The 72,089-nt window shown below is 42.9% G+C and overlaps 2 long non-coding RNA genes across 3 annotated transcripts; one reads left to right on the top strand and one right to left on the bottom strand.

The window, feature by feature from the left end:
• Nucleotides 1–41,689: 41,689 nt before the first annotated feature.
• On the bottom strand, nucleotides 41,690–49,036 carry LOC130405207 (uncharacterized). Of its 2 annotated transcripts, none has more exons than XR_008904310.1 (3): nucleotides 45,636–49,036; nucleotides 45,473–45,554; nucleotides 41,690–44,862 (listed from the first exon to the last, which is right to left on the bottom strand). It is a non-coding gene; the product is annotated as an uncharacterized LOC130405207 (long non-coding RNA). The 2 variants fall into 2 exon arrangements; XR_008904309.1 differs by having other exon boundaries at nucleotides 45,473–45,551; nucleotides 45,636–49,035.
• Nucleotides 49,037–63,505: 14,469 nt separating this feature from the next.
• LOC130404699 (uncharacterized) lies at nucleotides 63,506–65,742 on the top strand. The gene is made up of 3 exons (XR_008904257.1): nucleotides 63,506–64,045; nucleotides 64,298–64,460; nucleotides 64,672–65,742. It is a non-coding gene; the product is annotated as an uncharacterized LOC130404699 (long non-coding RNA).
• Nucleotides 65,743–72,089: the final 6,347 nt, after the last annotated feature.

Below are 72,089 nucleotides of genomic sequence, written 5' to 3'. Positions count from 1 at the left end.
CCTTAGTACCCGAGGTTATAGCCCTCTAACGCCTCATTGACCTACCTAGGTAATAACCTTCTCATGCCTTAGTAAACTAGGTAATAGCCCTCTTCCCTCATCCACATGTTGAGGGTATGTACTGGAATCACCACTAAACCACACTTCACACCGGCATAAACCTTTCCTCTTTCCTAGCATCAGTCCAAAATACATTTCATTCCATGCATTAGTTTATATAAAATAATAAGTTAGGTTACCTTAAGCATATACTTTGCTTTTCAAATTTAGGGCGATACATTGGATTGATGTGATAAATGTTGTTGTGTGTTTATCCTTTGTTGACGAATGCCAAGTTTCTTTGTGTCTTTTCGTGTTGCTAAGACCAAGAATCCGTTCTCAGCTAGAGGTATTATCAACATCTCCCAACTTTTCAACAAAACAAACATGTGGTAAAAGATCATTTAAACATTAATTTCATCCATGGTGGTGGCTGAACTTTACCACTTAACTTGTAGCGGGTGCGATGTCAGAATCACATTGCTACACACCTTTCCATTAAAAAACACCCCCATTCATTGCTTCCTCCATCATCAACAAACAATCATCTCCTACTCCAATGGAAATAAACTGCCCACCGATCCCCGCTTATTTTGAATCCGTCCATGAACGGTGAACGAGGGAAAAAGCATTAGAAGAAGAGTCCATGGAGGAGAAGTGTGACAGCGGCATTAAGCGTGTTTTGGAGTCTGCGATATAGCCGTCTTGTGACTTATATGACTTGTCACTGGAGTCCGTAAGTTTGCGATTGCCTGTTGGATGTGTTTATTTCACTACCGGATCAGCTTTCTCAGGAGTCGGGAGATGCCGGTTTCAGTGGAGCAAAGTCTGACTCTGACTGACTGACTAACTTTAAAAACTTTGGTACCGTGAGTACCCGGTGTGCATTTTTGTTTTGGGTGTGTTGTTCGCTGCACCGCGACCATGGGCCTATTAAAGAAGGACAGTGAACTAAAACATGGCAGCCCATTCATTCCTATGAAAACTGCTCAATGGCACAGGGGAACAACAAGGAGAGATTTGCTTCAGCATCATGGGCGCCTAGCCACGCCCTAGTGCATGACGTGCCCGATGCAGAAATATTCTCGTTAACTAGCATTGTTAGCATTGTAGCATCATAAGCGAGAGGTCTGAGCGAGCACAGTCGCATTGTTTACTGACCATGGAAGTATAAGTTAATGACCCCTCCGATGATTCTCTAAATTATTTAAATTAAACTCATCCTGCCATCTGGACAACAATTATCATTTAACAATTATTATGCCGGGCCGAAACCACATTTGTTTCACTACGACTCCTTTCAGCTGCCCACCCCTACTTATCCTGCAAAAAAGTACATAAATAAAATAAAACGCTTGAGGTGGTGTTTTGAAAACAGAAAACTCTTTTTTTGATATCCACAATTTTTGCGGAGACATTCCTGTTCCCCACTTGTATTGGCGTGAACGGGAATAGGCCTATCTACTTCTGGGACTCCATCAATCGAGGGACCCGTCCACAGCCCGCTAAAACAGCTGCAATACCCAAGAGAGTCTGGCTGCAGACATCCACCCACACACTCCAGACATCCACCCACACGCACTTCCGCTGCAGACAGAAACATCCACCAGCACACCGGAAATCTGACAATAAAAAGTAAAAATCGGAAAATAAAAATGTGTTTACATAAATGAACAGGCGTTAAGTAATGTGTTCACATGAATTAACGTAATAAATTACGTTATAAAATCTGATAAACGCTTCCGGTTTTGGACAGAAGACTTGACACTCGCTGTTGACTTTAAGCTGGAGCTTATGGCTCTTCTCTTTCTGTAAATACACACACGTTATTCAGAATTCTTATTCAGAATTCCCTCTGTGTTATACTGCAATCATCTCAATTTAATATTTGATAGGACACAAACTAACAATCGTATTGTAAAGCTGAAGGGCATCAGAGATTGAGGCTAATAATTATTTTAAATACAGCAACTATGTATGAGTGGACAGGAATAGTTAGAATAATATCATAAGGTTCGACTGCACTCCAACATAATTTATCATATGTTATTAGCACTTTTGCATTCCTAAATTCTTACTCTGAACCATCATTCATTTAATATCTGGCTCTAATTGTCTATAATATTGTCTTACCTTGTGCTGCTGGACCACCTTATTTGCCCATTTTTAAATACAACAAACTCAAGTCTGTGTTTTACCTTAGCTCTGTGTGTAACCAAAGTGAATAAGTAAAGTCATACAAAAAATCAATACATTGTAAACGTTTTAACACTTTATTCAGAACACTCAACAGATAACCAAACTCAGAACCTCAACACACACACACACACACACACACACACACACACACACACACACACACACACACACACACACACACACACACACACACACACACACACACACACACACACACACAGCAATGTCAATGAGTGTCCACCCAGCGACCCAGAAACATGGCGTTGACTCGAAGATCCTCCTCAGCTGCCATGTTAAAGGAGCATTTCACTGGTGGAGGCATGAATATGTATTGAAATTGGGTCCTATATGTAGTCGAATAATAAAATAAAATTCTAATTTGGTGCCGTCTTGACCGAGAAAAGGCAGAAAGTGACTTTTTGGCGCATGTGGATTGAAGACAACAACTCCCACCATGCACCACGATGCACAGCTTCGCTGGCCACTCCCGCTGATCTAGATCTCAGCCTATCGGACACCTCGTAGTTCCATCTACCAAGCTGATACCGCAAGACTGCTTGAAAATCATTTCACGCAACATTTCTAGTGAGGGGTATTAGTTGGTGAACTCAGTGAATTACCGTATTTTCCGTACTACAAGGCACACTTCGTAAAGACTATAATGCGCACTCCGTAAAGACGGAGTCATTTCGAAACCGCATCGAGCTGTAGAAACGCTGTAGTAAATATTCAAGGCGCTGGTTCTCCACAGAAAAAAGTGGAGCACATCAAGCCTGCGCGCAGTATACAAACATTCAGTCACGAGGAGATTCAACCTTTTAAATTGAGCAGAAATACTTTTTAATGTACAGTTAGTAATTACATTAATCAAGGGGCTTTATTTAAGCTACAAATAAAATAATAAGTATAAAATTCAACGCAACTCTGACATCCCCCAGCTGGTGGGGAGCCACTGCCATCAAGCGTTTCAGACGTCCACACGAATCCTAACAAGAAACCGCATAGGTCCGGATAGATTTGAAACCACCTCCGAGGGTGGTTTCAGAAACGTGCGGTTTCGGGCCCCGGATTCGCCGGCTCCGTCTGGACGGTCGGCCGAACGGACAAGACTTATGCGGTTTCACCAAAAAATCGGCTTTGTGTGGACGGGGCCTTAGAAGGCGAACACACGTTCACCAAGACGGAGAGACAGCGCCGGGCGACTTACGCCACTTATCTGCCAATGGATCGTGGATGCCTGGGCTGATATAACAGTCTCAACTGTGGTCCAAGCTTTCACGAAGGCAAGGCAAGGCAAGGCAACTTTATTTATATAGCACTTTTCATACACAAGGCAGACTCAAAGTGCTTCACATATAAACATTGTCATACAATTAAATAAAATAATAGGTAAGGTAATACAAAGGCAGGAATAATCCCTGAACTGCCAGGCAACAGCAGCGACACTGACTCGGATAATGACGAGAGGGAGCCGGGCATGTTGGATGCCGTACTCGCCCAACTGTTCAATTCGGACGCTGAAGAAGAAGAATTCAAGGGATTCGTGGACGGGGAATGAACTGAAAAAGTGAGCTTTACGTGTTATACGTAACTGAACAATGATGAGTTATGCACTAACGCTTGAATTAGCGGTATCAGACTGTGTTTCTTTTACATGTTTACAACTGAACAAGGCTGGGAGATATTGTTAATATGCACATTAACGTTTGAACATCGTTACCATGGGAGTGAACAGAGTTGTCAGAACGCTGAATAAAGTTTGACTTTCGGAAGAAAGAGAAATTAATACACTACAATATACAATATATTGCATACAATACAATAGACATTGTGTAACCATTTCTTGGTCAAACAAAGGAACATAATTTTGCCTTGCCTTCCAAGGTCAAGATTTTCGATCAGCATGATACACCACCATTTTCTCAATACCGGCATATCAGTCTGATAAAATAGAAAAAATATATATCAGCCTTAATATAAAATAACTTTTTCGATAGCTTTGAATAAGCAAGGGAACTTACAACAGTGAAGTCAAAGGGTGCATCCATCACTTTGTTAAGGGCATACTGTAGATAAAACAACAATTTTATGGTAATATTTTTTAAGCACAAAGAGTATATAAATCCAACCAATAGTCACACCTACCATCAACATGAAGATGCCACAGTCGATGCCGTACTTCTGCCGTGGAAAGCCCTATCATGTCAGAAATGAGTTAGTATTTGTACTTCTAGTTTCACAGTATCATTAAACAACAATATATGGTAACCCTTCCTTTTACAGTCCCCTAATTACTAGGTATTTACCCGGTACATACATGGTAAATTATAGTGTATTACTGGGTAATTACCACTGGTAATAAGAAGGTAAATACAGAGGTAGTTACCCGGTAAATACATGGTAAATCATAGTGTATTACTGGGTAATTACCATTGGTAATAAGAAGGTAAATACAGAGGAATTATCCGGTAAATACATGGTAAATCATAGTGTATTACTGGGTAATTACCATTGGTAATAAGAATGTAAATACAGAGGAATTATCCGGTAAATTATAGTGTATAATTGTGTAATTACCACTGGTAATAAGAAGGTAAATACAGAGGAATTACAGCTGATATACCAAGTAAAACCTCCACTACTACCCATCAACTCAACTAAGTAGCGTGTAGTTGTAACTGTTTTAGGTTGGTAATAACTCCGATATTGTGTACTTCCTAGGAAATTAGGCAACCAATTCTTAGAAACACCTATTATCCAAGGTTTATGTTGGTAACAGCCCAAATTGAATGATGTACTATCTAGAAATTAGCATAGTACTTTCCAACAAAATACTTTTTCTTAGTTATCATTCATAGCTACACCCATTTAGAAAGGGTTTATTCAATTTACCACAATGGAATTACTTACCTGGTAACAACCTCTGCAGGAAGTTTTCCTCTAGTGTCATGGTACATCTTCTTAAATACTGGGTACGAAGCCGTTTGTTTCCATGGTATTACCAGGTTCTTACCATATAATTTATAATAGATACATTCCATTATCCATGCAGTCAACACAAACATGTACCATGTACGTTCTGCGACGTTACCAAGTAAAACACGACAATTTACCCAGTAAGTAAGCTGAAACTGTACTGTAAAAGGAAGCCTCGTTTGTTTCCATGGTATTACCAGGTTCTTACCATATAATTTGTAATACATTATTCCCTTTTCCATGCAGTCAACACAAACTTGTACCATGTACGTTCTGCGACGTTACCAAGTAAAACACGACAATTTACCCAGTAATTAAGCTGAAACTGTACTGTAAAAGGAAGCCTCGTTCGTTTCCATGGTATTACCAGGTTCTTACCATATAATTTGTAATACATTATTCCCTTTTCCATGCAGTCAACACAAACTTGTACCATGTACGTTCTGCGACGTTACCAAGTAAAACACGACAATTTACCCAGTAATTAAGCTGAAACTGTACTGTAAAAGGAAGCCTCGTTTGTTTCCATGGTATTACCAGGTTCTTACCATATAATTTGTAATACATTATTCCCTTTTCCATGTAGTCAACACAAACTTGTACCATGTACGTTCTGCAACGTTACCAAGTAAAACACGACAATTTACCCAGTAATTAAGCTGAAACTGTACTGTAAAAGGAAGCCTTGTTTGTTTCCATGGTATTACCAGGCTCTTACCATATAAGTTGTAACTCGTTATTCCCTTTTCCATGCAATCAACAAAAACCATATATGTTCTTCAACATCGTTCACCAGTAGTTAAGCACTTTAATTGTTGTTATAAAACCCCAAACCACTGTTGATGAAAGACATATTAAAATTAAACAAAATCAAAGGCTTATCTTTCAAACAATGCATATCTCACAAACAGGCACTGAACACTGAAGAAATCGGACAAAAAAAAGAGCCGTCCACATCAACTCAATTTAAATGTTACTGATGGTGTTTTCATAAAACACATGACAGTGTTATGGCAAGTGACCACAAGGAAGACTGCTTCAACCTCTACAATTTGAATAAGTGGTGAATGCCATGCAGCAATCTGCCTATGGGAGCATCTTTGTGGTCATTTGCAAACCAATGAGTCCACTCGATGAATGAGAGATGACTCTTCAGCGTCTTCTCTGTGAGGTATCCCTGCAGTCTCCACATCTGGGATTTGAAGGCTGACCAAGACCTGACCAGGTACCTCCAAATCTCCCCTTCAAGAATCAGAAGACAAGAAAATAAACATTAGGACTGTCAATTAATGAACATTTCTAGAACATGTAGAACTCAAAGATTATTTTGTTTATCAGTTAAGAAAGGATGCTGGTCCTCTGGCCATTGTGTTTGGTCATATTGAAAAGAGAAAAAGGCATAGCCATAGATACAGTTAATATGACGGGAGGGGACATGCTCTAAGCTCCGGTTAGCCCTTTAGCATCGAGCTAGCGGAGCTTCTGTCATTCAAATAACTCGGACATGTTGTTTAAAACCTATAACACCCAATTTATTAAAATATCCGGATTTAATCGGGCTCTCTCCCATAAGTACAGTTAATAGGACGGGAAGAGACAGGCTCTGTTAGCCCCGGTTAGCGCGATGCTAAAGAGCAGCTCTACCGGAGCATGGCACCTCAACAGGTGCAAGTTGGCCTCCGGTTTGATATTCGCCGGATATTCGGTTTACCACCCAATCGGATTCATCAACATAAGTGCAATACATTACGGGCTTATGCTGCTATCCATTTTGATGGTAGGCTGGTACGAACGACCAGCTTCAGCGAGAACGTGACGTATTTCCCTTGCTCCAGCCTTCCAGTTTGCTATTTGTGTCCGACGAGTTTAAGAAGAAAACTATTTTGGAAAAAATAAATAATCCAGTGTATAATGGTTGCCAGCCTTTACAGAAACATTAACATTGCAAGCCTTTTACATTGCAATAATATTTTGCCATTTTCGCCAATTTTTATTTCAACAAGTGCTGTCGTGTTTCTGTCGAGCCACGAGGGGTAGTAGCGGGCTAGTCGTCATTAGCAACATAGCCTCTTTGGCAAACCAGCTTGAAAACACAACTTTACATTGAATTTCACGCAAAGCAAGACCATAAATTGGTGACCGGATTAAAGGAGCAATGAAATCAAGTGTGTAAGAGGATTTAAAATCGACATTACAACCCCCAACGTGGTACAAATACAAAGAAAATACAGCTCAATCCCCATTGACTACGGGCGCAGCCATCTTGGGTGGTAAACCGAATATCCGGCGAATATCAAACCGGAGGCCAACTTGCACCTGTTGAGGTGCCATGCTCCGGTAGAGCTGCTCTTTAGCATCGCGCTAACCGGGGCTAACAGAGCCTGTCTCTTCCCGTCCTATTAACTGTACTTATGGGAGAGAGCCCGATTAAATCCGGATATTTTAATAAATTGGGTGTTATAGGTTTTAAACAACATGTCCGAGTTATTTGAATGACAGAAGCTCCGCTAGCTCGATGCTAAAGGGCTAACCGGAGCTAACTGCCTGTCCCCTCCCGTCCTATTAAAGGTTGGGTACGCGATTTGCGAAACGCCAGCAGATTTTGAAAATACACAACTCAAATGGTCCTACCCCCTCTCCTTCAACACTGACTCTGACTCCACCCATTCCAAGTACCTGGACGCGCAATCATGCACGAGCGCGAACAGAGATGCGCGAGAGCGAGCCAGGCTAGCGTAGGTTTTCGTTTAACAACATGGCACTACATTCAGCTGTAAATTGCACCCAGTACCGCGGGAAGTAGGGGTTTTGGGGGTGCTGCAACACAGTCTTATCACAGAAAACGATCATTTCTAAAAACCAAAGTGGAGATTTCTGAAAACGCCGGTTATGTGTTGTCGTATCAACGGGGAGAAACGGGATTTTAGGTTCTGAAGCGTCACATTATGCACCAGGAAATGCTTAACGTCATGTGAGCGTCCGCTGTACCGTATTGGTCCGAATATAAACACAAACCCCATTGTAATACGACCTATATTTGGAAAAAAGATTTGAAGACCAGATCTTGATTTCATGAATAAATAAATTGTATTAATTGAAATAATATACGAAAATAAAAAGGCATAGAATTAAACACTGCATTGCCACTAAACAGTAGTGCAAATAGGCCGTAGTGATGTGTACACCAAAGACTTCCTGACACTCCTCTGCCCCGCTGTGTTCGTTCTGGCTGTGGTCGCTCCGCACTGTTTCGGCCCGTGGCAAAGCGAGTCATCCTCGCTGCTGTCCAAGGCATGTTGAGACGCAGCATTTATTTAATGCTCATATGTCCTAGTGCTGAAAAAAGGTTATATGAAAAAGTGTGAGGGTAGCGGTGGTGCGCTAAACTTGTTCTGTGAGCAGCTGGGTGTGAAGGAAGTGAACACAACGATCGATTTTCAACTGTGCGCGCATGCACTGGTGTAATTGAGCTGCGCTGCTATATATCTTTTTTTATCAATGTGACGAGTTGCGAGTCTAGTGCAGGCCGGGTTTTTTTTTCCAGCACCCCCTGCTGAGAATACGTTCTCGCGGCTATGGTTGCACCAGATGTTATAAACATTAAACGGTCACATAAATCATTACTATTTTTAGAAAATGTATTTATATAATTGTATTGGAAGTCCTGGTTTTCACTAGGGTTGCCGCGGTGTGGACATTTTCACACCGAGTAATACACTCGTCTCAACACCGGTATTACCGAGTATAAACGGTATAAACTTTGAAACTAGGTCAACCGCCACACAAGCATCGGTTTTTAGACCCTTCTCGTCCTTCAGTTGCCGCCAACGTTCAAAAGCAGCGCCTAGGATTATTCTTGATTTCAGTTTTTCTCTTTCAGCGTTTTTATTATCAATTACTCTCTGAAAAAGAGTTTTCCTTCTCTTTGCTGGTGGTGGTGGGGATTGTGGCGTCTTGTCTGCCATGGAAATTGTCTTCTACTGCTAGGTCCAAATGTGGATTAACTAGTTCCAGTAGATACCGCAGGATAACAACAAACAGGAGCTTGCTCTGGGTCACGAGTACTGCACGAAGGGGTCGCGCGCGGGGGAGGGGGGGAGGGGGAGTGCAGTACGACCGTTTGATTGACGTACTTACTGTCCAATGAAACTCGGTGGCAATGGAAATGATTGGCTGGAGTTTTTCGAGCCCTGCCCGTTCCACAGATGATTGACAAGTTTAATTTTCATGTCAGTACTTCTAACTCAGTGGCTGTAAGCGGGTTATGATAAGGATTTCAAGTAATTTTGCAAAAATGGCCAAAAAAGCGAATCACCTACGCAACCTTTAACTGTATTTATGGCTATGCCTTTTTCTCTTTTCAATATGACCAAACACAATGGCCAGAGGACCAGCATCCTTTCTTAACTGATAAACAAAATAATCTTTGAGTTCTACATGTTCTAGAAATGTTCATTAATTGACAGTCCTAATGTTTATTTTCTTGTCTTCTGATTCTTGAAGGGGAGATTTGGAGGTACCTGGTCAGGTCTTGGTCAGCCTTCAAATCCCAGATGTGGAGACTGCAGGGATACCTCACAGAGAAGACACTAAAGAGTCATCTCTCATTCATCGAGTGGACTCATTGGTTTGCGAATGACCACAAAGATGCTCCCATAGGCAGATTGCTGCATGGCATTCACCACTTATTCAAATTGTAGAGGTTGACACAGTCTTCCTTGTGGTCACTTGCCATAACACTGTCATGTGTTTTATGAAAACACCATCAGTAACATTTAAATTGAGTTGATGTGGACGGCTCTTTTTTTTGTCCGATTTCTTCAGTGTTCAGTGCCTGTTTGTGAGATATGCATTGTTTGGATAAGCCTTTCATTTTGTTTAATTTTAATATGTCTTTCATCAACAGTGGTTTGGGGTTTTATAACAACAATTAAAGTGCTTAACTACTGGTGAACGATGTTGAAGAACATATATGGTTTGTGTTGATTACATGGAAAAGGGATTAACCAGTTACAACTTATATGGTAAGAGCCTGGTAATACCATGGAAACAAACGAGGCTTCCTTTTACAGTACAGTTTCAGCTTACTTACTGGGTAAATTGTCGTGTTTTACTTGGTAACGTTGCAGAACGTACATCGTACAAGTTTGTGTTGACTACATGGAAAAGGGAATAATGTATTACAAATTATATGGTAAGAACCTGGTAATACCATGGAAACAAACGAGGCTTCCTTTTACAGTACAGTTTCAGCTTAATTACTGGGTAAATTGTCGTGTTTTACTTGGTAACGTCGCAGAACGTACATGGTACAAGTTTGTGTTGACTGCATGGAAAAGGGAATAATGTATTACAAATTATGTGGTAAGAACCTGGTAATACCATGGAAACAAACAAGGCTTCCTTTTACAGTACAGTTTCAGCTTAATTACTGGGTAAATTGTCGTGTTTTACTTGGTAACGTCGCAGAACGTACATGGTACAAGTTTGTGTTGACTGCATGGAAAAGGGAATAATGTATTACAAATTATGTGGTAAGAACCTGGTAATACCATGGAAACAAACGAGGCTTCCTTTTACAGTACAGTTTCAGCTTAATTACTGGGTAAATTGTCGTGTTTTACTTGGTAACGTCGCAGAACGTACATGGTACAAGTTTGTGTTGACTGCATGGAAAAGGGAATAATGTATTACAAATGATGTGGTAAGAACCTGGTAATACCATGGAAACAAACAAGGCTTCCTTTTACAGTACAGTTTCAGCTTAATTACTGGGTAAATTGTCGTGTTTTACTTGGTAACGTTGCAGAACGTACATGGTACAAGTTTGTGTTGACTGCATGGATAATGGAATGTATCTATTATAAATTATATGGTAAGAAGTACCTGGTAATACCATGGAAACAAACGGCTTTGTACCCAGTATTTAAGAAGATGTACCATAACACTAGAGGAAAACTGTTCCTGCAGAGGTTGTTACCAGGTAAGTAATTCCAAAGTGGTAAATCGAATAAACCCTTTCTAAATGGGTGTAGCTACGAATAATAACTAAGAAAAAGTATTTTATTAGAAAGTACTATGCTCATTTCTAGTACATCATTAAACTTCGGCTGTTAAGAACATAAACCTTGGATAATAAGTGTTTCTAAGAATTGGTTGCCCAATTTCCTAGGAAGTACACAATATCGGAGTTATTACCAACCCAAAACAGTTACAACTACACGCTACTTAGTTGAGTTGATGGGTAATAGTGGAGGTTTTACTTAGTACTTCAGCTGTAATTCCTCTGTATTTACCTTCTTATTACCAGTGGTAATTACACAGTAATACACTATAATTTACTGGATAATTCCTCTGTATTTACCTTCTTATTACCAGTGGTAATTACCCAGTAATACACTATGATTTACCATGTATTTGCCGGGTAACTACCTCTGTATTTACCTTCTTATTAGCAGTGGTAATTACCCGTGTAGGCTAGATATAAATTGACCGCTGTCAAGGAAAACAAAATACTTTTTGCCTGTAATGACGTCTTTGGTATCACTCCTCAAGAAGTCCGGTAACTTTTCAACCCCAGCGTCTTCGGTTGCTTAGCGACGTCAACGTCTTTGGCAGACTATTTCTCTGCTGATCAACACTACGAATTATGGTAACAAATAAATTGTAACAAGCCACACCATGTGAAGTAATTTTTTCGTTTTGGCACGTAGCCGTGTAATAAGCGGGATAATGTATAGAACGTTGCCGGTCGAATTGAAGCCCCTTCAGCGGGAAGCAATTACCTTCGCTGCGTGTCGGTGTCCTGTTCGCCCTGTCGGGGCTTATTTTCCCGATAATGACCGGCATTCTATACATTATCCCTTACTTATTACACGGCTCTTCTCAATGCTGTAGACTACATTCGTATTCGGTTGCTAAGCGACGTCAACGACTTTGGCGAATTATTTCTCTGCTGATCAACGCTACGAATGATAACAAATACATTGGAAAAAGACACACTGTGTGAAGTTATTCTTTCGATTTGGCAAGTAGCCATTACTAATTATACCAATACTCTTTGGCTGGGATGATGAGGCATCAGACAATCAAGTCATTTTAGCCTGGATACATAGGTAAGAAGCACCAGAGCAGGTTGCTAGTACCATGGACTGTATCAGAACGATAACCTGTTGAAATTAATGGATGTGGTAGGCTACACCACGGGATGCATCTGCAGACCACTGCCACATAAATAAAGGTAAGACGCGATATTTATTGCTTAAGATTTGCTGGTGCTGTGGCGAGGTCTTTTGTGTTTTTTGCACTCAAGTGTCGGCTGTTTTAACTTGCAATTGATAGTCGGTGGCGTCAGTCTCTTTTGACTTTTGGTCATTCTTGAATTCTGGAATAATTGAGGGGGGGAGTTCATGAGTTTTGGTCAGAATGCCTGATGTAGGCTAGTTTTGATGGAATGCGTGTTGTGAATTGAGCTAGCTCCTGATGTGATAGGCTACAGCGTTCAGCTGTGCAACAAATATTTATTTATTTTTCAATCTTGACGACTTTTGTAGTGCTGTGTGTAGCCACACCTTTGGCCCTTCTGAACTTAAACACGCAGTTAAATTCCTTTCCTAGCTCCTCTTGTTTATGTTGTTTGCTTAGCCATTTCATGTCACGTTGTCAACATTGGATACATGGCGCAGAACATAGTGGGTCATATGTCCGATGCTTTTTGAAAACGTTTTCTTCATAAAACGTGCCAGACAGATTTTGTATTAATTTTATTCCTTAGTAATTAGCTACATGGTTATGCCGTCTTTCAGAACCTTTCATTACCGGCACTAAAGAGAGAAAAAGGAGTGCATCCTCATTGTACCCAGCACTTCTAAAAATGCACTCCCGAATGCGTCTCTGTCCCCAGCACATTTCAAACCAAACTGATGCCAATGCACCTACCATAAACTCCAAGTGCAGCTGAGCCGAACGTGTCACATTTTTGTGCAGTGAGTCCCGTTGTGACACCGAATTCTGCAACCCACCGAAAAGTGTGACCCGAGGGGGCACTGTTGCATAATGTGCAACTCGCGCTTGCGCAGTGCAAAACGACATTTATTTATTTTTGCAATTTTGCACACGTTAATAACGTTTGTAATAAAACAAACCGTTTGTAGATCGGTTGAAAATTGAACAAGTTATGGTTATTTAAAAAGTACATGTACCACTACCAACACAATTTTATGGGTGAGCAGCTTACTGTGGTAAGATGGCCGCCTATGGTGACGTTCTAGACGCCACCGTAAGGCATCTAGTTAATATATATATCTATGGATGTTTCTGTCTGCAGCGGAAGTGCGTGTGGGTGGATGTCTGGAGCGTGTGGGTGGATGTCTGCAGCCAGACCCCTCTCGCAATACCAGGCTTGGCCGCTGAGCACTGGTGGATTGCGGAAGTATGCACTGCTCCCGGGGGCCTGACCGCAATGAGAGACGCTGGTTACATTGAGTTTATTTCCTTATTTTGTGTTAGAGTTCGCGGAAAAAAACGGAGCAGAGTTTTGATTTGTTGTTTTGGAATGGACTGGATTGAACTGTGGTATTGTGGAATACTGGAACAGACTTTTCCCGAATGGACTGAACTGGGATCAACAGACCGACTGAGGCGTACTCACGTTGCATCCCTTCTTCTTCTCTTTTGCACTGTAGATAATAATTGTGAAAATATATATTTTTTAATCGCATTGCTGGTTTGTTTGATTGTTTTGTGGTATATTGCTGTGTTTGATCTGCCTGGTTATTATTTTCTGTGGGTTAACTTAACTATTTTTGTTCCGTTTTATTTTACTTTGTCAGACTTGACTCTGATTGGCACCCCAACATTAAATCTAGTCAAACCCGCTGCAACATTTGACCTCTCCTCCCAAGGTACCACTTTTTACTCCTCCTCTCTGACCCATCATCCACTCACTGTCTCAGAAGGGGAGTTAACCCTTAGACCTTCTAAATGCTGACCTTTGAATATTTGAATAGCACTGCTTAAACTGATCCAGAATGGTTGCTGTTACAATGCAACAGCAGCTGGACTGTCCCTTTGGTGGGAGTTTGGCGATACACCTCCAGCAAGTACTCGCATGGCAGCAGTTTACACAAAAAGCTTTTAGCGTCTAATCATCTTAAACGAATTAGGAGCGATGTGTCAAGAAGAAATGAAAATAGTGATGAGCAAATAAATGGATGAAATACAAGGTACAGTTATATATTAATATAACTGAATACATATGGATACATATATAGATGGTAAATTACCCATATAATTCACCTCAAAACTCCAATTTAACAATAATATTGTAATTAAGGTTAGATGTTGGTGCAATTTTTTAGACAGACAGACAGACAGACAGACAGACAGACAGACAGACAGACAGACAGACAGACAGACAGACAGACAGACAGACAGACAGACAGACAGACAGACAGACAGACAGACAGACAGACAGACAGACAGACACACACACACACACACACACACATGCTCCAGCATCAGTGCTTGAAGCAAGACGGTGGATGGATACGCCAGCTCCTCAACAGATAAGGAGAGCTAGCCCCGAGCACAGATAACAGCCATGGCTGATAACAGCAGTAATGTGTGTGACTGTTTCTTAATGCCAATGATGGCTCACCAGGGTTCTGGAAGGATTACTCCAGGAACCCCACTGGATTCCTCTGATGATGTAAAACAAGAGGTTTTAACGCACTGAATCTGTGTTTTATACAATACTCACTAGTTGGGGTACGTTGGTGTTTGGTTCTTAATTTAATGATAACAATACATTTAATTTAGAGGCCCCTTTCATGGCACCCAAGATCACCTTACAGAGCATAGAATCATCATAAATCGTTAAAAACAAGACATTGTGGAAAAACAACAAAAACAAAACAAATCAAAACAAACAAACAATCAGTGACCAGTTAGACGTTGTGTGAGAGTTTGAACTGGTGAGTTTTGAGTTGTGACTTGAAGGTTGTAATGGTGTCTGACTGTTTTATGTGTAGGGGGAGGGAGTTCAAGAGCCTGGGTGCTGAACAGCTGAATGACCGTGCACCCATTGTAATGAGTCGTGAGAGGTTGAGCGGAGGGAGCGGGCGGGAGTGTATTCTTGGAGGAGGTCGCAGAGGTAACTGGGGGCTAGGTTGCGGAAAGCTTTGTAGGTGAGGAGTAGGGTTTTGTATTGGATGCGGTAGTGTACTGGGAGCCAGTGAAGTTGGATTAGGACAGGGGTGATGTGCTCAGAAGATTTGGTGCGGGTGATGATCCGGGCGGCTGACTTCTGAATGATCTGTTGATGAGTTTGGTGGTGAGTCCGGTGAGGAGGGCGTTGCAGTAGTCTTTGCGTGATGTGACAAATGAGTTAACCAGGATTTCAGTGCTGGATTGCTGGCAATGTTGCGGAGGTGGAAAAATGCAGTCCGGGTGATGTTTTGAATATGGGGTGCGAATGAGAGGGTGTAGTCCAGTATGACGCTGAGGCTATTGACTTTAGAGGAGATGGGTAGTGGGAATCCATCGATGATTATGAGTGGAGCTGGGGTATGTTGTGATTTGGTGAGGGTGGATTTGGAGCCGATAAGCAGGGCCTCGGTCTTGTTTCCATTGAGTTTCAGGAAGTTCCTGCTCATCCAGCTCCAGATATCTTCCACGCACGTGATGAAGGAGGTGGGGGGGATGGCAGCGGTGGGTTTGGTGGAGATGTAGACCTGTGTGTCGTCAGCGTAGCAGTGAAAATGGACCCCATGGTGACGGAGGAGTGTGCCCAGCGGGAGGAGGTAAGTGTTGAACAGGAGTGGACCCAAGACTGACCCCTGGGGGACACCCAGTGAGACACCTGAACACCCAGACTTGTGGATGTTTAGTTGAACAAATTGTGGACGGCTGGTGAGGTAGGATGTGAACCAGGAGAGTGCAGCACAAGTGATCCCAATGCCAGCCAGGCGGTCCAGGAGCAGAGGGTGGGATATGGTGTTGAATGCTGCGCTGAGATCGAGGAGGATGAGAATGGTGAGTAATCCAGAGTCGGCTGCACGGAGGAGGTCGTTGGTGATTTTGACTAGGGCTGTTTCAGTGCTGTGTTTTGGAAGGAAGCCAGATTGGAACGGTTCGTGGAGATTGTTTGTGTCAAGGTGGGACTGTAGTTGTGCGGCAACAACCCTTTCAAGTGTTTTGGAGATGAAAGGGAGATTGGAGATGGGCCGATAATGGTTAAGGTCAGTTGGGTCAGCACCAGGTTTTTTCAGGATGGAACTGATGGCAGCCAGCTTGAGGGAGGAGTTAATTATGTTGGTGATCATGGGGGAGATGGACGGATCAATTAATCAATTAATGGATTAATCAATGTTTGTATTGTGCAGCAGATTTTGGGAGTGAAATAATACTAATTCTTCGGTATTGTGATTACAAAAATAACATCTTCCATAGAATAAAAATGTTTGAATATATTTATGACACACTATATGTTCTTATTAAATTTTATGTCGCACTGATTGCAATCAGCTATAATGGAAGGTTTTAAATTGTGTTGTTTACATGTAAAAACATTTACCCAAGTGCAAAAACAAAGGCGATCATAGATAGAGCTATGTTCATAAACTCATTCCCTCAGATCGGTTACACCACTGCTTCTCAAATGGTGGGGCGCGCACCCCAGGGGATGCACGGTGAGGTGTCAGGAGGACTTTGTGTCTTTTTTTTTTTAAGTTACTTATTATATTTTATTTGAATTATAGATGTTAATTTTAAATATTGTTGCAAATGTTGCACACAAAAATATAAATCGTCGCTGTCCGATGAAAACCGCGTATGTCCATTTTTGCCGATTTTGAGATTTTACGATGATAGTTATGTCCAGGTTCATTTCCGTATACAGTATGCGTCATGAACCTAATTGACCAATGAAAAGTTGTGAAACACGTAATCTGATTTTCAAGTATATCCATTTGGTGTCAAAGCTGTCAATCCCGCCGCGTATCTCCCGCCCTGTGGAGTCATCTCATTCATATGATCTCATTAGCGTCTCTGGAAGCGCATCATCGGGTAGCCGAATAACACTTTGAAGTTAATGTATTTAGTTTTTTTGTCAACTGTTCTCAAGTTTATTCTAGTTGCAATATAAGATGAAGTAATTTTCACCGAATATTTTTTATTGTGAACCGGACTGACGTAAATAAAGTAGGCTAAACAGGGCTGTAACGTAGCCTGGCTCCGCCCGCCTAAGTACTTCCGCTCAATTTGAATTTCCCTTCAGTACTCTCTGTACAAATGAAATGAAGTGAAGAGTACGAGAGTCTGGTAGAACCAGGCTAGCTGTAACACGTATCGAAACCGAAATCACGACACTCAAAGCCACGAACCTGTCTCGCGGTGTGATAAGGCAGAAGCACGATACGCCCTTTCTAACTATCTGGTAAAATTGTCAGATTGAAATTTGCTAATTTGCCTAAATAATAGTCAGCTGACACCGCCCCCTCTTATTGATGCCGTAAGTTTGCGAAGAGATGCCCTCTCTGTGATGACAGCTCTCCGTGGATACGGAGGATTTCATTTCTCCACAGCCGTCAAAGTCCTGTGTGATCCCTGTCTCTATTGTTTTGTGTGATTTGACCGGCAGTTGGTCTGCCGGAATCGTTCGCTTCTTCACTAGACACACTGTCTAGTCACTAGACAGTGTGTCTAGTGAATAAGCGAACGATTCCGGTAGAATAAAGTACCCATCCTGTCAATAATCGGTGGCCGCTTCATTCCGACCTTCATAACGAGGCATAGTGTTACGAGTAGCGTATGTGTGTGCGCGAGAATGGCAGTGTGTGTGTGTGTGTGTGTGTGTGTGTGTGTGTGTGTGTGTGTGTGTGTGTGTGTGTGTGTGTGTGTGTGTGATTGACGTCAGCGAGTGAGTGGACGAGCGAGGAGAGCGAGCGGTAGCGGGTGTCTGTGTTTTTTTTTGTGAAATGGCAGCTTCATTTTTCCTTTTCTTTTCTGCAATACAGTGCCAAATAAATATTATTTTGATGATAGCCTGGTGAGACAATAGCTTTCCTTTACAGTAGGCCTAACTTTATCGCTAGAAAAAGTGTCCCCCTTGTCGCCTGAGACGTAGGTCAAGGAGTGGACGTTACAACCTCTGTATAGCTTGTTAGTGTACTGATTCATTATCGCTTCATAGTTAGCAGGAGACATAATTATGAAGGGACAATGAATCAGTACACTGTTATTCATACTGACAAGATTAATAGTCTATGCTCAGTTTATTAAATAGCGTTAAGTTGGACGTAGGCTATTTAATAAACTTAGCGTAGCCTATTCATCTGTCAGTATGAAACGCGACCTGTCCATTCATGATCGGAAGAACGCGTATCGACCACCGTTACTGTAAAATATGCACGTATGTCCATTTAAACTCGATTTTGGTAAAATGTGAACTATACCATCACACTGTCAATATTACGACTACATTTAAAGATGACGTACCAACTATGACAACGCTACGTTCAACTGCTTTGAAATTAGGGTGTTTTTTTCATTTCCTGAAAAGTAACCGTTTTGGACATACGCGGTTTTCATCGGACAGCGACGAAATGTTTATAAGTCATACAACAAAAGGGACCAGGGGTAGGGACCAGGGGCTAGGAAACAGGGGCTAGGGGTTAACAGACGTATTCATCATCTACCAAAACACTGACAGAGGGTGGCTCAATGCTATCACTGTGGCAGATTGGATCAATATTAAGTTCACTGACATCCGTCTTCATAGCAGCAGCATCTTACCAGGGGCTAAGGACCAGGGGCTAGGGTCTAGGGACCAGGGTAGTAGGGGCTAGGGACTAGAGACCAGGGGCTAGGGACTAGGGGCTGGGGCATATGGACAAGTGGATAGGGATCAGGGGCTAGGGATTAAAGACCAGGGGCTAGGTACCAGGGACCAGGGGCTTGGGACCAGGAGCTAGGGACTGGAGGATAAGGACCAGCGGGTAGGGACTAGGGGATAGGGAACAGGGGCTAGGGACAAGGGAATAGGGACCAGGGGCTAGAAAGTAGGGACCAGGGGCTAGGAAACAGGGGCTAGGGACTAAGGACCATGGGCTAGGAACCAAGGGCTAGGGGCTAGGGACCAGTGGCTAGGGACCAAGGACTAAGGGCTAGGGACCAGGGCTGTTTATTTACTGTCTCAAATGATGACTGTATTTTTTATTCATTTTCATCATCTGGTTAACTTTCTTTTAATCCTTATGCGTGGCGGAGACATAAGCTGTTAACTGTGACATCTTGTGAAAGCTTTCTCTCTGGCCAATCAAAGAACACCGGGCCACTTCCTTCACATTGTGTTTCGCTCCCACAAATGTTCCACCAGAGAAATATTTTTGTAAGGTTTATTTCAACTGGAGCCCAGTGCTGCTTTAAAGCAGTGCAACATATTCATTTTCATTTAATTTTTCTTCCTCATTTCCAGGAGTGGAAGACAAACAGAGTGAGGTAGGCGTCAAGGAGAGGGCTGTATTTTTGCAGTATTGGACGTCACTTAATCCCCATCCCGTGTTAATGTCACTCTGATGGTGTTGTGCTCGGCAATTACCTCCCACTCATACATCGTAGGGACAGACAGGGACCAGAGCAGATGCTGTTGCTATGAAGACGGATGGCAGGGAACTTAATATTGATCCAATCTGCCGCAGGGATAGCATTGAGCCACACTCAGCCACATTCATTTTTTGGGTTTTTGAGAAAGTGAAATACTTCAGTTTTTTGGTAGATGATGAATACGTCTGTTTGTTTATGTTAAGGTTATGTGTATTCATGTTAGTCTTGTACTCATGTTAGTATGTGTGTGTGTGTGTGTGTGTGTGTGTGTGTGCGTGCGTGTAACCTTTCTCTATAGTTTCCAAACCATCATGAACCGTTCGGCTTATTGCATAACGATAAACAATTGAAATCAACAGCGCACATAATGAACGGATGCCCTGCATTTTGTGTAGTTTTGTGTGAGTGTGGTATTGAATATGTGTGTTTGCGTGCATGTGTGTGCGTATGTGTTTATTTGTGTGTGTGTTGATTATTGGATTATTGGATCAGCAAGATAATAGACTTGATTTAGCAATGATGGTTGGGGTCCCGGGTGGAGATCGAACCATGAAAGAACGAGACATTATCGTGGTGGAGAGGTTTGCGTGTCCCTGTGAACCTGAGAGCTGTGTTGTCTGGAGCCTTGTGCTCCTGGTAGGGTCTCTCATGGCAGAGTGGTCTCAGGTGAGGGGCCAGACTAAGAATGGTTCAAAAAACTCCAATGAATAACGAAAAAAGAGGAGATGTGACCCGGCCCGGAGGAAGCCCCCGTCTGGAGCCAGGCCCAGACGGAGGGCTCGATGGCGAGCGCCTGGTGGCCGGGTTTGCCACGGAGCCTGGTCGGGCACAGCCCGAACAAACTACGTGGCACCCCCCCTCTCTTCATCCCATGGGCCCACCACCTGTGGGAAGACCCGTTGGGGTCGGGTGCTCAGCCACATGGGTGGCAGCGAAGGTCAGGGGTCTCGACGGACCAGACCCGGGCGACAGAAGCTGGCTCTGGGGACGTGGAACGTCACCTCGCTGTGGGGAAAGGAACCGGAGCTTGTGAGGGAGGTGGAGCGCTATCAGTTAGATCTGGTGGGGCTTACCTCCACGCACAGTCTCAGCTCTGGTACCGTACTCCTGGATAAGGGTTGGACTCTATTTCTTCTCCGGAGTTGCCGAGGGCGTGAGGCGCCGGGCGGGTGTGGGGATACTCATAAATCCCCGGCTGAGCGCCGCGGTGTTGGAGTTTACCCCGGTAGACGAGAGGGTCGCCTCCCTGCGCCTAAGGGTTGTAGGGGGGAAAACTCAGACTGTTGTTTGTGCGTATGCACCAAACAGCAGCTCAGAGTACTCGGCCTTCTTGGAGACCCTGAATGGAGTCCTGTATGGGGCTCCAGTAGGGGACTCCGTAGTTCTGCTGGGAGACTTCAACGCCCACGTGGGCAACGATGGAGACACCTGGAGAGGCGTGGTGGGGAGGAATGGCCTCCCTGATCTAAACCCGAGCGGTCGTTTGTTATTGGACTTCTGTGCTAGTCATGGATTATCCATAACAAACACCATGTTCGAACATAAGGGTGCTCATAAGTGTACCTGGTACCAGAGTACCCTAGGCCGAAGATCGATGATCGATTTCGTGATCGTGTCATCTGATCTGAGGCCGCATGTTTTGGACACTCGGGTAAAGAGAGGGGCGGAACTGTCAACCGACCACCATCTGGTTGTGAGTTGGATCAGGGAATGGGGGAAATTTCCGGATAGACCTGGTAAGCCCAAACGAGTAGTGCGGCTGAACTGGGAACGTCTGGAGGAGGCCCCCGTCCTAGGTATCTTCAACTCACACCTCCGGCGGAGCTTTTCTGGCATTCCAGTGGGCGGTGTTCAAAGCCTCCATTGCTGAAGCTGCGGTGGCTAGCTGTGGCCTCAGGGTCTTAGGCTCCTCAAGGGGCGGTAACCCTCGGACACCGTGGTGGACACCGGTGGTCAGGGAAGCCGTCCGACTGAAGAAGGAGGCCTTCCGGGATATGATATCCTGGAGGACTCCTGACTCGGTTGCAGGGTACCGACAGGCTCGAAGGGCTGCAGCGGCTGCCGTGTCGGAGGCTAAGCAGCGGGTGTGGGAGAAGTTCGGAGAGGCCATCGAGAAGGACTTTCGGTCGGCACCAAAGTGTTTCTGGAAGACTATCCGGCACCTCAGGAGGGGGAAACGGGGAACCATCCAAGCTGTGTACAGTATGATGGGACTCTGTTGACCTCAACTGAGGAGGTCGTCGGACGTTGGAAGGAACACTTTGAGGAACTCCTGAATCCGAATAACACGCCCTCTATGTTGGAGGCAGAGCTCGAGGTTGATGGTGTTTCGTCGTCAATTTCCCTGGTGGAGGTCACTGAGGTAGTCAAACATCTCCGCAGTGGCAAAGCCCCAGGGATTGATGAGATCCAGCCAGAAATGCTAAAGGCTCTGGGTGTTGAGGGGCTGTCATGGTTGACACGCCTATTCAACATCGCGTGGGAGTCGGGTACAGTGCCAAAGGAGTGGCAAACCGGGGTGGTGGTTCCCCTGTTCAAAAAGGGGGACCAGAGAGTGTGTGCCAATTACCGGGGTATCACACTTCTCAGCCTCCCTGGTAAAGTCTACTCCAAGGTGCTGGAAAGGAGGGTTCGGCCGATCGTCGAACCTCAGATTGAAGAGGAACAATGCGGTTTTCGCCCCGAACGTGGAACTACGGACCAGCTCTTCACTCTCGCAAGGATCCTGGAGGGGGCCTGGGAGTATGCCCATCCGGTCTACATGTGTTTTGTGGATCTGGAGAAGGCGTATGACCGGGTCCCCCGGGAGAAACTGTGGGAGGTGCTGCGGGAGTATGGGGTAAGGGGGTCTATCCTCAGGGCCATCCAATCTTTGTACTCCCAAAGCGAGAGCTGTGTTCGTGTTCTCGGCAGCCAGTCAGTTTCGTTCTCAGTGGGTGCTGGTCTCCGCCAGGGCTGCGCCTTGTCACCAATCCTGTTTGTGATATACATGGACAGGATATCGAGGCGTAGTCGTGGTGGGGAGGGGTTGCAGTTCGGTGGTCTGAGGATCTCGTCACTGCTTTTTGCAGATGATGTGGTCCTCATTGGATCATCGGCCTGTGACCTTCAGCACTCACTGAATCGGCTGGCGGCCGAGTGTGAAGCGCCTGGGATGAGGATCAGCACCGCTAAATCTGAGGCCGTGACTCTTAGCAGGAAACCGGTGGATTGCTTACTCCGGGTAGGCAATGAGTCCTTAGTCCAAGTGAAGGAGTTCAAGTACCTCGGGGTCTTGTTCGTGAGTGAGGGTACTATGGAGCGTGAGATTGGCCGGAGAATCGGAGCAGCAGGGGCGGTATTGCGTTCGCTTTACCGCACCGTTGTAACGAAAAGAGAGCTGAGCCGCAAGGCAAAGCTCCCGATCTACCGGTCGATCTTCGTTCCTATCCTCACCTATGGTCATGAGGGCTGGGTGATGACCGAAAGGACGAGATCGCGGGTACAAGCGGCCGAGATGAGTTTTCTCAGAAGGGTGGCTGGCGTCTCCCTTAGGGATAGGGTGAGAAGCTCAGCCATCCGTGAGGAACTCGGATTAGAGCCGCTGCTCCTTTACTTAGAAAGGAGTCAGCTGAGGTGGTTCGGGCATCTGGTAAGGATGCCCACTGGGCGCCTTCCTTGGGAGGTGTTTCAGGCACGTCCAGTGGGGAGGAGACCTCGGGGAAGACCCAGGACTAGGTGGAGAGATTATATCTCAACACTGGCCTGGGAACGCCTGGGGCCCCCTGCTTGAGCTGCTCCCCCCGCGACCCGACCCCGGATAAGCGGATGACGATGAGGATGAGGATGAGGATTAAAATATTTGATTAATCTGGCATGACACAGAAAGTACAAAGACAGCATGCATTTACCATTTTACTGACATTGAATCGTATTATCATAGGCTCGCTCACTAAGGCTCTTCCCTCTTCACAACTCAGTGAACGAACAGCGAGTCAGCGGGTCTGGGAGGAGTCGAGTATGAGAACGAACGAGACGAACGAGAGAGAAGAATCAGTTCGGTTCGTTCTTGATAAAGATTTGTTCATTCGAAATGATTCGGTCCCGAACAACCCATCACTAGTGTGCCTGTCTGTATGTGCTTATTTGTGTGTGTGTTTGTTTACTTGTGTGTGTGTGGGTGTGTGTCTGTATGTGTTTATTTGTGTGTGTGTGTGTTTATGTGTGTCTGTGTGTGCATGAGTGTTGTGTGGAATGTGTGTGTGTGTGTGTGTGTGTGTGTGTGTGTGTGTGTGTGTGTGTATATGTGTGTGCATATTCCATGACTGTCTCATTGATTAGCTATGCCACAGTCTCAGCTCGGTGCTTTCAGCTTTCCTGGGTGGAAAGCCTCATTCCGGTCACAATGGGATTCTGTCCCCAAGAAGCCAACACCTTGAGGACTGGATTTCACTTTTTCTGTTTTGCCTGCCAATACAAAAACAAATAGTTTTTTCATTTTTTTTATTATTATTTTTTATTTTTTACTGGAAATTGCAATAATGGCTTTACAGTGCAGGCCAAAACAACTATTGCGAAAACATTATGTAAATGGTCTTTTTTTTAAGTATTTTTGGCTCAGCAGAAAGCAGAGAAGCGCTCCCTTCTCACCTCCTCCCTGCTGGGTACTGCTGTCTTAACACCCTGGTCATGTCTTATCACTTGGAACACCACCAACATGGCAACTGACAGACAGTGTGAAGGAAGACGCTACTTGCAGCCGTACATACCAAAATAGATAGAACATTCTCACTCTCATTCCTTAACCATGAATTAAGCTGGATTATCTATATGGGGCAAGTAGATAAATGACGGACAGACAGAAAGACAGAAACAATTCAAAAATATCAAATGTGTCTGGTTTTTAGTGGAGTGAGAGGAACCTGTTCCTTACAAGCTCTTCTCAGAACGCTCATAAATTATACATACTCCACATACAATGTCAAACTGTCTAAATACACTTCAAACCATCGTGTGTGGATTGATTGTGCGGGTGCTTGTGTGTGTTTGGTGTGTGTGTGTGTGTGTGTTTGTGGGTGGGTGCATGCGCAAACATACATGCATGTATGTTTGTTTGCAGTTGGAGCGCAAAAATGACTGAAGAACGGAAGAGGTAAAAAAAGAAGACGTGCAAAGAAGTCTCTATCGCAGAGGAAGGTCTATGGCAAGGTTGGAACTAGGAGGCAAGGAAGGAAGGAAGGAAGACAGCAAGGAAGGAAGATGAAATGTGGGAAAGGTAAAGAAAGACACCAAAAAGGCAGTGTGACAATGGGAAGGTCAAGTCACGTGTATTTCTACAACCATTCATCACCATCAGCCAGGACCTTCCCCGGCACCCTGCTGAGAGACCTAGGAGGACAACATGGCTGGGATGACCACAATGACACACCGGAGAAAGAGTGGTCCTCGTCCTCATCCTCATCATCTGAGTGTGGAGCTGTACCTCCACAAGATGCTGTGGCGTAAATATCGACGGTGCAACCGGTGCACTGCACTGGGGCCCAGACTGCGTCAGGGGCCCATGGAGGACGAAAAAATCCCTGAATCCCTGACTGCTCCTCGCAAGTGTCAAGGTGTCCCTGAACTAGGCTCAGAAGACCTTGCTGTGTCTGTGTATTGTGAACTCTGCTGTTGGTTATTATTGTGCGAATGGCTGAATGTGAGGCAAGTATGGTGAAAATTTTGAGTGCCCATTGGCCACTCAAAAGGAAACGTCGATACGTGAAACATTTGCTTGACCAAAGTAAAAATGCAAAGTTTCCCTTCAGGACACATCAAGCAAAAACCCCAAAACCTGCCATTACCTGCTTGCATCTTCCTCCATTTGCGTGTGCCTGTGCGCAAGTGTGTGTGTGTGTGTGTGTGTGTGTTTGGGTGTGTCAGTAATGAAGTACTCAATTCTTCCCATATGTGTGTGAGTAGGACTGTGAGAGAAGATGACAGTTATTAGCAGGGGGAAAAGATCCCTCTCGTCTTTTATTTATTTTGTATTCACTTTGGGTTATTTATTATTGACGCAGAGAGTGGATTTTATCTCTGTGTGTTCACAGCAATATAGAGAGACAGGGGTGTTCTGGGACTGGGAATAGAGCTAATGTCACAGCAATGGAAGATCGGAGGAAAGGTAGATGATATCATAACGTTGGGAGAAAGCTGAGGTGTCAGGAAAAAGAAGAAGGAAAATAATAATCTGAAAGAAGAACTTTCAATAATGGTTGTTGCAAATTAATGGACAAAAAAAAGAAGAAAGGGAAGCAGCAGAATGAATGGAAGTGCAGACACACAACCTTATTTGGAGTTGCTTCCCTTGCAACAACTGGTCATTTGTAACGATAGTGAATAATCTGTCTTAATGACATATCAGAAATACTCACCCTTTCTTACCATTTCATTTCAGTTGTCTGCACAAATTGCCATCTCTTTTCAATAAGGTTTTTATTTTTCAGAAGGAACACCGTGTACAAGGTGGCTCTCACAGAATGATCCATAAAGGGTTTTAATCAGCTTAATCCATATTCAAGATTAGTTTGACTAGTTCTGTTGAGTACTGTTCGTATATGGGGGCATTTAATTGGGTAACACTTTACAATAAGCCACGCAAAAACGTGGGTAGTTGATGAACGAATGAGTATCGAATGATGAATGACCAGGGCCCTAAGGGTGCACTCACACTAGGCCATCTGGCCGTGGCCGTTTTCACACCTGACCGTGCTCAAATCTGCCAGTGTGAGTGTGGCCAGTCTGGCCAGGCCAGGCCAACTTGGCCACTTGGGAGAGGTGTGCTCCTACGGTACGGGCCGCCACAGTACAGATGCTAATGAGCCGACACGCGCACACGCACGGCTACGCAACCTGAGCTGGATGACGTATAGTCTATACGACAAACATGGACATAATAAAGGCGAGCCTTCTTTCCCATTAAACGGTAAACATGGGGTCAAGCAGTTCAACTGTTGATTCACGTTGGTCCCATAGAGAAGTCGAGTGTCTGTTAGCCATTTGGGCAGACGATGCTAACTACTGGTGAACGAATGGTTCAAAAAGCTTAACAACTGGTGAACGAATGGTACAAAAAGCTTCACTACTGGTGTCATGGTCTGTGTCGTGTTTTGGTGTGTTTCCCTCCTGTGTTGATTACTGCTCCCTCCCCTAATGTGTCTCAGCTGTTCCTCGTTGCGTGTCTTGTGTTTGTTACTTAAGCCCTCGTCTTTCCTTTGTTCCTCATGCTGTCATTGTGGTTTGTTGGTCCTGCATGTTCTCTGTGATTACCTGTGTTCCCTTGATCCTTGCTCCTTGCCTTAGCCTTTTGGTGAAAATAAAGTGCAGTTTTCCCTAAACCGTCTGCATCTGGGTCCTACCTGCCTGCCTGCACCCACAACCTTAACAGAATGACAGCACCAAGATTGGAGCCAGCGGACGCTCTATTTTTCCGTGAGTTGGAGGATTTGTTGGTGACGATAATCCTAGCTATGGATGGCTTGGAGAACATTCCCAGCAGGAAGGAGCAGGAGGCTGTGTTGGGGCGTACGTGCAGGGCTGTTGCGTCAAGGCCCGAGTTGGAGGATGCCTTACCCGAGTGGGCAGTCGTTTTCCCTAAACCGTCTGCATCTGGGTCCTACCTGCCTGCACCCACAACCTTAACAACTGGCGAACAAATGTTTCAAAAAGCTTCACTACTGGTAAACAAATGCAGGGCTCTCAAGTCTCACGTATTCGGTGTGAGACACACGCAATTCAACCCAAGCACACGCTCACAAGCCACACTTCGTATTTCTCTCGCAGAGAAATTACCAGGATAGCGCCCAACCAATTTGGGCCTCTATTTAACAGTGGAACAGGTAGGAATCAAATGGGTTTCCCGTACGTAGGGTAACCAGACCTCTTTTGCCCGGACATGCCCTCTTTTTGAGACACTATAAAAAAAATGTGTGGCGGAATTTCAAAATCGTCCGGGATTTTATTAAAGCCTCATACATGTTCACATTGAATTTGCGCTGTGTTTCTCGTGGTTGTTCACAAACTAGTTAGGCTACGCCCTCCCCTATTCATTTCTGTTTGCTTTGCATTGGTGGAAGTGAGTAGGGGGAGTGGTTAAGTAGAGCCTTCAGATTGGACGGTTTGACCTACTTAGGTACCGTCATGTTTTGTATTTTTTTTTTTTACCATTATTGTTTTATAGGGACAAACATTAACACATTTCTCCTACAGGGGATTGATAAATACTATCTATTGAACAGAAAGAAACACTTGGTCATACTTTACCACAGCATTGGCCTACTGAATGCCACAGATGTATTTTAAGCATTGGACTGAATGCCACATAAATATATAATTATGTTTTTGCACGTTTGCAACGTTTAAAAGTTCAGGGGAAAGTATACTCCTCTACTGGTGTTGCTTAAGCCAATAGCCTTTTGAGGCAGTGTTGTTTCTGAATATTAGTATTAAGGGCCAATAATGCTTACTATCATACATTAGTCACCATGTCTGTGTACACATTTATATTTATAGTATGCAGTCACATTGGAACTAATATACCCCCCCCCCCCCGCCGACAAAATCTCACTCTGAACTCAGTTCAAAACTTGAGAGCCCTGCAAATGATTAAAAAAGCTTAACTACTGGTGAACATATGATTCAAAAAGCTTAACTACTGGTGAACGAATGGTTCGTGAAAGAGTAACAACTCAGTGTGATGCATGACTTTACATTAAGGTACACAAAAAGCTTCACTACTGGTAAATGAATGGTGAACGAATGATTAAAAAAGCTTCACTACTGGTGAACGAATGGTTCGTGAATGAGTAACAACTCATCATCAGTCCGATCCAGTTCTACCAATCGATCCAGTGTGGGACCCAAGCCAGGCCTCAACAGCGCTTAAAACCAATGGCGGCAGGTTTAAAGCGTGCCCTGCAGCGGTGTACAATTGCTTTTAAGATTTTAACATTACTAATGCAACAACTTTTAACATTACTACCGCCACTAAGTAAACCTTAAATGTCAATATTAATGTATGTATTGTGAATATCTTTATTAAAATATGACAATCAACCCGTTTGTGCCCTGTTAATTAAAAACAAATTGTGAAATCCCAAGAAAATGCAGTTGCTTTCATAATAAATTGGTCAGTTTGCTAATTCACAGAATGATTAATTAATACAGTATCGCCTAGTCTGTTTAACAATTACTCCTCAGTAGTTACTGAATAACTCACTTAGGGCCCCAGGTAGGGCCCCAGTCGTTCATCATTCATTACTCAGTAATAAATACAGTAGTCCCCTGGTCTGTTTACCAGTAGCTCCTCAGTAGTTACTGAATAACTGTCACTTATGGCCTCATTTAGGGCCCCAGTTAGGGCCCTGGTCGTTCATCATTCGTTCCCCAGTAACTACCCACGTTTTTGCGTACCTTATTGTAAAGTGTTACCATAAGGAAATCTTTGCTTATCATTTACACTTTTGCTACCCAATATATAAATAAGAGGCTTATTGAAACCATACATCCATCCTCTTTATGTGCACAAAGCCACACAAAAGTGGTGTGCAATGTGTGTGTGTGTGCAAACAAGCCAGCGCTACAAACTCACACCAAAGTAAATGGACCCACACCCACACACCTAATATACACATATGCGTCCACGCTCACACACACGTCCATGCACAAAATAACCAACATTCACATGCACGCATATAAACGCACGTCCTCACAGATATGCACAAACTAGTATCAACCCGCACACAGAGATGCACAAAGACCCAAGATTCACAGCTGTACTTGCAAATGAAACTGTGATATCCATGATGACATTTTGCAAAAAGCTTTTCCCCCTTATTCCCCTCTCCCTCACAGTCCATCCCCCAGCCTCACCCTCTCCTCTTCTCCCCGTCTTCCTCTCTCCCTCACAGTCCATCCCCCAGCCTCAACCTCTCCTCCCCCTTCTTCCTCTCTCCCTCACAGTCCATCCCCCAGCCCCCCCTCTCCTTTTCTCCCCCTTCTGCCTCTCACTCACAGTCAATCCCCAGCCTCACCCTCTCCTCTTCTCCTCTTCTTTCTCTCTCCCTCACAGTCCATCCCCATCCTCACCCTCTCCTCTTATCCCCCTTTCTCCTCTCTCCCTCACAGTCCGTCCCAGAGCCTCACCCTCTCCTATTCTCCCCCTTCCTTCTCGCTCCCTCACAGCCTTATGTTACCTTCTAACCTCTCCCCTTTCCCACTTACCTCCTCACTTACTCACTTCTAGCAAGTACACACTGTGTACAGTGACCCTTCCATCGCTCTATTGATCTGTCATCCATCAATCTCTTCTCTTTCTCTCAACACAGACACACACAAACACACACACACACACACACACACACACACACACACACACACAAACACAAACGCACAACTCACACACACACACACACACACACACACACACACACACACACATTTTCTCCCCTCTGCTTAGAAAAACTGCCATGTCTCTTGAGAAGGGGAGAGATAGAGAGATATAGACAGCAGCAGAGGGAGGTAAAGAAAGGCTGAGGACTTTGCCCTTTACCTGACACCCTGGCTACTGAGCTGTGATAAATAAAATGCATTTCAACCGCCTCCCCGCATTCAAGGGCAGCAATCTGCTGCCATGTACAGCCGGATGTTGGCTTTACATTGTGAAAGTGGAACGGTGCATATTGTTTTTCTCTTTAGTTAGGGTGACCAGATTTGAGTTTGTGAAAAAGAGGACACTTCGTCGCGGGGGGGGGGGGGGGGGGGGGCGCGAAAACATGGGTATTTTTTCTTTAGTTCGTCCGTGAACTTACATTTACGTTTAGGCATGGCTGCAGACAGTGGCGATCCTAGGTCCAATTGCGCCCCGGGCAAGATTGTTGACGGGGGGGGGGGGGGGGGGGGTTTGTATCGTGAAGCCTGAAGCTGAAGCCTACGTACTTCAGTGGGGGTTTCATTCCGTCTATACACGGCACCTTCTCAACGAGCACATGAGATCGGTCGCCCAATGACAGACTCTCTCTACAGTCAGCTCGCGCAAGAAGGTGGAACGTAAGGGAGATACCATTTCCAGAACTTGGAAGGCCGTAATAACCATAGACATATACAATGGTAATAACTAGTAGGTTATGTGAAAGACCCAGAAACACAAATATGCGACGAGGCAAAAAAAAATAAAAAGATAATAATAACAATAATATATATTTTTTTTTTTTTTTGCGACGAGGCAAAATACCGGACGTTTTTGGAATCCCTGCCGGACGCATTTTTTAGGTCTCGAAAAGAGGACATGTCCGGGAAAAAGAGGACGTCTGGTCACCCTACTTTAGTGAATTGTCACTGTTTGCAAGCACTTGGACCAGTGTAGCTGCGGCAGCTACGTCAGCAGCTACGTAAGCATTCTACTCAAATCTAAGTAGAAAAGAAGAACGCACCTAACCCTGCGTTCACACCAAAAGATGCAAAAAGTTGACGCGCGTCGTGATCCCATTCAAAGTGAATGTAGAGACGCTTTGCTGCCGCAGCATTTGCTGCCGAGAAAACGGGCAGCAAAACTTGATTTGCGGCGCGTCAAAATCTGATTTGCGGCGCGGCATGCCCGTGCCCGGCAGGGCGAAGGGTGCGTTCACGTATTTTGCGGCGCGTCAAATGCTGCTCGAGTTGAAATATTTCAACTTTTGACGCGCCGCAAACGCAGCAGGGTTATGAACAAAGAGCAACAATGTAGGACTTCCAAGAAGGACGGCAAACTTTTTAGTGACATTTCCTTCAATAAACTAAGCTTTCACCGTTTTCCAGAAATACCTTGCGGGTAATGTGTTTGTTTGTTATTATTATCCCCCTGTCGGACGGAAGTCCACCCTTTCAGGCGTCTCAGTACCCCAACGGAGGAGTACTGCGAGACGATTACTACTCAATACGGCTCGGACCGGATCACAAACACTTTTGGTGGTGGAAACACGACCTTTGCAGACTGAACCGACCTGCACCCTCCGGTGGAAATGCGCCATTAGAGATGTTGGTGACAAAGGTGAGAAGAGTGGACGGCGAGGGAGGGAGACAGGAGGAAGGGGACGAAGCAGAAAGCAACGACACAAGACAGAAGGCTACAAGAGGAGAGCTATAAGCGCCACATTATTCATGCTTCCCTTTCTGAAGGGCCTCTTTGTGTCTGGAGAGACAGAAGAATGTATGCATGGATGTGAAGAGGGTCGTCTGATATGAATCAAAACACTGCCTGGGGGTCAGGTGCATCAGTATATTTAGGATACGATGAAAGGTATTGCGTTATATTGTGGTTGGGTTTTTTCCTTACTGGCCGGCTTAAATGTTAAATACGCCAGACGGAATGCACCTGAATGTACAGGTCTGTCCTTCTGGGAAAGCAGATCTGTTGATTTGGTCCCGAAATGAAGGAATATTTGAGCATATCAATTGGAGAGTGGGCTGAAGGACAGAGAGAGAGAGAGAGAGAGAGAGAGAGAGAGAGAGAGAGAGAGAGGGCAGTACAGCAAGAGAGACGGGGAGAGTGTGGCAAGGGGAGGGAGAGGGGGGAAAAGAGCGAGAGAGAAAGAGTGGTCTTCCCATTATGGTGCAGGTGCTGCTTATCTGCTTCCTGCATTATTCTTCATATCTTCCTCTTTTTAAACATCCGACATCTGTTATTCAATAACAGCAAGGTGCAATTGTACACTAAGGAAGATAAATAGATATATAGATAAATTAACATAAATTAATCTTTGAATAAAATTTGAATAGCTGTGAAACTGTTGTTGTCACTTCTGGTGGGGAAAGACTACAGGATACTCAGGCAGATTTTGACCAGATTTTAACCTTCACAACTGTTGGCAGAGCAGCCCGTTACAGCGGCTACTCGTTGTGAACCCATTATAGCACCGAACTTCGGGGGGGAAAGAAAAAGTCGAGAGACGTTCTGCTGCTTCTCATGGCACTTGCTGCAACCGCAATCAGCTGCGGGCAGGAGGACTTTTATTAAATCACGCCCCCTTGCAGGTGGCTCATCACTGTTAATCACAAATAAAGTTTGCCCATTAACAAAGATAAACATTCAATAATTGAGAGCACCATTCAACAACAACATTCTGGGGGAAAGCGTGGGGGCAGTGGGGGACTGGCCCTCGGTGCAGAGGGTCTCTGGGGCCGTGGGGGGATGGCCCTCAGTGCAGAGCGTTTGTGGGGCTGAGGGGGGGCCTCGTGCATCTCTGTGTGTTTCCTCCGCCTTAAAGTTTGCTCCAAAGCTTTTCCAGAGACTACCGATAATATCAAATGGGAGAGCCAAAGAGGAGGCGAGTAACGAGATAAACTACGTAAACCATTGTGAGAGGCTGCAAGTAATAGCATCTGGGGCCGAGAGAGATAGTGAGAGAGAGAACAGGTGAGAGAGGTAAGAGGTAGGGGTGTGCATTGGCACTGCCCTCACGATTCGATTCGAATACGATTCACCAGGTAACGATTCGATTCAATTTGATTCTACGATGCATTGCGATGCATCAAAATTCTACTGCACACAATAAGGCAAAATTTTTCACCTTCCACTCCCAAACCTACTGCAATTAAATGCCAGGCTTTGTCCTTTCTGACATTATCCTTATAAAAAGGATGATATATTTCAGAAATTATTTCTGTCTCTCGTCTTCCATGTTACCGACTGTTACGGCCTTGAGCCGACCGCATTGTCTCCCCTCCCTCTGCATGCACTACCCCTCCTGTTTTTCCCCAAAGCAGCTCAAGTGGGCGGGTCCTTCCGTCCCCGGATTAGCCCTGGCGGCTGAGTGGTGCGGGGCCCAGCCAACCAGAGAGCGACAGCGCCGTGGAGGCGTATAAAATCCCGATGCGCCTTACAAGCGGCGGCAGACACCTGTAGGGAACAAAGGCGTGTGGTCGCATTCTGTTGAGCGCAAGAGTTTGTATTTGTGTGTTCCCAGATTTGGGCCAGGGTAAGAGGAATCTCTCCTGTACTGATATTGTTCACTTGCACTCCCATTTAGGTTTTCCACTGTTTAGACACACTAGGTTTAGGGGGTGCAGATCATTTGTATTTCTGTTTTGTTATGCTAGAGTAGCCAGTTAGGGTTTGTTTTAGGACTATTGGTGTTTTGTTATTAGATAGGTAGCTCCATTCTATTTTAAGGAGTTCTCTTTTGGTTATATTTGTTTCTTTGCTTTAACAGCACGTAACGGCCCTTTTCTGATGGTTGTTCCTTTCTATTCCTTTGTCGGATTGTAATAAAGCACAATAATTACAATCCCAATCCACCGGGTTGTGTGTGTTACTTCCCTTTCCCCCCCTTAACGAGTAGGGGTCGTAACACCGAGCCTCTGAGACCCTTTGATTGATTGACTGCTGACCTGGTGCCACCGGTCATGACGTTATGTTGATGTGAAGTTGTGATAGGCTACATGAGCTGAGTATTGTGTTTTATTTTGAAAATTGACCGGATGCTCTATGGCTTTCACTTTTTCACTTCCTGCCCGGCTCGATCTGCTCTGTTGAAATTGACGCGGTTCAGCAACGGCTCGCGTCAAAAATAGAAGTGCTACGGCATGGTAGCGCTTCTGGTACGCTGCTGAGCCGGTGGAAATGGTTTCATTGATTAGAGTGGTGCAAGCACTTGCAACCGGTGACCGCGGCGCAGCCGTTCCGCGGCGCTTACGTCCCCAGTGGAAATCAGGCTAGTTTTGTTGTTCTTGTTGCTAGCTAGCGCCGCCGCTTAGCATGTACTTCACAACTCTATTGGCCACTCGAGGCCCGAAAATAAACAGCGACGTAAGAGGCATGGAGCCAAGGATGAATTTGAAACGTTAGACATGTTTGTGTCTGTAAGAGGAACAAGAGAGAAAGATGGATGTGGACTGTGCATCAAATCAACATTAAAGGAGAGAAACACCAGGCAGTGAATCAACTGGATATGACGTGTTTTTGTGAGAGCAGCGGAAGATTACATTTCTCTGTTAGCGCTGAAGTAACTCTTGGTTAGATTGGTTAAGTCTCATAAGCCTCATACTGTATTAAATCATGGGCAGAGTATAATTTGTTGTGTGTGTGTGTGTGTATGTGTGTGTGTGTGTGTGTGCATGCGTGATAACGAGATATCTTATGTGGCACATAGCATCCACTATCTATAACTTCTTGTTTGCCAATTTAACACTTAAACACAAACACACTCATTCAAACAATTGAACTGTGTCCATAAAAACACACAGAATGTGAACAAGACAATATCAAATGCATTAGAGAAATGTGCTGTTGTAGCTCACTCAGCTTCAGAGTCATTCCAATTATTCAAAGGAATTAATGCTGATGAGGCCCAAGACATTCCTCTGTCTTCATCGTATCGCCTCCCCCTACTTCCCCTTCCAGCCCTCTTCATCATGCTCCCTGCTGTGCCAGGGGTCAGCAATCTCCTCCTGACGACTTGCGTCACATTTCCTCCCAGTGAAACACAGCAGGCTAAGCCTTCCGGCTTCTGACAGTCTGCCCTTCCTGAACGCATTCACCGTACCATCTCCAAAATCTCACTGTGACTTTCCCGTTTTACGCTGGTTCCACCTTCCTAGTGGTGTTATTATATCTTGTCATTGTCTACAGCAGGGGTCGGCAACCCTAGGCACGCGTGCCCATAGATATATATATATTAACTAGATGCCCTACGGCGGCGTCTAGAACGTCACCATAGGCCGCCATCTTACCACAGTAAAGCTTTCTGGTGGAATCTGTTGTAGCGGACGTAAGTCAGTGATCTGCACAAACGCCCTTATCTTGCTGAAATCTTGACCGATGAACGAACGGTTTGGTTTCTTACAAACGTCATTAACGTGGTTATAATTCTGGATGCTTGAACATGTTTAGATTGCAGTTTTTCTCTTCGAAAAACGACTTAATCGTGCAGCTTAGTTGTGTATCGCGGGTAGGCTACTAGCTACCCAGTAATTTTACATCGATGGGAGAGGCAGAATTGCTATTTTCAATATAATTTAAGTTGAACATGATTAAACTGAAGTTGCACATGATTTCCAATCGGGTTTGTTTGTCTTACATTCTGAATTCTACAGGAAATTGCTGACGTGAAGTGAAGATGCCACTTTTGTGAAGCCTACGGATGCGTGAATCTCTGAACTCTCGAAACGAGAACCCATTGGATCACCTTTCACCTGTAGGATATTACAATATTATGACTTTTATTTTTAGGATAATCGTTAGTTACTTAGTGGAAGTACAATACAGGTCCTGTTACACAGGAACAGCGGGGCTAGTATGACATAATAATATTGCTAGATTGTTGTTGATACAAGGCTTTTTAGAATATGTTTGTTAACACAATCACTGAATGGAATTTTGGTGCCATCATGCCTTCAGTGTGTCTTGAACAGCCACAAAGGTTGGCAAGGCAAGGCAACTTTATTTATATAGCACTTTTCATACACAAGGCAGACTCAAAGTGCTTTACATTGTCATCCAATAAGATAAAATAATAGATAAGTAAAAGAAAACATATGCAAAGAAATGGGTAAAATAGAAAGTTAAAAAGGCATTTTAGTATTAAAATAGAAAATAAAGGCAAAGTTAAAAAAGCTTTTAAGAAAGTGCAATGTATTTAAGATCAAGCAGAAAGCTAAAGCAAACATAAAAGTCTTCAGTCTTGTTTTAAAGGTGCTCAGAGTTGGGGCAAGTCTTAAATCCTCTGGGAGTTTATTCCAGCTAGTTGTTGCATAGTAACTAAATCCTGCTTTCCCATGTTTCGTGTTTACTCGGGGGATAATTAACAGATTGGTCTCAGAGGATCTTAGTGGTCTAGAAGGTTTATGTAGTGGAAGCATATCAGTTAAATATTTTGGGCCTAAACCATGTAGGGATTTAGAGGTTAGCAACAGGATTTTAAAATCAATTCTCTGACCTACAGGAAGCCAAAGTAACGATTTCAGAATTGGTGTAATATTTTCAAATTTTTTGGTCTTTGTTAGAACTCTAGCAGCAGCATTCTGAACAAGCTGAAGCTTCCTCAGAGTTTGTTTTGGGAGACTTGTAAGGAGATCATTGCAGTAATCAAGCTTACTAGTGATAAAGGCATGTACAAGTTTTTGTAAGTCTTCGGTGGACATGAGCCCTCTAAGTCTTGCTACATTTTTAAGGTGATAATATGCCGATTTTGTAACTGATTTGATGTGACTGTCGAAATGCAAATCTGAATCCATGATAACCCCTAGATTTCTGGCTTTGATTGAGGTTTTCAGGGACAGAGAGTGAAGGTGTTGGGTTACTTTAAGCTTTCCGTTTTTGAACCAAATACAATAATCTCTGTTTTGTCCTCATTTAGTTGAGGGAAATTTCAGCACATCCATTCTTTCACCTGCTCAATGCGCTGGCACAGCAGATCTATGGGCCGATAGTCATTTGGTGATAGCGATACATAGATTTCAGTGTCATCAGCATAGCAATGATGGTCAATATTGTTATTTTGCATGATTTGCCCTAGTGGGAGCATGTAGATGTTGAATAAAGAGGGTCCTAAGATCGAACCTTGTGGGACTCCACATGTCGCGTTGGTTGATTCTGATACAAAGTCGCCAATGGAAACAAAATAGTTCCTATTTTGTAGGTAGGACCTGAACCAATTTAAGACTGTGCCTGAAAGCCCCACCCAGTTGTCTAACCTGTCGAGAAGTAATGTATGGTCTACAGTGTCGAATGCAGCACTGAGGTCAAGTAGCATTAGTATTGAGGTTTTGCCAGAGTCTGTGTTAAGACGGATGTCGTTTACAACTTTAATAAGGGCGGTCTCAGTGCTGTGCAGGGGTTGAAATCCTGATTGGAAGGTGTCATAGCAACCAGTTGATGCCAGGAAGTGATTAAGTTGCTGGAGGACAACTTTCTCAAGGATTTTACTTATGAAGGGTAGATTTGATATTGGTCTGTAGCTGTTAATAATAAAGGTATCCAGGCTCCGCTTTTTTAAAAGGGGTTTACTAACTGCAGTTTTCAAAGCTTTTGGGAAATTGTCTGACTGAAGAGAGTTGTTAACTATCTGCAATATGTCTACTGCTAGGCAGTCGAAAACATTCTTAAAGAGGTTGGTAGGTAAAGTATCAAGGCAACAGGTGGATGGCTTTAGTTGTGTCACAGTTTCCACAAGATTTTGAGAGTCTATAACATTAAAGCATGCCATCCTTGCCACGTTACTTTTGCCTGAACAGGGTGGTAGTCCAACATTTTTGTTTGAAGTGGAGATATTGCAACTTGGTCTCACAGGAATCCGTGAAATGACCACGGACGCTTAACTCGAAATCCGTGGGATCATCACGGAAGCACGCAGATTTCCGTGATGTGGCCACGGAATTCGCTCCAATGCAAGTCAATGACACTAATGTTCCGTGGCTCACACACGGATACTCATTACAACGAGCGAGTCGACCACGGGCGCTTAACTCAAAAGCGGTCGTCTCACTGAAACACTTAAATTGTCCTTGATGTGTCCACGGAAGTTGCTCCAATGCAAGTAAATTACACTGATATTCCGTGGCAAGCACACAGATTCCCGTTTCAACGAGCGAGTCGACCACGGGCGCTTAACTCAAAGTCCTTGGTGGTCTCACGGAATCACTTAAATTGTCTGTGATGTGGCCACAGAATTTGCTCCAATGCAAGTAAATGACACACTGTAAACCCGAACATTCAAAGTAATTAAATAGATTAAGTAGTGCATACTCAAAGTATAATAAAAAGTTATACTAACTTAATTATGCCAAGTTGGTGTAACATGTTCTTCCTTTTTGAGTAATTGTTACTAATATTTTTGATTAAATTGAATTCATTAAATTTTTCATAAATTTTGCGGTGGTCACTATACTAGCAATGAATGCCCTGTGAGTCGGTAAAAATGCTCTGGTCGTCCTGTTTCACGCTGTTCTAGTGTGGGGGAGGAGGTGGGCGGGGAGGAACGACATGATTTTGGCTCTTATGATTTAGACTGAGGTGGCTCTTCTTACTGTATTCAATCGCCGTTCTCCGGCCGCGAGTTTCGTGGCTTGCAACGGCCCACGGGAAGATTTATTTATTCATTATTAAGATGATAATTTTTTAATCAACATTAACTTTTTTCCGGATTATGTAACCACAGTTTATTAATGTAAGGGTATTTACAACTCTACAGTTTCAACGTCAATTTGTCTCACGTCACCCGCAACGTCAGGCAGAGGAAAAGGAGCTTTGAACTTGAACGTCCAATCTATACTCATCTATACCAGTCTACTACTTATTTCGCCAACTATCAGCGCCATTTGATGAATTGTAAGTATTCAACATAAAATGAAGACTTATTCAATTTTTTGTATGGAATTTCAACGTTTTTTCATACACGTACAACGCAATCCATATTAGCCATGTAACTTGACACTGCATGGTTAGCTTGCTAACAGATCAAATCGGCGGCTTAGATAATGCTGACGTTTTTCCATACTTCTTAATTTTCCCCAACTATCAGTGCCATTTGATTGTACGAATTCAACATAAAATGAAGATTAATTAAAATATGGAATTTCAACATGTTTTTCATACACGTACAACGCAATTCATATTAGCCATGTAACTTGATACCGCATGGTTAGCTTGCTAACAGAGCTAGTCTGGGGCTTAGATAATGCTGACGTTTTTCCATACTTCTTAATTTTCCCCAACTATCAGTGCCATTTGATTGATTGTACGAATTCAACATAAAATGAAGATTAATTAAAAGATGGAATTTCAACATGTTTTTCATATACATACAACACAAATCATATTATACTACTCCGTATCCATGATCCGACTCTTGACACCGCATGGTTAGCTTGCTAACAAGGCAAGTCGGGAGCTTTAATACTGAAATCCATGCGTTGTTTGCATTATGTAATAGCATTAAACAGTTTAATATGTACACAAGGGGATCGCATGATAGGAATATATATATTCCGATAATCGGATCAGAAGTGTCCATGTAAACGCGGCTAGCGACTCAAAATGAAGACCATAAATTGTCATTGGACTAGACAAATATATGCCTTCTTATATTGGATTTCAGTGATTCTTGTATTCAATGTCAGCATCTTTATTATCTAAAGAAACGGCTTTATTGTTGATTAACCATGCAGTAAAGTTCAAGCGCTGCTGCTTACAGTAATGTTAGTTTTGCTTGGCCCCCCCTTGAGCCGTGGTTCTGGGTTCACTTCCTGTCTGTCTCCTTATCGGAGCGTGACAATACCAGGTAATCCAATGAAAGTGAATTCTTCTATACCCCCCACCCCTTTCACTCTTAATACAAATAACTTAAATTGCACTCCCACACATACATATCATCGTTTATTCTACTTGCCTGTTTGGTCAACATAATGCTTTTTTCTGTATTCAAGTCAACAATTCATGAATGTGTTCTGTTCATGAATACCATTTTCCTAATTGATATTTAACCTTAGGCACTGCACAGATCATATTTTTGCTTAACTTTGTATTTGCTTGCAAAACATATGATCTAAAAAATTAGTCCAAAGATGCGTATTAAAAACTAATACATTTACTTATGCTATTTCCATCTATAGACGTTATATAAAACACATTGTTTTGAGGAAAACATGTTGTAATTTTAAAGCAGTGTAGGCTGTACCATGATCATGTTTTGGTAAGCTAACAGTAATTAACTTGTGGTTATATTAGGTAGTAAAAGCCATTATTTTTTTTAAGTTTTAGATCGTGCTCTAAACTTTTTTTTCTTTGCCTTTTAGGTTGCTGGTTCAAGAATGATCTGGAACTGTAAGTTGTGCGCAGCTTCTTTCCCCTCCAGAATACCGTTATTTAGACACTACAGGCTGCAGCACAGCCACTATTCCAGAATCAGCCCTCTTCCATGCCTCTACACTGATTGCATTTGTACATTTCAGACACTTAATGCACTCAGTACTCATCTGTCAAGATATCATACAGCACAATCTAGCAGTTGTGCAGAGCAGTCAGGGGACTGTGTTATTTAAATGCTCTTTATGCACATATCAGCAGACTTTTTCAGTCATCTCAGAAAGCATTTGAAAAATCATGAAACAGTGACGTGCCCATATTAGGATTGTAGCTATCGCACAAATGTGTACTCCTCATTTAATTCCCATAAAAGTAGAGAACACCAAGAAGGTCTTGCATCAGACTTTCAAACTGATATTGTCAGTGAGGATCCCCATAATCTTCAAGCCAGTATTTCTGAGGGAACTAGTGATTTGCATGAAGAATGCCCAGGCCCGAGCAGAGAAGTGGGGAATGGTGATCAGTGTGACACTGGCAGTCTAAGAAATCAACTTAAAAAAAAACTATCTTCCTTATTCCTAAAGATGCAGGCTATCCTCCATGTCTCAAACACAGCTACTCAGGAAATAGTAGACGACTTGAATGACATCTTCTCCTTATCTGAGCTGTTGATCAAAGAGGCAGTTAGTGACATACTGCAAAGAAATGGTCACATTATTACAGAACCTACACTTAGTGAAGTTGTTGCGGCTGTCATGGACTGCAATGTTCTGTCTACATCAACCTCTAAAGGTGCCGAGTTGAGTTCACACAAGCGTAGAAAAACCTTTATTGAGCAAACTATCCTTGTGTTATGCCAGTGGAGTATCAGTTGGAGGAACCTGGACATACCAGCATGTTTGTTCCTAAGAGCTGTACTTACTTTTCTATTCATTCAAAAATAATGTAACAATTTGCATTTGATAGTAGCAAATGATCTATTGCAATAGTTTGAACAGTGTGTCCACTCATTTTTATATCCTTCTATATTTTTATATCCTTTTATTTATTTATTTTAATTCTATTAAAATAAAAAATATATAAACTTTGATTTGTAATTTTTTTAATGTCACGTAATCGACCCGCACTACTCTCGCGGTCGACCCGTTGATCGCGGTCGACATATTGGCCACCTCTGTCTGTCTGTCTGTCTGTCTGTGTATCTACCTAATAGATATCAATCTTAATCACATCAGAATGTCCCCTTGCGACCTCTGCTGACAAAGAAAGAGCATTGCATCCTTGTAAAACATTACATAGGAACACATAAAAAAATGCTCTATAATAACTTTCCCGGTCTGAATTTTTTTTTTTAACACAGGGTGGTACAACAGACATATTTAGGAAAAGTCAAGAAAGTAGGGATTTGGAACGTGATCGAGTGCAAAGATATATTTTATTTTAACTCACAGGGGTCATTTGACCCCTTCGACGGCTGTTCTAGTGTTAAAAACACAGACATTCTTAACAAGATTACTGAAAAAAATACTGCATCTGGTCAATATGTATCATGCTCCAATGGCTCTCATTTCCTTGAAAATTAGTTGCTGTCAACAGGGGATCTCATCCTACCACTCCAGCTATATATTGATGATCTTGAAATTTGCAATCCGCTTGGCACATCACGCAAAATTCACAAATTTTGCGCTGTATATTGGGTCCTCGCTAATGTGCCACCAAATAACAGGTCAGCATTACATGCTATACAGCTCGCAATACTGGTAAAAGTGACAGACGTCCGTAAGTATGGATATGCAGCTGTACTTGCTCCATTGCTGCGTGATGTTCATACCCTGGAAAATGACGGTGTCTTCATCGAAAGCATTGGTCAGAATGTCAAAGGCACTGTCTTTTGTGTTTCTGCTGACAATTTGGCTGCTCATGGATTAGGTGGCTTTGTAGAGTCATTTATAACAGTCCATGTTTGCAGATTCTGTATGGGCTCAGTTGAACAGTTTCAAGTAACTGAAGTCAGAGAGAGAAAGTTTCCTCAGCGAACCAAAGCTAGCCATGACCTACATGTGCAAACTGTGCAAGAAGGTGACACGTTGAGAAGCCACTTTGGTGTTAAAGGTGGCTGTGCCTTGCGAGAATCCCTGAATTACTTCCATACAATCACAGGGTTTCCTCCTGATATACTCCACGATCTTCTGGAAGGTATCGTTCCCATGGAGCTTTCTCTTTGTATTAAAGAGATGATCCGGCGGAAGTACCTCACTTTGGAGTATTTGAACAACAAGATTACATCATTCCCATATCAGCACGCTGATAAAGTGGATAGACCTCAGACACCTCCCAAAACGTTGCTTTCTCGAGGAACAATTGGAGGTAATGCACATGAAAATGCCACTCTCCTCCGACTTCTTCCATTGCTTGTTGGCAGTGTAGTACCAGAAGGTGATAAGGCATGGGCAGTTTTGATGGAGCTGAAAGAGGTGGTAGAGTTAGCATTGTGCCCATCATTTACAGATGAAACCTTGGACTATTTTGAGTGCAAAATCAGTGATCATAGACAGGCACTGCTAGAGGTTTTCCCTGAAGTTAGGCTCCGTCCTAACATCATTATGTGGAGCACTATCCTGCTCTTGTCAAGTGCTTTGGGCCCCTGCTGCACGTTTGGACCATGCGGTTTGAGGCCAAGCACCGCTTTTTCAAAAGAGTGGTGCATGACGCTCAAAACTTCAAAAATATTTTAAAGACAATGGCAATCAGACACCAACACATGATGGCATATCATCTTGCTGCACCATCATTTTTCAAGCAAAAACTCAGGCATCCAGGATTGAGTCTGTTCTGGTTTCAGCTCTACCAGAGGTTGCTCAAGTACACATTAGAGAACAAACAACTAGTGACACTATCTACAAGACATCAAATGTGACCATTGATGGAACAGACTATGTCTGTGGAATGTTTCTGTCTGTAGGAGACAGCGGTGGACTGTCCAAATTTTGCAAAATAGAACAGATCCTCCTTGTAAATCCTAATGTATCTTTTCTGTGTCTTGATTATGACTCCTGGTATGTAGAACATCTACTGTCCTATGAGCTGTCAACTGCAAATACAAGCCTGTCGATCCACCTGCATTCTTGTCTGAATGATACAGTCCCTCTCTCAGCATACAAAGTAGACGGCTCGCTGCTGCTGACCCTCAAGCGCTTCATTGAAGTGAGACAGAACTGAGTTCAGGTAATAATGGTTATTTTATTTGTCAGTTATTGGTCTTTATTCACTCTGTGGAATTATCCAATTGTATGGTACTCTTTAACAACCTGATTTTGTCTTTTCATTAGCACAATGGCAGCTGCATCCCCACAAATGATTCTTCGTGTTGTTGAGCAAGACCGGGCTAGAAAATTAAAACTCAGCTCACGACCAGCCAGTGTTGATGCACTGATCAACATTATAAAAGAACAGCTGGACATCGACCTTGACTTTGATTTGCTTTATGAAGATCCAGACTTCGACGGGAAACAAAAAGCTGTTGTGCACATCTCACTTTCACAAGACTCCAGCTCTATTGCATCTACTGTTCTACTTTCAGATGTGTCATCTCCAGAGCGTCTCAGCAGGTGGCCTCCAGGTCCTTTTCCAGTTCCAACATTTGCATTTGATGTAGAACTGAAACTTAGAGATGGAAATGCGGAATATGAGAAGAACAACACACACCTTAAGCTGACAAGAGACCTAAAGCACGACATTTTAGTAAGTGTAACCAATTTTAGGAGTGTAAAAGTGAATTACAGTATAATTACAGTACAACTTAGTATAATATAAGTTGGACTTACAATAAGACCAGGACCAGAATCAGAAGAGACCAAATTCGAGAGGAGCCACTGTACTGAGCAACAACAATGAGGCAGACACAAGAGTAACAATTGAGTAGCCACTCTTATATTTTACAGTGAACCAAGTAATTTGTCTGGTTCGTACAAAATGCAAAATATTATACCAAACAGTAATGAAAATAAAAAAATAGTGTGCACACTTAAAACAAAAATGTCTGTTGGGGCCCTTAAAATAAAAGGAGTTGTTGAAAGTTCACCTGATTCCAAGGTTCCTTGTAGTGTAATGTGAGTGTATTATTTGTGTGAATGAGTGTGTACGTGAATATCTCCTCGGTGCTAATCTTCAATCAGGGTAGTTGGCTCGCCATCTTTCACAGCAGGAAGTTGTCCTGAACCTCAGACTCTCAGTCCTCTAAAAAACCTGACCTGTAGACAGGGTCACACAATACATTCAACACTATCCATTCTCAGATGCATCATTAGGGATATCAGATGTCGAAAGATGCACACAATTACATCTTATTCTGACAAATCTTCATCTCTATTCAATTCTCAAATATCTATCTTTGTTGTACAACGTTCAATCTTTAGTGTATCATTCATGAGAACTAAATACTAAAGTGCTCACACATTTACCTGTTCATGTGAACAGTTTAAATAATACTTATGGCAAGTAACCATTAACATACAAAACCATTAATTATAAACATCTGAACCATGTGCTAATAACATAACAGTACACATTTTGAGGTAGACTCAGAGGTATTAAAGAATTGTGCTTAGTTCACTCTTACACTATAGGCCTATTCATGTCCGAGATCTGCACCAAAAATTACCCTCTAATTGCTTTAAACTCAGTTGGAATAACATAAATGTCTTCAATAAATTGCACAATACAAAATAAACTATTGTTTTATATTCATCACATTCACAACATATCAAATTACTATTTTTTCCCTAATATCACCACTGCTTTCTTTCAGCACACGGAAAACAGGAAAATAGCACCAGAGCAGCTAAAGAGCAAATTTCTCACCGTTGCTCTGTGTATCAAGGTGGAGCATGCCAATGCCGAACCTCGTAGCAGCTCTCCGGAGGACAGGCAAGCAGTTAGCCTGCTAAGCACAGAGCTAGCATTAGCATGGACATCGACGGTAAGCGTCAAGCTATCTTTTCATCGGATAATTAACACGTCTTACCGACGTAACTCTCCTTCGTTCAGCCACTTGGCTCCGGACCTCCACTGGGTAAGTGCTCCGACTCTTTTTCCTTTTTCACAGGTTTCACTCTGGGTTTTTTCTCAAGTTTTCCTCTTCTCCTTAACACACAGCTGCCCTCGCTTCCCGGGCCGAGATCCGAAAAGACCGGAAGAGCAACGCGACTGCACTTCCTCTCCGAGCCGACAGGCTGAGCGTGGCCTGCGTAGCTTCTGATTGGCTGCTGAGAACTAGGTACCCTACGTGGGACCATGCGAGTTGAGCGGTGCATTCAAAATAAATAAGATAATTAAAGTAAACAGTCTCTCTTCTTTTATGGTACTAAATTAACAGTGTTTCTTACACCTGGTTACACAAGCTTGCATCTATTCTGTATGGTTTTAAGGCTTACCCAGGCGATAAAGAGATTGCAATGGTTGCTGAGGCTCTTGTAGCCAAACATCCCTACTTGAAGAAAGCGGGATCTGAGACTGGCTGGAAATACAGCATCAAGTTTAAGATGGGTAATTATAGGAACAAGATGAGGCGGGCTGGATGTCAAGAGGTCACTGTAAATTCTGGAAAAAGAAGTAGCACTAATCCTGAAAATGAACCTTCACATTCCAACATTAAAAGAACCAAACGAGCGGAAGTCAACTTCCTACCTAACTTTGCCCAAGGAAAGGATCCTTCAAGCCTTGAGCAGTTGAGGCAGACAATTGTTGAAGAAGTCAAGAAGACTGAGAAGAACCTGCCCCTCATTAGAAAGATGATGGAGACCACATATCCCCTACGCCGACAGACCATAGTGATGTCCTCCCCACCAGTCAACGAGCTTATGGACCTCTGGCCTGCTCTCAAAATAGAGTCTGAGGTAATATGGATCAGCACTTTTACAGTGAAAATTGTGATTCTTACTCATTTTGCAATTCTTCCAATTTTTAAGTCGTGTTGCGGTATTCTCCTCCTGCTGTTCTTTCAATGTAGTTGTATGCAGAGTTCCAGCGGATTACGAATCAGAACCTGCCCAACACTTTCTATGCTGAGCTTGATCGCCATCTTCCTCGACTGATGACCTTATTCAGACAGAAGGCATCAAAAACTGGGAAGACAGCAGATGCTCTGGCTGAAATTTAAAAAATCCACGATGAACAGGTAAATAGATTATTACACATTTCCTAGGTTGAACCAGTGGAACATTGAACAGGTTCAATGATTTAAATGAGCTTTGTGAATTTTGCAATTATTAGTCCACTTTGTGTTTGCCATTTGTCTGATTGCATTAAAGATGTGAACAGGTTATTTGTGGACATATGTTCTGATAAAAAAAACATCTGTTTAAAATCAGCTTTGTTCAGTGAACTCTTCTGTATATACAATTCTGTTTTTATCTGAATAGGAAATCCATGTCATCCACACCAAGCGCACTACGGTTCTCCACTGCCTTCCTGTATATCTGCGCGAGGACGTTTCTGGATTTTTCAGAACCTGCACAGTAAGTCTCCTTAAGTCACTAACAGATTCTACTGTGTATTATACAAACAGTTAATCAAAATACTAACATGTTTTAGGACTTACCTTTATATAGTCTACCCATACAGTTTTAGTGTATGGTTTTCTTTCTCCTCACTATAAAGGAACTGTATTTCATTCAAAGTAATAAGATGTAAAATAATTTCCTGTAAATGTCATTGAGCTTGGTTTCAGTCTCTCACACCGCTTAGATCTATGTGTGCAGAACATGGATCTATTGCTTTTCACCTCTTACAATGAGACATGGGTCTCCCTTATTGGATTTCATTGGGACTTGGTTAAAGAAATAAATTATGTAATCGGTTCTGTTCCATGTATTAGTTTGTGATTAGTATCTCTTTTTCATTCATTCAGGACGAGTCTGAGCCAGAGCTTGAAAGTGTTGCAGTGGGCCTCCTTACCGTCATCAGTGAACATGCCACAGTCCAAGGTCCAGTTCACTACCACCCTGTGAGAATCTCTGTCATCATTGAAAGTGATGCCATTGTCGGCCTCCCCAGACTAGGCGACGCCTTCCTGGTAATCTTTGGACTGATCTATGCACTACACCTCAGCTATCCGAAAGCACTGACCAACTCTTTTGAATTCACTCAAAAGATTTTACTTGGTCTAAAAGGTGGTAAACTGTCACCCAGGTTGCAGACCCTCAAGAATTACTTGATGATGTAGAAATTCATCTGAAAGAACGCTGCAGGCTTACCAGGCATTATAAAAGGCTAGTTCAAAGTTTTCCTTTTGTCTAAATAATGTCTCAAAAAGTTACTGCACTATGCAGGTGTTCAGCCAATAGACCCAAATTACACAATATGCCTGTTTTCATTAAAGTGTAATTCCGGAGAAAATTGAACCCAGGGTCTTTTTCGACATGAAAACACATAAAATAAGCCTAATTGGCTTCTATGTTATGAGGGGCAGTGCGAACGCGTCCAAATCAGCATTTTCTAACCACTAGTATTGCTCAAAATAGCACCAAACCTCTGCAGTAGCATGACTGAGGTCCCTACACATAAAACGAAGCATCAACAACTTAGTTAGCATACCGGGAATTTATTAAAAAAATACTGTACCGTAAATAATATAATAGAGGTGCCCCTCTTGATACTTTGCGGTTTGTGACAATCTAGCGAGTGTTGGCGCCTCTATAATATTATTTACGGTAGCCATTTACGTGGGAGTGCGCAGTGAGTATTTAGCCTGGTTCTACCAGACTCTCGTACTTCACTTCATTTCATTTCATTTGTACAGAGAGTCTGGACCTAATCAATTGACAAACGTTAACTCACTTGAAGGCGGGTGTCTGTTGAAGTTTAAAATGATTGGATCTGCCCAGTGCCACTCTGGATCTGCCATAACCAATCGCTAACGTTTGGTTGTGACGTATGTCATGCGCCGGGAATCACGCGCAGGTTGTACACAAACCAAACACCTTGCGCGTCTGCACGAAAATGTCCGTCAACGACAGCTGCAGGTTTTGTTCGTCTAATTAAATTTATCAGGGAAAAATTGCACATTGTAAATCAATATTTTATAGTAAGGCCAGAGATGATGTATGCAGTCAACTTTCGAAGCTGGGTCTAATCGTTGACAACACGCCATCGTCATTGTTCTCAGACACGCCCTCTGTTCGCTGATTGGGCGCCGCTGTGGCGGCCCCAGAAAACCAAATTACATACAGCAGGTCCAGACCTAGTACTGAAGGGAAATTCAAATTGAGCGGAAGTACTTAGGCGGGCGGAGCCAGGCTAGTGAGTATTGGCAACGTTCGTGTAACTAACCGGCGTCGGCGCGGGGTTTGATTTTGTTTTGTAATCATGGACCTAACGGTAAGGCACAGACTTGTAAAACAGTATTTTTTAATAAACTCCCGGTACACTAACTAAGTTGTTGATGCTTCGTTTTATGTGTAGTGACCTTAGTCATGCTACTGCAGATGTTTGGTGCTATTTTGAGCAATGTTAGTGGTTAGAAAAAGCTGATTTGGAACAGTTCCCACTGCCCCTCATGGAAGCCATTTGGGCCTACTGTCTGCCTGGTAAGTCGCTGTGGACAAAAGCGTCTGCTAAATTCCCTAAATGTAAATGTAAATGGGTTAATGGCTCTAATTATCATACTAAAAGGAAAACATGCATCCCCCCACTTACATCCACACACCCCACATTTAGGAACATTCCTTTCCCCAGAACTGAATTGATCCATGGACAAAGTCATGGAATTTTAGGTCAGGCCGATCAAATTAACTACATTTTTTAGAGATAAAACTTTTAAATTGTCAAATTTGACCAGAACACAACACAAGGGTAGAATGTATACTATCCATGTATAAAGAAAATACTCTGTTTCAGGCAGCGGTGTAGTGGAGGGAACACAACCTGTTTGAGCCCACTGCAACAAGCCAGCTATTTTGACTACCACATTCACCCAGTGTTGTATAATTGCAACAATTATATAATAAGCTCTAAATGAAATTTTATGCATCTATTCCACAATAACTACATATGTACATGCTGTAGACATTATAATAACAACCAAAAAAAATATAAAAGACATTTTACTCACATGCATCAGATGAATCCAGTCCAATGAAACCAATAGATGTTGTTCGAAGGAAACCTTGAGAGGTTGTGTGAGTTCATGGCCAGAAGGCTTGACTTATAAACAAATGTACGATCCAATAGCATTGTGAGACTGAACAATAGGACCCAATGACTATGTAAATGTGGTAAAAGAACAAGAAAAAAAAAGCCTGATTGTTTTTTAGGATGGTTAAAGGTAACGTTGTAATTTTACAACAAGGGGTGCTACAGGGTTTTAAGGATACACAGTTGAACATCCTTTTATTTATTTTAAACAAAAACTACCAGGTCAACAGGATATCACGAGACCTGTTACAGCGGAAATTTATCCAAGCGCCGCACGGGGTTAATTTCTTTTCGACACGCACAGCCCGGCGCACAGAAGCATCCGGAGTCTCTGTGGACAGGTAAGTGGCTAAACTTATTTTAATCTGATAAATATTGTGTAATAGTCTGCACATTCATTGGCGTCAGTTTGGTTTGAAATGTGCTGGGGACAGAGACGCATTCGGAAGTGCATTTTTAGAAGTGCTGGGTACAATGGGGATGCACTCCTTTTTCTCTCTTTAGTGCCGGTAATGAAAGTTTCTGAAAGACGGCATAACCATGTAGCTAATTACTAAGGAATAAAATGTATACAAAATCTGTCTGGCACGTTTTATGAAGAAAACGTTTTCAAAAAGCATCGGACATATTACCCACTATGTTCTGCTCCATGTATCCACATAACAACATAAACAAGAGGAGCTAGGAAAGGAATTTAACTGCGTGTTTAAGTTCACAAGGGCCAAGGTGTGGCTACACACAGCACTACAAAAATCGTCAAGATTGAAAAAGAAAAAAATATTTGTTGCACAGCTGAACGCTGTATCACATCAGGAGCTGGCTGTTCTCAATTCACAACACGCATTCCATCAAAACTAGCCTACATCAGGCATTCTGACCAAAACTCATGAACTCCCCCCCTCAATTATTCCAGAATTCAAGAATGACCAAAAGTCACTTTGTGTCAACAAGAGACTGACTCCACCGACTATCAATTGCAAGTTAAAACAGCCGACCACTTGAGTGCAAAAAACACAAAAGACCTCGCAACAGCACCAGCAAATCTTAAGCAATAAATATCGCGTCTTACCTTTATTTATGTGGCAGTGGTCTGCAGATGCATCCCGTGGTGTAGCCTACCACAAATCCATTTAGTTCAACAGGTTATCGTTCTGATACTGTCCATGGTACTAGCAACCTGCTCTGGTGCTTCTTACCTATGTATTCAGGCTAAAATGACTTGATTGCCTGATGCCTCATCATCCCAGCCAAAGAGTATTGGTATTATTAGTAATGGCTACTTGCAAAAACGAAAAAATAACTTCACACAGTGTGTCTTTTTCCAATGTATTTGTTATCATTCGTAGCGTTGATCAGCAGAGAAATAATTCGCCAAAGTCGTTGACGCCGCTTAGCAACCGAATACGAATGTAGTCTACAGCATTGAGAAGAGCCATGTAATAAGATAATGTATAGAATGCCGGTCATTATCGGGAAAATAAGCCCCGACAGGGCGAACCGGACACCGACACGCAGCGAGGGTAATTGCTTCGGGGTCATCCCTATGTTCCCCGGGTTCTATGATCCCCGTTTTTCCCAAAAAGGGTCCTATGTTCCCCTGTAGCCATACATACCGGGGAGCATAGGACCCTTTTGGGGAAAAGCGAGGAACATAGAACCCTTTTCTGGGAAAAGGGTCCTATGTTCCCCGCAATCTATCAATCTTTAAAGATATTTAAACTTTGACGCGACATTCGCGTGATGACAGCCAATCGGCGTTCAACAGCCTGGCCACTGAGTGACATGTGTAACGTAACAGCCAATCAGCGTTCAACCGGCCAACTCAGTGCAGTGCAGTCCGGGGTGAACTGCAGCATGGAGGAGAAAGTGATTGTTACCGTTTGCGACTCCCGGAGCACTTTATATGATAGTATATACCAATATAATATAGACCCCAATAAAGACCCTTTTTTTAAAAAGGGGTCCGATGTTCCCAGTCTCATACAAAGAGGGGAACATAGGACCCGGGGAACATAGGACCCGGGGAACATAGACACGCTCCCATTGTTTCCCACTGAAGGGGCTTAAATTCGACCGGCGACGTTCTATATATTATCCCGCTTATTACACGGCTACTTGCCAAAACGAAAAAATAACTTCACATGGTGTGGCTTGTTACAATTTATTTTTTACCATCATTCGTAGTGTTGATCAGCAGAGAAATAGTCCGCCAAAGACGTTGACGTCGCTTAGCAACCGAAGACGCTGGGGTTGAAAAGTTACCGGACCTCTTGAGGAGTGATACCAAAGACGTCATTATAGGCAAAAGATCCTTTGTTTTCCTTGACAGCGGTCAATTTATGTCTAGCTATCACAAGCTAACGAAGTTGTGAAGAGCCCATGCAAGTGAAAGGAACGTTCCACGGCATTGAGAAGACCCGTGTAATAATCCATAATAATTAAAAAAAATATATATATATATTTTTTTTTTGTGGTGGGTACAAAATGATTCATGACGAAATCTGGTGGGGACGCGTCCCCGGCGTAATCAACGCCTATGTGCACATTGACATGAACATTATGTTGAAAACATATAATAAGCAGAACTTTGATTAAGATTGCACTCTAGCTGATTGATGGTAATGGCTGGAGAAAAAGATAAATCGGCATGCCATGTGTCATGACCAAGAGCAAGGGTGTAGAAGGCTAGCCTATAGCTTATACCCAGCAGTTTTTAAGTGTGCATGTCCACTAAATTAAATTATTATTGTCATAATTTGGTAACCCTTCCTTTTACAGTCCCCTAATTACTAGGTATTTACCCGGTACATACATGGTAAATCATAGTGTATTACTGGGTAATTACCACTGGTAATAAGAAGGTAAATACAGAGGAATTATCCAGTAAATTATAGTGTATTACTGCGTAATTACCACTGGTAATAAGAAGGTAAATACGGAGGGATTACAGCTGAAGTACTAAGTAAAACCTCCACTATTACCCATCAACTCAACTAAGTAGCGTGTAGTTGTAACTGTTTTAGGTTGGTAATAACTCAGATATTGTGTACTTCCTAGGAAATTAGGCAACCAATTCTTAGAAACACTTATCCAAGGTTTATGTTCTTAACAGCCGAAGTTTAATGATGTACAATCTAGAAATTAGCATAGTACTTTCCAATAAAATACTTTTCCTTAGTTATTATTCATAGCTACACCCATTTAGAAAGGGTTTATTCGATTTACCACTATGGAATTACTTACCTGGTAACAACCTCTGCAGGAACAGTTTTCCTCTAGTGTTATGGTACATCTTCTTAAATACTGGGTACAAAGCCGTTTGTTTCCATGGTATTACCAGGTTCTTACCATATAATTTATAATAGATACATTCCATTATCCATGCAGTCAACACAAACTTGTACCATGTACGTTCTGCAACGTTACCAAGTAAAACACGACAATTTACCCAGTAATTAAGGCAAGGCAAGGCAAGGCAAGGCAAGGCAAGGCAACTTTATTTATATAGCACTTTTCATACACAAGGCAGACTCAAAGTGCTTCACATATAAACATTGTCATACAATAAAATAAAATAATAATAGATAAGTAAAAGAAAAACATATGCAAAAAAATGGGTAAATTAAAAAGGCATTTTAGTCAACATAGCACAAACAAAAAACTCTAGCGATTCATGTAACCTCACCAGTGAATTCAATACAAATACGGTTTCACTGTACTGTACTGTAAAAGGAAGCCTCGTTTGTTTCCATGGTATTACCAGGTTCTTACCATATAATTTGTAATACATTATCCCCTTTTCAATGCAGTCAACACAAACTTGTACCATGTACGTTCTGCGACGTTACCAAGTAAAACACGACAATTTACCCAGTAATTAAGCTGAAACTGTACTGTAAAAGGAAGCCTTGTTTGTTTCCATGGTATTACCAGGTTCTTACCATATAATTTGTAATACATTATTCCCTTTTCCATGCAGTCAACACAAACTTGTACCATGTACGTTCTGCGACGTTACCAAGTAAAACACGACAATTTACCCAGTAATTAAGCTGAAACTGTACTGTAAAAGGAAGCCTTGTTTGTTTCCATGGTATTACCAGGTTCTTACCATATAATTTTTAATACATTATTCCCTTTTCAATGCAGTCAACACAAACTTGTACCATGTACGTTCTGCGACGTTACCAAGTAAAACACGACAATTTACCCAGTAATTAAGCTGAAACTGTACTGTAAAAGGAAGCCTTGTTTGTTTCCATGGTATTACCAGGTTCTTACCATATAATTTGTAATACATTATTCCCTTTTCCATGCAGTCAACACAAACTTGTACCATGTACGTTCTGCGACGTTACCAAGTAAAACACAACAATTTACCCAGTAATTAAGCTGAAACTGTACTGTAAAAGGAAGCCTCGTTTTTTTCCATGGTATTACCAGGTTCTTACCATATAATTTGTAATACATTATTCCCTTTTCCATGCAGTCAACACAAACTTGTACCATGTACGTTCTGCGACGTTACCAAGTAAAACACGACAATTTACCCAGTAATTAAGCTGAAACTGTACTGTAAAAGGAAGCCTTGTTTGTTTCCATGGTATTACCAGGTTCTTACCATATAATTTGTAATACATTATTCCCTTTTCCATGCAGTCAACACAAACTTGTACCATGTACGTTCTGCGACGTTACCAAGTAAAACACGACAATTTAGCCAGTAAGTAAGCTGAAACTGTACTGTAAAAGGAAGCCTTGTTTGTTTCCATGGTATTACCAGGCTCTTACCATATAAGTTGTAACTGGTTATTCCCTTTTCCATGCAATCAACACAAACCATATATGGAGAGAGGAGAGAGAGAGGAGAGAGAGAGGTCATGTTTCCCGAACCTCCGCTGGGCATTGGAAAGAACTACTTAATTCATCGTTCATTTCTACTTTATCTTATTTTATTTACCTAACAGTATATAGTTTGTTTCCGTCGTCCTCAATCGCTCGATTCAACAATACATTTTGGCACTTTTTACTCCCGGATCAGACCGCAGAAAAAGCCTTGGACTTTCCTATCACCAACATGCCTCTGTATTCGGATATCTCAGGCACGGAGACTGGGAAATGCACAGACTGCACCAAAATGCAACAGAGGGTGGCTTTAATTGAAACGAGACTAGCAGCAGTAGAAAAATGCAAAGGACTATCACAGGATACAGTGCCGATGGGTGAGTTTGCTGAGCTCACTCAGATACAGCAAGATGATCAAAGCTACACTGTATCCTTCCCGAAGCTGGACAAGAGAGAGACAGTTCCAGCTGCGTCTCACTGGAACAGAGTCGGCGCTAAGCCAAAGCAACATACCAAAGTGAATCAACAAGTTCACTCAACACCAAATGCTAAGCTACCCAAAGCTAAAGTTATCAGCCCGATTAGCCCGTCACTCAAATCAACCCTGCCACTGAAGAACCGGTTCCTGCCACTTCAAGAGTCCACAAACGCGCCTGCCACCGATGCACCCCTGAGCCCCGAGATGCGTCCGGACGGACAGTGTGGACAGAGACGGAACAACCAGCCGCCACGGAGGCGGGCTGCGCATGTGTCTGCCACCGTCCAACAAGGGCCCATCTCAGAGAAAGCAGATGAACCAGACACTCTGATTATAGGAGACTCAACTATCAAGGATATAACCGGTAAGAAGATCAAAACATGCATCTTCCCATATGGAAAGGTTAGTAATATCAACCATAAACTAGCCAAAATCATATTGGAAAACCCCAAAATCTCACAGATTATTGTGCATGCAGGATTTAATGATATTCAAAGAGAACAGTCAGAACTTCTGAAGAGGGATTACACTGATCTATTGGATACACTGGACAAAATACACATCAAGTCTTCCATCAGTGGACCCATACCAACAGTTGACAGGGGAATAAACAGATTCAGTCGTCTACTTGCACTGAATACATGGCTTTCCAGAGTCTGCAATGAAAGAGGAAGGGACTTTATTGACAATTTCAACTTATTCTGGGGGCGCAAATATCTTTTCAGAGCAGATGGCCTACACCCAAACAGGTTAGGCTCAAAACTGTTGAGGGACAATCTTCTCTTCTCGCTTTACGCACAGGCCACAATCTTGCCATGGTCTGACGCACAGGCCACAATCAGAGCACAGGTTGAGAAGAAGCGAGACTACAGCCTCCCCCACACAACTACTCTGCCACTATCTGACACACAGATAGCAGACAGCCCACAGACCTTGAAGAGAGACAACAGCCCGCCCAACGCCATCAACACTGTGCCCTCCCCCATCGCTGATGCTGGCTTGGCGAGGAACGGCCACCCCCCTCCTCTGCACTCCCCCATCGACGATGACCTCCAGCCTCATCTCTCCCATAGCCACAACAACAACTCCAGCTGGGATAGAGTCTCCGATGTCTCCCTTTGCGATTTTCCAGCCGAATTTAAGAAACTGGAATATGCTGGCATCAAACTTGCATCTGTGTCAATGATAGCATCGCCACGTCATGGCCGCAGGCTGCTATCACCCAGGAGGATGGCGCCCCACCCCCACCACCGTACTGATAGTAGTCCTGAGTATTACTGAGACAAAAAAGGGTTCAGCCGTAGACACAGTATAAAGGAAGTTTCTCATAATCTGCTGAACCCAAGGTTGCCTACGTCAAAGCAGGGCAACTTTCACATTCATGCTGTAACCACTAAGAGAGTAAACAAAGGGAAACTTAGACACACTGCTAACCTCACAAATCTCATATCTATTGCCTCCAAACCAAAAACAACCTTAAAGCCTATCAACAGCACCATCAGGATGGCTCTACTTAATGTGAGGTCTCTTAATAACAAATCATTTTTAGTTAATGATTTTATTAACACTTCCAAACTGGATTTTATGTTTTTAACTGAATCATGGCTGGAACAAAATAACAGTGCAACCGTTCTGATAGAGACAGCTCCTCCCGACTATAACTTTTTTGATGCATGTAGATCTGGAAAAAGAGGTGGAGGGGTTGCTGCTATATTTAAAAATGTATTTCAGGGGAAACAGATGTTATTTGGTGATTTTCCATCGTTCGAATACCTTAGTGCTGTATTGAAATGCTCCCCCAGAGTTATCCTATTAATTATTTACAGGCCACCCACATATTCTGCAAATTTTTTCGATGAATTCACAGAATTATTGTCTAGCATCTCCACAGAATTTGAATGTCTAGTTATAACTGGTGACTTCAATTTTCATACTGATGATTTGAATGACAAATGTGCAAAAAAACTTTTTACCATTTTGGACACATTTGAACTGTCTCAACATGTGAAAGAGGCTACTCATTGTAAGGGGCACACTCTAGACCTGGTTATCACAAAGGGCCTCAATGTTTCTGATCTCTCTGTGACTGATCCTTCCTTGTCTGACCACTTTTGTGTTTTCTTTAACATATCTTTTATTCCCGACATACAGAAAAAATCAAACACTGTCAAAAAACGGTATATCAATGAAGATTCTAATGTACTTTTTAAAAAGGCCATCTCCTTGCTACCACCTCTAAACCCATGTTCTGCTGATGATCTTGTAGAAAACTTTAATTTGAAAATTTTGAAAGTCATAGATGTCATTGCACCTTATAAGGTTAAAACGATTTCTGGAAAGCAAAAGGCACCCTGGAGAAAAGCTGCTTCTGCAACAGCACAGAAAAAGGAATGCAGGAAGGTTGAACGCATCTGGCGTAAAACAAAACTTCATATTCACCATGATATCTATAAAGAGAGCCTCCGTGCCTACAATTTAGACTTAAAAAATGCTAGAGAAACATTTTTCTCCAATATCATTAAAACCAACACTAATAATGCAAAAACCCTATTTGCAACTGTTGACAGACTGACCAACCCCCCAATAGAAATTCCACCTGATCTCCATTCCACGCAGAAATGCAATGAGTTTGCAGCTTTTTATATTGATAAAATTGAAGGTATCAGACGAGCCATCAATATCTCCACGTCAAACAAAAATGTTGGACTACCACCCTGTTCAGGCAAAAATTACGTGGCAAGGATGGCATGCTTTAATGTTATAGACTCTCAAAATCTTGTGGAAACTGTGACACAACTAAAGCCATCCACCTGTTGCCTTGATACTATACCTACCAACCTCTTTAAGAATGTTTTCGACTGCCTAGCAGTAGACATATTGCAGATAGTTAACAACTCTCTCCAGTCAGGCAAGTTCCCAAAAGCTTTGAAAACTGCAGTTATTAAACCCCTTTTAAAAAAGCGGATCCTTGATGCCTCTATTATTAACAACTACAGACCAATATCAAATCTACCCTTCATAAGTAAAATCATTGAGAAAGTTGTCCTCCAGCAACTAAATCACTTCCTGGCATCAACTGGTTGCTATGACACCTTCCAATCAGGATTTCGACCCCTGCACAGCACTGAGACCGCCCTTATTAAAGTTGTAAACGACATCCGTCTTAACACAGACTCTGGCAAAACCTCAATACTAATGCTACTTGACCTCAGTGCTGCATTCGACACTGTAGACCATACATTACTTCTGGAAAGGTTAGAAAACTGGGTGGGGCTTTCAGGCACTGTCTTAAATTGGTTCAGGTCCTACCTACAAAATAGGAACTACTTTGTTTCCATTGGCGACTTTGTATCAGAATCAACCAATGTGACATGTGGAGTCCCACAAGGTTCGATCTTAGGACCCTCTTTATTCAACATCTACATGCTCCCACTAGGGCAAATCATGCAAAATAACAATATTGACCATCATTGCTATGCTGATGACACGCAAATCTATGTATCGCTATCACCAAATGACTATCGGCCCATAGATCTCCTGTGCCAGTGCATTGAGCAAGTGAAGGAATGGATGTGCCGAAATTTCCTTCAACTAAATGAGGACAAAACAGAGATAATTGTATTTGGTTCTAAAACGGAAAGGCTTAAAGTAACCCAACACCTTCACTCTCTGTCCCTGAAAACCTCAATCAAAGCCAGAAATCTAGGGGTTATCATGGATTCAGATTTACATTTTGACAGTCACATCAAATCAGTTACAAAATCGGCATATTATCACCTTAAAAATATAGCAAGACTTAGAGGGCTCATGTCCACCGAAGACTTACAAAAACTTGTACATGCCTTTATCACTAGTAAGCTTGATTACTGCAATGGTCTCCTCACAGGTCTCCCAAAACAAACTCTGAGGAAGCTTCAGCTTGTTCAGAATGCTGCTGCTAGAGTTCTAACAAAGACCAAAAAATTTGATCATATTACACCAATTCTGAAATCGTTACATTGGCTTCCTGTAGGTCAGAGAATTGATTTTAAAATCATGTTGCTAACCTATAAATCCCTACATGGTTTAGGCCCAAAATACTTAACTGATATGCTTCCACTACATCAGCCTTCTAGACCACTAAGATCCTCTGAGACCAATCTGTTAATTATCCCCAGAGTAAACACAAAACATGGGAAAGCAGGATTTAGTTACTATGCAACAAATAGCTGGAATAAACTCCCAGAGGATTTAAGACTTGCCCCAACTCTGAGCACCTTTAAAACAAGACTGAAGACTTTTATGTTTGCTATAGCTTTCTGCTAAAATCTTAAATACATTGCACTTTCTAAAAAGCTTTTTTAACTTTGCCTTTATTTTCTATTTTAATACTAAAATGCCTTTTTCTATTCTACCCATTTCTTTGCATATGTTTTTCTTTTACTTATCTATTATTTTATTTTATTGTATGACAATGTTTATATGTGAAGCACTTTGAGTCTGCCTTGTGTATGAAAAGTGCTATATAAATAAAGTTGCCTTGCCTTGCCTTGCCTATATGTTCTGCAACATCGTTCACCAGTAGTTAAGCACTCTAATTGTTGTTATAAAACCCCAAACCACTGTTGATGAAAGACATATTAAAATTAAACAAAATCAAAGGCTTATCTGTCAAACAATGCATATCTCACAAACAGGCACTGAACACTGAAGAAATCGGACAAAAGAAAGAGCCGTCCACATCAACTCAATTTAAATGTTACTGATGGTGTTTTCATAAAACACATGACAGTGTTATGGCAAGTGACCACAAGGAAGACTGCTTCAACCTCTACAATTTGAATAAGTGGTGAATGCCATGCAGCAATCTGCCTATGGGAGCATCTTTGTGGTCATTCGCAAACCAATGAGTCCACTCGATGAATGAGAGATGACTCTTTAGTGTCTTCTCTGTGAGGTATCCCTGCAGTCTCCACATCTGGGATTTGAAGGCTGACCAAGACCTGACCAGGTACCTCCAAATCTCCCCTTCAAGAATCAGAAGACAAGAAAATAAACATTAGGACTGTCAATTAATGAACATTTCTAGAACATGTAGAACTCAAGGATTATTTTGTTTATCAGTTAAGAAAGGATGCTGGTCCTCTGGCCATTGTGTTTGGTCATATTGAAAAGAGAAAAAGGCATAGCCATAAATACAGTTAATAGGACGGGAGGGGACAGGCTGTTAGCTCCGGTTAGCCCTTTAGCATCGAGCTAGCGGAGCTTCTGTCATTCAAATAACTCGGACATGTTGTTTAAAACCTATAACACCCAATTCATTAAAATATCCGGATTTAATCGGGCTCTCTCCCATAAGTACAGTTAATAGGACGGGAAGAGACAGGCTCTCTTAGCCCCGGTTAGCGCGATGCTAAAGAGCAGCTCTACCGGAGCATGCCACCTCAACAGGTGCAAGTTAGCCTCCGGTTTGATATCTGCCGGATATTCGGTTTACCACCCAATCGGATTCATCAACATAAGTGCAATACATTACGGGCTTAGTATGTTGAGGACGGTTTAGGACACCGTATCGCGAAAAATCACAAACACATGTTGTCGCCATCAATGTCTGTGCAACAACGTAATTTACGTTCTGGCTGCTACTTGTTTTAGGGACCGTCAACAAATTACACTCACCGACTGTTGGCAGAGACGTTACCATGGAATTGTTTCAGGAAATTAATCACACAAATATATTGCAATATAGTTAATCATAATGCAGTTAATAGTTTAATATTCGACAAAAATCTACCAAACTATATTTGAAATTATTAATTGCATCCCGTTTAACAATAATGCAATATATTAGCAAAGTTACCTGCAGTAAGTAGCAGCCCACCATTGGCAACTACTACTACAATCAGGTGACAAAATGTATTATTTAGTGATTTTTATGTTATTTTATATGATTTATTTCCAGAAACAATTCCATGGTAACGTCTCTGCCACCAGTCGGTGAGTGTAACTTGTTGACGGTCCCTAAAACAGGTAGCAGCCATGGAAGAGAACGTAAATGACGTTGATGCAGACATCGATGGCGACAACATGTGTTTGTGATTTTTCGCGATACGGTGTCCTAAACCGTCCTCAACATACTAAGCCCGTGATGTATTGCACTTATGTTGATGAATCCGATTGGGTGGTAAACCGAATATCAAACCGGAGGCTATCTTGCACCTGTTGAGGTGGCATTCTCCGGTAGAGCTGCTCTTCAGCATCGCGCTAACCGGGGCTAACAGAGCCTGTCTCTTCCCGTCCTATTAACTGTACTTATGGGAGAGAGCCCGATTAAATCTGGATATTTTAATAAATTGGGTGTTATAGGTTTTAAACAACATGTCAGAGTTATTTGAATGACAGAAGCTCCGCTAGCTCGATGCTAAAGGGCTAACCGGAGCTAACTGCCTGTCCCCTCCCGTCCTATTAACTGTATTTATGGCTATGCCTTTTTCTCTTTTCAATATGACCAAACACAATGGCCAGAGTTCCAGCATCCTTTCTTAACTGATAAACAAAATAATCCTTGAGTTCTACATGTTCTAGAAATGTTAATTAATTGACAGTCCTAATGTTTATTTTCTTGTCTTCTGATTCTTGAAGGGGAGATTTGGAGGTACCTGGTCAGGTCTTGGTCAGCCTTCAAATCCCAGATGTGGAGACTGCAGGGATACCTCACAGAAAAGACACTAAAGAGTCATCTCTCATTCATCGAGTGGACTCATTGGTTTGCGAATGACCACAAAGATGCTCCCATAGGCAGATTGCTGCATGGCATTCACCACTTGTTCAAATTGTAGCGGTTGAAGCAGTCTTCCTTGTGGTCACTTGCCATAACACTGTCATGTGTTTTATGAAAACACCATCAGTAACATTTAAATTGAGTTGATGTGGACGGCTCTTTTTTTTGTCCGATTTCTTCAGTGTTCAGTGAGATATATATGTTTGTGAGATATGCATTGTTTGAAAGATAAGCCTTTGATTTTGTTTAATTTTAATATGTCTTTCATCAACAGTGGTTTGGGGTTTTATAACAACAATTAAAGTGCTTAACTACTGGTGAACGATGTTGCAGAACATATATGGTTTGTGTTGATTGCATGGAAAAGGGAATAACCAGTTACAACTTATATGGTAAGAGCCTGGTAATACCATGGAAACAAACAAGGCTTCCTTTTACAGTACAGTTTCAGCTTACTTACTGGGTAAATTGTCGTGTTTTACTTGGTAACGTCGCAGAACGTACATGGTACAAGTTTGTGTTGACTGCATGGAAAAGGGAATAATGTATTACAAATTATATGGTAAGAACCTGGTAATACCATGGAAACAAACGAGGCTTCCTTTTACAGTACAGTTTCAGCTTAATTACTGGGTAAATTGTCGTGTTTTACTTGGTAACGTCGCAGAACGTACATGGTACAAGTTTGTGTTGACTGCATGGATAATGGAATGTATCTATTATAAATTATATGGTAAGAACCTGGTAATACCATGGAAACAAACGGCTTTGTACCCAGTATTTAAGAAGATGTACCATAACACTAGAGGAAAACTGTTCCTGCAGAGGTTGTTACCAGGTAAGTAATTCCATAGTGGTAAATCGAATAAACCCTTTCTAAATGGGTGTAGCTACGAATAATAACTAAGAAAAAGTATTTTATTGGAAAGTACTATGCTAATTTCTAGATAGTACATCATTAAATTTGGGCTGTTACCAACATAAACCTTGGATAATAGGTGTTTCAAAGAATTGGTTGCCTAATTTCCTAGGAAGTACACAATATCTGAGTTATTACCAACCTAAAACAGTTACAACTACACACTACTTAGTTGAGTTGATGGGTAATAGTGGAGGTTTTACTTGGTACATCAGCTGTAATTCCTCTGTATTTACCTTCTTATTACCAGTGGTAATTACACAGTAATACACTATAATTTACCGGATAATTCCTCTGTATTTACCTTCTTATTACCAGTGGTAATTACCCAGTAGTACACTATGATTTACCATGTATTTACCGGGTAACTACCTCTGTATTTACCTTCTTATTACCAGTGGTAATTACCCAGTAATACACTATAATTTACCATGTATGTACCGGGTAAATACCTAGTAATTAGGGGACTGTAAAAGGAAGGGTTACCCATAATTTAATGTAGCCGTTGTTATTTTGGATGCGTTACAATCATGGATGAAAAGTAGGCCTACCCAGCAAAATATTTAATAGCCCAGCTCCCACTCATAGCCTAACCCAGGCCTAATAGTTAGTTAGTTAATCAGTCTATAATGTTAAGGGAATTGTGCTGTAGGCCTACATTTACAGTATTTCCGCTGCAAACTAGTGAAGACCCATGGACAGTATAGTAGGCTAAATATTTGTATTCTTTGTCACACAGGTGACACAGGTAGTGTGTACTCCCGTCGGTGCAAGCCTCATGCGACCACTTATAGCAAAAATCACACTGGACCCAAGGTGGGGGTGACTCCATCAGTGGGCCAGGTGATGGTGGGAGGAGCAGCTGAGGTGGCACCTGGGGTGACTCCAGCAAGGGGGGCGGCATCAGGAGCGGGCGAGAAGAGCCTCTTCTTGGGAGCCCGAGAGGAGCTGCTTCAGAGTTCGGGGTGTCGTAAGTATAGCAGTTGTCCTGAAAACATTAAATTGGACATTTTAATGCTAATTTAATTACTTTAAATGTGGTAGGTCTACATGACTGTAGACAAAGGAAGGCCAGACAAGATATGAGATGCAAGAGTAACTCCAAATGCCTCTTTCTCCCTCTTCTCTTTGTAATCTTTCTAGGCCCGGCCTTGGGGTAAGACCGGACGATGTCCAGGCTGAATTCGAGAGCATCTTCCTCAGGCCAGACAGCTTCGTCAGGCCCGGCAGCTAGTCCAGGTACCTCCATGCCTGCCAAAGGACACATTTAAAAAATACACTTTTAAATAAAAAAATGTTTATATACCCACCCTCCTGATCCTTGTTAAATACCCTGATGTGAGAGTTGTAGCCTGGTGGTCTAGCAGCTACTCTGCCGTCCACTAACCTATGGACTTTTTTTATGAACTTTGACTTATGGGACTATCTACTTATGTATTATGAACTCTGTTTAATCCTCTGTTGCTTCTGATGAACTGTTCCTACCTGAAGTGGCACCTGGAGAAGCGCTGACCTCGTCACCCGAAGCCTGGGGAGGAGGACGGTCTGGAATAGGATCCGGTGAAGTCCTTTTCCTCAAACGCGGAGGGTTTAAAAGGCCAGATCCCTTGAATAGAGAACCCGGAGGTGATGTTCTTCACTGTTGCAGCCTCTGGTAAGGCTTCAGCAACGGCTTCAGCTTCAGCAATCGAGATGTTGATCCCTTGGTGGCTCCTCATCCACCTGTCCGCCGCACTTTTTACGTACCCCTTTAGGGGGCCGAAGACACTAATGTTCATTGGCTGCAACCTGCAGGTGCAGTGGGGAGGGAATGACAGCAGCACTAAGCCATTGGCTCTGCAGTAATCGATTGCTGCAATTGACAGGTGGGACGGGTGATTGTCCAGCAGGCGGAGCAGCTTCGACTCCTTGGACACGGGTGTGACTGGTGAAGTGGGCCAGGTACAGGAGGAAGTCTGGCTCCTTCCTCCAGCCAGTTGGGTTGGCGGTGCCAGCACAGCCAACGGGTCCACCCCTCAGGAAGTGGTCTTCGAACCGCTTACGGGGGAAGATAAAGAATGGCGGAACAAGGTCGCCCTGAGCATTGCATGCCAGGGCAACTGTGACCAGGGTCCCCCTCTCCGCTGAGGTCACTGACCCGACCCGACCTGCTTCTGCCCCATCTGGGCGACGACACGGTCTGGCACCTGGACAGTGGTGACCCCTGTAAATAGTTTGGTGAGCATAGTTGTGTATATATATATAGTTATGTGCATATAGTTGTTAGCATTGTTTCTATTTAGATATCTAGTTACGTGTATATCGTTTTTTTTCAAATTTTTATGGTTGTGAGCATAGTTTATTTTTATAAATGTAGTTATGTGTTTATAGTTGTGTTTTATATTAATATAGTTCATATTAAATACAGGTTTCATTAATGTTCCAAATATCCTTGGCCTGGAACTGGTGCCGGTCCAGCACCGTCTTTCAATTTTGGTAGAACAAGTTGACATTGTTTTGATTGAAGCTGGACAACCGTTGTTGGCTAGTGGCCTCTGGACGCCAAAGGGGGAGGCTGCTACTGCGCTCCATGAAGGAGGTGATCCAGTCCTTCCTCGACCAGGATGCAGGGAATGGGCAGCTGTAATGCACGGGGTCGTAAAAAGTTGATGTACATTTGTGTGTTTATGTTTATGTTATTTCTTCATATTTATTAATTAAACTATGTGCATAGCATACATGTGTGCCTGTCCAAAAATGTATGTAGCCCTTTTCTCATAACTGACCTCATTAGGGGTGAGCCCAAAATAAATGGCTTCACTGCTCTCCTCTGCCCTCCCCTTGAGGTAGCGTGACAACGCGACATGATGTTGTCGCGTTGCAGGAACCAGCCCACGGGAGGTGGTTCTCCTTCTGACGTGTGGCATTTTTCTCTCAGTAAACTCTTGATGCATGTGATAAACACGTTTTGTTCATTCAAAATATGTTATTAATTCAAAGCAGTAGTTAATCATTGTAAAACATTTATTAATTCTGTAATTAATACAGGTATTGATTGTGCAATGTGCGCGCAATTACGCATGGTGATGTGCGGGACGTTTGAAACAAGTGTTTCAATCGTCCCGACAGCGACTACTGACACTTAAATCTTTTTTACCTCTAAACTTCAAAACTCTGACATTGCACACTTTATCACAGGTTTAAGTACTAATTAATCTGTTGTATAGTCATATTATTATAGCATGAAACAAAAAATACAACTATTTATTACAAAAAAACTACCGCAGGAAGGATTTTACTTACAGCTCTCGAAAACAGGTTTGCGGGATAACATTTGAACGGTGTCACGTCATTACACGAAATTTCTCGGGGTTGGTCAGTCTTGCTTGCTGAACGTAGTGACGAATTTTGACGTGAAAGCATTGCGTGGTTTTCGAGGAAATCGCTGTGTTTCAATCGTCCCGTGTTTCAATCGACCCGGCTCTCCCCTACCTATGACTGGACATCGTTATGTCACCGGCGAGGTCATTACATTGGTGTCAGAAGTGAATGTTTTCTTTGATATTTTTTTTCTCTGTCCTGCTCGGCGGGTCGGCTGAAGTTTCTATCGCCATTAGCTCTGTTTTTGTTGTCGCTTTTTCTGTACAACAATAATGCTCCCTGCGGACTGTCGGGTGAAGATAGAGATGGACGACTACGGCGAGGGGGTGTGTGGAGTAGCTTCGGAGTTTCTGGTGAGGGGTAGAACCCAACGGGAACCGGCCGCCGTTGAAAAATATGATTTTTCCCGCATAGTTCGCAACGCCGACTGCCCGTGCCCGCCACAAAACGGCGACAGACATGGCGGCACCTTTCTCACATCGAGCCCGGTGTCCATCAAGACACCTAGATACACCGGTAAGGCTGACTGGGAAGCTTTCCACGCGCACTTTGAACTTTTGGCCGATGCTGCCGGATGGTCAGTGAAGGTCAAAGCGCTGCAGCTTGCGATGTGTCTGGCGGACGACGCATTGTCTTGTTTGTTGCTGCTTAGCCCAGAGGAGAGGGGGGACTATGTTGCCCTAGTGGGGGCACTAAGGAGGCGTTTTGGACTGTGTGTTAAGCCGGGGCTAATGCGCTCAGAACTCTGTAATAGGCGCAGGAAGCCGGGGGAGACGCTGCGGGCCCTGGCAACGATATCGAGAGCCTGCCTCGGCGAGCATACGCCCACATGCCATCCATGACAATATGTTCGCTGTTAGAGTCTACAACAACACCATAAAATGTAACAGGTCATTAGACCTCCAAAATCAACATCCCTGTACCATCCCTGTTTCCATAGCCTACCTGTCACTCTCTTGTCATGCCTCTGGTATGTTTTCTGGTGAAGGGAAGGGATCCCCAACACCTTACTGACCTTCCTCAGAGCAGCATATCCCATGCCTAGTTCATGGGCCAAAAGCACCATGCGGACATTGACGTCAAAAGCGACGTCCCCTCTCGTCTCGCTTTGAAGCCGTGTGGATGTGTACACACTCCGCCTATACCTGCTCTCTCCTTTGCAATTAGTGCACTCTAAAAGCAGACTACTGCAAAAGCCATGATTCTCTGGATCAACCTTTATAAATAAACCCGACGCAGTAGCACAATTGGGGCACAAGAGATCATGAATCAATTCATTCAGACGTGTGACATGCACAATTAGCCACTGCTGTGTCGCACAGTCAGTGGCACTGTCATTAACCCCCCCTCGGTTTCCCAATGACAGCTTACGATCAGATGTGCTGCTTGCTGGTGTTTTAACAGCTAATCCAATAGATCGCCTTCCCTTTCCACATCTTGCTATGCCCAATTGCTTTTTTCTCTCCCTTGTCATTTGCGGTGGTACCGGCATTTTGGAAGCTCCCGCGGTAAGCTAAACACGGAAGTGTCAAAGTACACCACGTGATGCGTCTGAGCGAATCACGTTAGTAGAAATCAGTAATAGCCAATGAGATTTCGTCATTAGCTTTAAAACCCCCATTGGACATTCACGATTGGTTACTGATAGAAAGGAAATGCCCTTATTTGGAGAACAGATCATTGTGCAGGGGACTCGGAGCTTTACAACAATACCGGACACGAAAGTCTTCAGTAAACAGGCGAAACTCGGCATGTCGCGTTGGAATGCTAACTTCTTGGTAAATTCGGGAGTAACTTACTGCTGCAAGTAAACAAAATGTATTAAAATAAACATCTTTGTGTACATTTTCAACGTTTTATTTATAGTAGCTTGAAAGAACACATATTGAAGGAGTAAACTAGCCCAAAATCTCAAAATTGACCACTGCATGAAAAATCGATGTTTTTGCCTGCCGTGTCTCGCCTTAAATGCAATACAAATATAAAGTAAAAACAAGTGTTATCTAGCGATCCGTTATCTGTATTATATTATTTCGTCTTCGGCAACATGAGCGCGATTGAAACCTGCCTGGCAACGGACAACCCGTTACGTAATCTGTTGTCCGTTGCCTGGCAACGGACAACTGATTACGTACACGGTACAATTTTCGCCCCCGGTACAATTTTAACGTGACAGAGCCCATCATCGCAGCCAGGGGGGGGGGGGGGGGGGCTCAACCCACCCCCAGAAGCAGACGATAACATCCTGGACTCTGTTGTCTGGTGGGGCGGACCTGGGCGGGGGACATAGGACGCTTTTATAAGAGCGTGGGAACATAGGGATGACCCTCACTAAACTTCAGCTACTATTTTGCTGGCCATGTCTTCTTTTTGACAAAGATTCATGCTCCCTGAACAATCCCTGGGTCTCTTATTGACCTCTTCGCCACCATGAAAGACAGGAGAATGGCCTTTCTCTACAAATAGGGTGAGTAAAATACACACCTCCCCGGTGCAGCATTAGGGGGTGTTCACACAGGCAGTTTTATTTTCAGGTGCGGGTGGATGTTTTACATTATATTCCTATGATACAGGGTGTTTTTGTAAAAACATCCTGGGTGCTTTTAAAAACACCGCTGCCAGCGGGTTTTTTTCACTGCTCTGGGTGGTTTTCAAGTTGGGATAAATTCAACTCGCCAAGAAAAAGCACCCGACGTCAGGCAGTTTTTTGACAGCTGACCAATGAACGAGAACCTACGTCACTAGGAAAAACGTTGGAAATTCAAGAATGGCGACCCAAACCAAGATGTCTTTCCCGACGGAGCAACTTGTTGTCCTTGTTAGTGAACATGTTGAGTTATACGACATGACCAACAAGTTATACCATAACATGTATCACAAGGAGAGTATCTGGAGGATGATCGGTGGGATTTTGGGACATAAGTGTAAGTATTCATTTTAATGTTTATCTGCTCACCTAACAAACTATCCAGTTATCACCGTTAAACGTGTTTCTAATAACATTTCTAGCGAGAAATATACTTTTTACTTGCATAATCTTTAGTCAGTGATTGTGTCTGATCTTTAGTTTTATAGTTATTAGGAAGATTTTATCGGCTCGATGTCAAAGATGTCCGGTTGCTAGGGACGCTGCTTTCGCACAGCTGAGGGCACAGCTGAGGGCTGTTGTTTCGGACAACGCAAGCGTTAGTAGCTGCTAGCGAAAGTCTTGGTAGGGCTTAATCCTAGCCTGTTGTTTACTTTTATTCACTGTAGGGGAGGATTGCCGTGAGAAATGGAAATACCTTAGAGGCAAGTACGGCAAAGAAAGAAAGGAAATGAAGGAGAGGAGGAGCGGATCGGAGGGAGGCCATAAGCACAGTTGGAAATATGTCAAAATACTATCTTTTCTGGAGCCTTATGTACAGGAAAGGCTCACAATTAGTAACTTCGACCAGCCAAGCCAGACAGCAGAGAGCATTTTGAATGCAATGTGTGAAAACAATGAGGTAAGACTAGATGAGATTGAGCTAATGTGCCATGATGAACAGGCCAATTCATAATTGAAGGCTAAATCAAACGAGTGAAGCTTATCAGCTGTATGACTATGTCCTGTGTTTAATCATGTGGATTGCGAAGGAAAAAAAAAAGTATGCTTTGTGTAATGTTGTGTTTTGTCCCGTGTTTCCTTTACCTGACAGACTACATTGGATGACACAATGAGTAGTCAACCTGGGCCTGGTTATTCAAATGGCAGTTCATCTAGGCCCCCACCTCATTCATCTAGGCCCCCACCCTCTCCATCTCCACCCCCCACAACCACCTCAACAATAACAGCAGCAGGAATTCGGGCCCATGAGAGTTCAAAGAGGGAGGAAGAGGCAGGCCGCTGCAACCATAACCCCCTACCAGCAACAGGTCCTCAGTGCCATTGCTAAAGAGGAGAATGAGCATGAGCGTTTCCTTCTGAGCTTTGCACCCACACTGGCAAGGTTGGAGCCTCGCAAACAGGCATTGCTAAAGTGTAGAATGCAGTCACTGTTTTATGATATCGAATTTGGAGAATGAATGAAATTATTAAATTAAATTATTACATTTAAACACCGACATCTGCTTTGTACCTCTTTCTTTACATTAGATATTCCGAAGGAGATTTAACATTTTATCTTGTTTTATCACTACAATAACCACTTTGATATACATAGGAGCCACACAATTTCTATTAGGTATAAAACATTTATTTAAACTTATGTCAGCTTTATCGTTCATGGGTGTGGTACTGCTTCCAAGATTCAGAGAAAACTTCAACTTCACCACATCATCTGGTGTTTGCTGGTGATGAAATGGAATAGCTTTTAAGAGAAGCTTTGGGTAGCTCTTAAAAGAGCTGTTGGTTTGGTTGGTTCTTTTAAGGCCTATGTAACGGACCTATTATGTATCCACCTGTATTGCGCCCCGGAACCTTTTGTTTACGTTTCACCCGGTACCCTTTTAGAGGCGCACAGCAGCATTCACGGCGATGCGTGTTTTGCGCGTAGTCGCGTCGAAGATGTAAGTTAATATGTCTTAAAGCCTGTATTTTGGTTATATAAATGTTGGGTTCATATTGAAACATTTTGTGTGTAAGTTTTATAGTTAATTTGTCTTACATCGGTCGCATTTCTATGCCGTTTTATGTCTGTGAATAGCGTATGAAGCAAGCTAACGGCTGACCCATGAATGTCCGGTGAATGCAACTTTTCCCTCTCAATTTACCCTAGTCTTGCACCCTTGGCAAGCGGAGCGAGGTATGTTGGTTTATTGTATGCCTTTAGTGTGATTATGTTTAATTTTGGTGTCTTTATGTAAGTGAAGCAAATAATGCAAACGTTTAAGTTTTCTTTGTTGTGCTAAAAAATATGTTTTCTGTCATTCTTTTATTTGTGAACATGGAAATAAGAACATGGAAATTGTACTGCACTGATGTTAATATATTTGTGTAAAAGTGCAACCATTTTGTGTTACTTTTTCTAGTTTCACGGTGCTATATCAACAAAAGGATTCTACAATAAAAGGTTGCACCCGTCAGAGACTCTCCGGTTATTTCGATGTCAAGGGCTGCTACAGCCTAGATGTTATCCTGCCAGGGAACTCGTCCAGCTTCAGACATGAAGTACTGAGCAAACTTCTCCCTCACTGCCACAACATCTCTGCCAGCATTGTTGGTGCCAAGGCGAGGTGCGTTCTGGAGACCTTGTGATGGCTCAGCTGTGGATGTTCCAATAGATGACCTAGCAGGTATTGTAGTGCTGGCATCCCACCTCAGAAAGTTATGCAGCATGCAGGTGGCCTTTACCACGTTCTCTGCCACTTCTGGAGAGACACACAGCACCCGACGGTACACTCTCCATTGGGATGCCAGTATGCCAAACGCACACTCGACCATTCTGCGCACGTGAGAGAGACGGGTGCGTCTCTCTCACACTTTTTTTTCTCCAGTGTTGTAGCCAGGGTATGGGCGCATGATGTTACGGCGCAAGGGGAAGGCTTCGTCTGCCAGAAACACATGAGGCATCGGGCCAAGATGTTCTGCCCCTGGGAGGATGGAGTCATCCGGGATACCCAATGTGTTCTGCCGTAGGGCAGTACCAAAAGCGGAGGAGGAGAGGGTTCCCCCATCACTGTTTCTTCGATAGGCCCCGATGTCAACAAGCCTGAAACAGTACCTGGCGTCGACTACAGCCAGAAGGACGATGGAAAAAGTGCCTTTGTAATTGTAATAAAGAGTGCCACTGGAGGGAGGAGCCTCAATTACTACGTGTTTCCCATCCATTGCACCTAGGCAGTCAGGGAAATCCAGCTGTTGGAATCCAGTGGCTATCTTTCTCCACGCTGCTTTGTCTGGAATAGGCACGTAATCTGGCAGGAGGCAATCCCAAGTAGCTGTGCAGACCTGATGAACTAT

Source organism: Gadus chalcogrammus, chromosome 15, assembly GCF_026213295.1.
Source record: "Gadus chalcogrammus isolate NIFS_2021 chromosome 15, NIFS_Gcha_1.0, whole genome shotgun sequence".
Taxonomy (NCBI): Eukaryota; Metazoa; Chordata; class Actinopteri; order Gadiformes; family Gadidae; genus Gadus; species Gadus chalcogrammus.
Note: the sequence above shows the minus strand (reverse complement) of the source record. Positions and strands in the feature narration are given on the sequence as shown.